Below are 72,089 nucleotides of genomic sequence, written 5' to 3'. Positions count from 1 at the left end.
ATTTTTCAACGCACCTTAGTAAAAGGACCCCCTACAGTACAGCTTAGTAAACAGGGTCCTTAATATTTTAATAAATCTTTGAAGATTTTGTCCTCAGAAAAGGAGTCATAGTCAGATCCTCCTTTATGAATGTCCTCAAATTTTCAAGCAAAATTCCAAATATGTTTCCTTCCCTTCCTTTCAGTTCCAAGCTGAAGAAGCTAATGACTGAATGAGGTAGGTGATAGTCTTAAATACAGCAATCAACCACAGAGCGTGTCACATCAGGTTGGTGAATTCCTATTGGTTAATGGTCCTGGAAAAAGTGAACTGATAGGCTTTAAATGTTTTGTCTTGGATCTAAAGTGCTGGCAAAATATAACTTATATTTACCAGTACTTTAGATCCACAACAAAAAATTTCTAAGTATAAAATAATATATTTACCATATATTACAATTTTATAAGTTTTTATTTTGAAGCTGGAGTCAGAGCCATCACATTTTGACTGACTCCTACACTGCTTTTTAACATATTTATAAATGATCTAGAGATGGGAGTAACTAGTGAGATAATTAAGCTTGCTGTTGACAAAATGTGATTCAGAATTTTATTTATTTATTTTATTACATTTGTATCCCACATTTTCCCACCTATTTGCAGGCTCAATGTGGCTTACAGAGTTTGGTTATGACATAATCATTCCATGATATCAGATACAATTGGTGATGTACAAAGATTGAGTAAGGGAAGAGAGAGGGAAGGTGTTAGGCAGGATAGAAAGTGGACTTTAATGATTGGGTGGATTGGTGAGGTAGTTATGTAAGGTTATGGGTTCTCTTTGTAGCCCTTGTTGAAGAGATGTGTCTTGTTGAGTCAGAGGGGGATTGTGGAGAATTGAGGGGGGGGGGGCATACAGGACTGCGGGACTGGGCATCCAGGTGGCAGATGACAATTGGTGTGGGCAGGCGCAGGGTGATGTATGTGGAAAAGAGGAACCCAAACTATATCTTTGTGATGCAGGGTTCCACATTAGGAGTCACCGACCGGGAAAGGGATCTAGGTGTCATCATTGATGATAAGTTGAAACCCTCTGCTCAGTGTGCGGCAGAAGCTAAGAAAGCAAATAGAATGTTAGGTATTATTAGGAAAGGAATGGAAAACAAAAATGAGGATGTTATAATGCCATTGTATTGCTCCATGGTGCGACCGCACCTCGAATACTGTGTGCAATTCTGGTCACTGCATCTCAAAAAAGATATAGAGGGGCATAATCGAGCGTCGCCGGTGTAATAGATCGCCAGCGATCTATTTTGGCGGTGGTGCTACAGCTAGCCGGAACCGTATTATCAAAAAAGATGGCCGGCCATCTTTTTTTTCGATAATACGGTTTAGCCCGGCCAAATGCCAGAGTTCGCCGGGTTTGAGATGGCCAGTTTTGTTTTTCAGCGATAATGGAAAAAAAATGCCGGCGATCTCTAACCCAACGACATCCAAGGCATTTGGTTGTGGAAGGAGCCAGCATTTGTAGTGCACTGGTCTCCCTCACATGCCAGGACACCAACCGGGTACCCTAGGGGGCACTTCTAAAAATAAAAAAATATATACAAATACCTCCCAGGTGCATAGCTCCCTTCCCTTGGGTGCTGAGCCCCCCAAATCCCCCCCCAAACCCACTCCCCACAACTCTAAAGCGGCTAGGGCTCTTCAGATTGGAGAAAAGATGGCTGAGGGGAGATATTATAGAAGTCTATAAAATAATGAGTGGAGTGGAACAGGTAGATGTGAATCACTTGTTTACTCTTTCCAAAAATACTAGGCACCATGCAATGAAGCTACAAAGTAGTAAATTTAAAACAAATAAGAGAAAATATTTCTTCACTCAATGAGTAATTAAACTCTGGACATCATTGCCAGAGAATGTGGTAAAAGCAGTCAGCTTAGCGGGTTTTAAAAAGGTTTGGATAATTTCCTTAAAGAAAAGTCCATAAGCCATTATTAAGATAGACTTGGGGAAAATCCACTGCTTATTTTTAGGATAAGCAGCATAAAGTGTATTGTACTGTTTTGGGATCTTGCCAGGTACTTGTAACCTTGATTTGCTACTGTTGGAAACAGGATGCTGGGCTTGATAGACCTTCGGTCTGTCCCGGTATGGCAATGCTTATGTTCTTATGTTTTTATGACTGTATCCAAAATTACTTCCAACTCTGAGTCTGATTCACAATTCTGACCCCAATTCCACAGTCCTGGTTGTTATTCTGTCTGTTGGGTATAAGAGTTGAACGCTCACAATCTGCTATATACTTCATTCTTTAATCAAAACAAAAACAAAGGTCTGAGATTTCTCCCCTTTTATGTGGAGTTCTGCAGTTCTTTTAAATTTATATTTGTTCCTGGAGCATTGTTGAGCACCATGTGAAAAAGCAGAACTGAAACAGAACTCCTGCTATTCCCTTTTTATATAAGAAGATATCTACTTCAATCCACTGTTTTCCCCCATAATTTTGGCTGTACTTTGTCTCCTATTATGATGGCTATGGGAAAAATTGGAAAAAGACACAGGATTGAGCCCTGTTCTCCACTGAAGGACTCTGCATCCAAGGCCAAGGTTAGTGGCTCAGCAGCCATACTTAGTGAAATCTGTGCTCTGAAAGAGCTCTTATCTCAAACTAAAGAAGACATTGGGAAGCTTAAGGAGGATCTTACCTCGATCAAAAATGGTCTGACTGACGTTCTTTAAAAACAGAATAGCATTTTTGGAAACCAAGCAATCTCTTCAGAAGCAGTGCAAGTGCATTGTGCAACTGAAACGTGAAGTCGGTGATGGCAACAATCGTGACCATAGAAATAATATTAGACTTCTTGGTTTACTTGAGAATGTTGCAGACTCCAATATGGTTACTTTTCTGGAGAAGCTTATTCCTTCTTCGCTTGAAATTCAATTCACTAAATACTTTGAAACAGACAGGGCCCACCACATCCAGTAGACTTAAACGTACTACACTTTCCAAGGTAGGGCTCTGATCAAAAATGAAAGCAACATAATTCAGGTTTTTCACTGAAAAATGATTCTGTGCACCGCACCTAAACTACCGCAAGCCATTTTTTAGCACACCTTAGTAAAAGGATCCCTTAGACATTACTTGAATATTGCCAATGAGCTCTTCTGTGCACAACTACTCAGATTTTCCTGCATTTACACCACAAGTTAATTTCCTTTGTTGGTGGAGTCATAGCAAACTATTTGATACTTTATACTAATTAGGGAGACAGTTTGGTTGCTGATATTTCACTGGGCCCCTCATCTCATGGTTGCTTCATTATGTACTATATATTTACTTAGGGACCTGTTTAGGGAAAGGGAAATGGGACTTGATATAGCACCTTTCTTAGGTTTTTGCAACTACATTCAAAGCAGTTTACATAATTCAGGTACTTATTTTGTACCAGGGGCAATGGAGGGTTAAGTAACTTGCCCAGAGTCACAAGGAGCTGCAGTGGGAATCAAATTCAGTTCCCCAGGATCAAAGTCCACTGCACTAACCACTAGGCTACTCCTCCACTAGAGGTGTGCTAGCATTTTTAGCATGTGCTAAGCATTAGCACGCACTAACCGTGTAGATGCCTTTAATATTCCTATTTGCATCTACACGGTTAGTGTGCGCTACTTTTTGCACATGCTAAAACTACTAGTGCACCGTAGTAAACAGGGCCCATAATGTTCTAATGGGTGCCTTCTGTTATCTTAGTATTTTTCTTTATATTGATGTTATGCTCACAAGCACTGCCTTACCATTATGTCTACACTACAATTAACTTCCTTTCATTCATTAAATGACCCTAACTTTTGTATCACTTAATGATAAGGGTTTTAACAACCCCATAAAACATAAGAAATTTTTAACAGAAACCTGACCTCCTACTTTTTCAAAAAAATCTCCTTACAGCTACTGATTCCCTTAAATTGCAGACAAATTGGTCAAACCTATCCATGTACTCCCTGCAGTGGCGTTCCTAGGGGGGCTGACACCCGGGGCGGATCGCCGATGCGCCCCGCCCCCTGGGTGCAGCGCCCCCCTGAAACAGCGTGACGCCCCCCCCCCCAGTGAAAGAAACCCCCCCCCCGATCCTCCGGTGAATGAACCCCCCCCCCGGGTGCACGCCGCTGGGAGGGGGGTGCCGCGCGCCTGCCGGCTCTTCATTTTCATGCTCCCTCTGCCCCGGAACAGGAAGTAACCTGTTCCAGGGCAAAGGGAGCATGAAAACGAAGAGCCGACAGGCGCGCGGCACTGCCCCCCAGCGGCGTGCACCTGAGACGGACCGCCCCCACCGCCCCCCCCCTTGGTACGCCACTGACTCCCTGCACATTGGGAAAAAAATGGTGCTGCTGTACTAATTAGGAAAAGGAGAGACATAACTATTGTATCATCAGATACTTACTTTATTTAACATATATGCTCCAAATGTGGACACCCCTGAGTTTTTCAAACACTGGCTGATTTAGTTAATAATGAGGGCTCTGTATCTTGTGTTATTGGTGGTGATTTTAATTTAGCTCTGGATCCTGATATGGCCAGATGATCACATTGCTCTAATATAATATCCAAAGCATGGTATGCACTACATAATGTGATCTCTCAATTTAATCTCCAGGATGTATGAAGGACTGCACATTTAGCTGATAAAGATTACACCTTCTGTTCTCCACCTCACAACACCTATTCCTGTATAGATTATTTTTTGGTTTCCCCCTCATTACTAAACAATGTTATTATTCTAGTATTGAGGGGTAACCTTATCAGATCATGCCCATATAACCGTGCAGCTAGATGGTATAGGCTACCCTCCAAATCGGCCTCAATGGCTTTTCAATGCCTCTTTAATTGCTCAACCTAATTTTCAAGAACTAGTTTCTAATGCCATTAAGGAATATTTTCAATTTAATACACTACAAGACTCAGCCTGAATAATATTTTGGGATGCATTTAAGGCTTAAATTCGAGGTAAAATAATATTCTTTGCTATATCTACATGTAAGAAGAATGAGGTTGAATTATATAACCTAGCCAACTATATTAAAAACATAGAAGGCTTGCATCAGGCTTTATCTTCCTGATATGATAATTTAAGAAAGATTTGCTTTCAATGCAATTTTCTTTTAGGAAAACGGGTAACAAAGAACTACTTATGCAATCAGACAAATACTACTCAGAAAGTGATAAATCTAGTCACTTATTAGGTTATCACTTGAAAGCTAGGAATAAGTGTAAGACTATCTGAGATCAAAGATGAAAATGATAATGCTATTACTACCAATATTGATATAGTTAACAGATTTAAGACTTTCTACTCTAAAATTATATACAACTGAAGTAGATTTTTTAAAAGCTGACCTCTTCTTTTTTAATGCTCTAAAACATCCCACCCTTACTTTAGAGGACAATACAGGAATCTCAGATCCTATTACTGAACCTGAAGTCCTTTTGGCTTTAAAAAATATGGTTCTTAACCCTAGAACGCATATTGGGGGCCTTTTAGGCCCCCATGCTTACATTTTTGCTATTATCTGCAAAATTACTTTAGTTAGAATTTTGAAACTCAAGGTATTACTCAAGTATGTCATTGTTGATAATATCCAGTTGTTCATATACTGTAATTTTTTTTCATAGGCATTATGGTGTAACAATGCTTGTTTGGTGAAAACTACATCTGTACGAATTGGGGGCCTTTTAGGCCCCCGCTGTTTTTATCATGTTCTCAGAAGTGTTTGTGTCTCAAGTTACTTTATTTGTACTCAGTAATGCTGGTGGAGGGGCCAGGGTGTGGATAATAACATGTGAGGATGTCATGTGATTTTTGGAGGGAGTGATAAGGCCATGACATCACCTCAGGTCCTCTGAACACTGAGGACAGTATACACTGTGAGCTAATTGCTGAAGGACCTGTGATAAGATAAGCTGTTGAGAGGAAATCTGTTTCATTTTCTAACATCTAGTCAGCAATGGCACAGTCTTCCTCCAAGTGTCTGACTGACCAAGAGATTGAAGCGATTATGTTTCAAAGCGATGATGAAAGTGAACTATCTTTGTCTGATGAAGAATATCTGCCACCAGCTAATCAAACATCCTCATCCAGTGATTCTTCTGATGATGAAGAAGTGAATCTAGTGGATCCTCAAGAAGTGATAAGTAGAACATCCAAAATGAATGTTTTTTGGGACAGTAATCCTACATTAGTCGGACGTACTCCAATACACAATATTGTGAGACAGGCTCAAGGAGCTGTGGGAAGTCCCAGTTACTTTACCCCTAAAGATGTATTCTGTACTTATTTTTCTGACAATATTGCAGAAGAGGTCCTATTATGTTCAAACCTAGAAGGAAGACGTATCGCTTCAGCAAAAAATAAGCCCTGGAAAAATATCTCAAAAGAGGAACTTTATGCATATATTGGACTTTTCCTGCTGGCAGGGAGTCAAAAATCGTATGATGTCCCAATACGAGAATTATTTCTGGACCCACTTTCTGATCCACACTATAAGGCGACAATGTCAGTGGGCAGATATGAGGAAATTAGAAGGATCATTCGCTTTGATGATAAGCGAACTCGTGCAGCGAGGTTTGAAACAGACAAATTAGCCCCTATCAGTTATATCTGGAACATATTTATCAAAAATTGCACAAAACTTTACAATCCTAGTACTAATGTTACTGTAAATGAGCAACTTGTACCGTTCAGAGGACGCTGCAAATTCATACAATACATGCCCAGCAAGCCAGCCAAGTACGGTATAAAAATCTTCTGGATGTGTGATTCTGCAAATTATTATGGCATAAATGGCGTAATCTACTGTGGCAAAGAGGTTGGTGCACCAGTACAGAAGGATCTGGGGTCTGAAATAGTCAAAACTCTTGCTGTTCCAATATTCAATTCAGGTAGAAACATCACCATGGACAATTATTTCACCAATGTTGAACTAGGCAATTTTCTGCTTGCAAAAGCTATTACACTTGTTGGTACTATAAAGCAAAACAGACGAGAAATTCCAGCAGCACTCAAACACAATCGTCAGCGAGCACTTTATGAGAGTGTCTTTGGATTCAATAACAAAGCGACTTTGGTATCTTACAAGGCAAAGAAGGAGAAATCTGTAATTTTACTCAGTACCATGCATCACGATTGCAGTGTTGACAGCAATAACCAAAAATTGAAACCAGAAATCATCCTGCATTACAATGCAACAAAAGGAGGTGTAGATAAAATGGATGAGATGGTGGGAGAATATTCGTGTAAGAGGCAAACAAAACGATGGCCTGTAGTACTATTTTCAAATATGCTTGATGTAGCAGCCCTAAATTCATTCATTATTTATACAGAAACTCATCCTGAATTTCATGCACAGAGGAAGGACAGGAGACGTTTATTCTTGAAGGACCTTTGTCATGAACTTGTTATACCTCACATGATAGAGCGAAGCGACTTGAAATGCTTGCCAAAGAAAACTAAAGAAGCAATGAAACGGTGTGGCGTACAGTTTCAGATTACTCCAGAGCCAGGAGAAAGAAAACGAAAGCGTTGTTTCATGTGTCCAAGAAACATAGAGAGGAAAACTGAGCGATATTGTTCCACTTGTAAGGAAACTGTTTGCAAAGAACACTCTTCTGAAAAAATAACATGTCAGAATTGTTTGGAAGACTAATATAATAGAAAAGAAAGTTAGAATAAAAATGTAGCTGCAGCTAGTTTGCTATAGATTTCTATGCATTTTTGTGTGTTTTCATGTCTTTGCGTGAAATTTGGGAAAAAAAAGATTTTTTGGTGTTTTCTGTGAAAAATTATAATTAAAATGTTGTCCACTATTCATATTTTATTGAGCAATTTTGAAATAAACTTGTGAAAGTTATTTAAGTGTGTTTTTCTACATTATGTGCATGGGGGCCTAAAAGGCCCCCATGACGTTAATATGTATATTTTTAACGTCATGCGTTCTAGGGTTAAAAAGACCCCCAGCCCAGATGGACTTACTGTAGAATTCTCACACTTTCATCCTTGTTGATACCTAAGCTGTGTTCATTTTATAACACCTCATTCAGTCTGGGGACATTCATGGTTCCTTTACTGAAGCCACTATTATAGTTCTATTCAAACCTGACAAAGACCCTTTCCTAGTACAAAATTATTGTCCCTTATTTCGTATAAATATTGAACCTAAATTTTTGCAAAAATAATATCTCAATGTTTACTTACTGTATTACCCACATTGATTAATACTTATCAAACTAGATTCCTCCTGGTAGATTTTCCTCAGATAATACTCATTTGTTTATCAATGTGTTATTACAAGGTTAATTATCGTCAGAACCATTTGTAGCTATTGGTCTTGATGCAGAAAAGGCATTTGACCATGTTGAGTGGGAATTTATATTTTACATTGTTTTGGTTTCTCTCCAGAATTTATTAATGTGTTCAAAACACTATACGCTAAACCTACTACTAGAATCCAATTAAATAATATTGTCTCAGACCATGTTTGTCCTACTAGAAGCACTTGCCAAGGTTGCACATTATTACTTTTATTATTTAATTTGGCACGGGAACCTTTTTTTACTTGCTATTCAGCAGTCCCCAGATGTCCAAGGTGTTCCCTTTGGTCAGCATATGGCTAAGGTATCTGCTTATATAGATGATGTGTTATTTTATACTATCCCCTCATCTATACCTGCAATATTGAATATAAATTCCCGATATTCTGCTTTATCTAGTTATAAATTAAATGCCACTAAGACTGAAATAATGCCCATTAATTGCCCAACTATAAAACATGAGATAACTCCCTATAAATTCATTTGGGACCCAGAGTCTATGAAGTATTTAGGTATACATTTTGGTCCATCTATTAAATACACCATACACCTGAACACTGCTCATATTTTGAAGATCACTAAAGATCTGACACAGAAATGGTCTCCACTACGTTTAACCTGGTGGGGTGGTTTGGACACAGTAAAATGAAGATAGTTTCAAAGGTGAACTACATACTCTGTATGTTGCCTTTTCTTTTACATCACAGCACACATAAAGCCATTAAGACTATTTTGACTAAATTCTCATGGGCAAACAAACCTCCTCGCAATGCCCTAAAAAAGACTGAAAGCCACTAAAAATAAAAGTGGCATAAATTTCCCCCGTTTTTTTTTATTATCACAACATACATCCTGGATAACTGCTATCGATTTATCTAGATTTCCTATGTGGATGCAAATTGAAGCAGATAGATTTTCGCATATTTTCTCATGATTCTTACTATGGATATATATATAGAAATCTAAAACCAATCCTATAATTTCGACCACTCAGGCAATATTTGCAGAAATTGATAAGTATGCTCAGTATCCACTATTAAATACTACTAACATCTCCTTGTGGAATAATTCCATCTTTAAAATGAATAATGTATGTGTTAATTGGTCTGCATGGCAAACTGCCGGGCTTTGGTCTTTGAATCAACTCTTGAATAATACTGACTGGCTTCCTTTTAAGATTTTGTATATACAGTTTAATCTGAATCCCAACTACTATTTTCCATGGGCACAGCTCAAATATTGTATCTCCTCTTGCATGAATGTTAGCAAACATACATTGGATACACCTAGTTACTGGCAACTATGCCTACTGCTCACCAGTGTTCCTGGTGCTGCATGTAAATGGTATAAATTTATATAGCAATGGAAATTCCTCAGCCCCAGTGGTTCTGAATCTGTATAGGAAAAAGATCTTGAAACACACCGAAACACCAGAGTGAGGCTTGGAAACAGGAACATCAGAGTGAGGCTTGGGTAGTCTCTGGAGTGAGACTTGAGAGCCAAGGAAACAGGCAACAGTGGCAACAATGCAGGGAGAAGGCAGTCCAGAGCCGCCACTGAGACTGACCACCAGAAGGCAAGGTGTCTAGATGCTGGGGGCATAGCCACAGCCGTGATAATATGATTAACACTAAATCCACCCTACTGGTCACCCTGGCCTCTGAACTACATAAATATGTTGTGTTAAAAAATATTTTCAGAAAAAAGATGAGGCATTTTGTGGAGAAAAAATCTGTATTTTTCCTGACGTGTCCAGGGCTACACAACTCAGGCATAGGTTTCCATGTAAATGTATTTTATTTTTCCAGGGTAAGGATTTCATATTTTGGGATTCCCTACAATTGAACAATTTCTTAAGGGTAAATAGGGGCTTTGAAATAAATGAAATATAGTGAGCACGTGGAGGGGCATAATCGAACAGAAACGCCTATCTCCATGGGCGTTTATCTCCGAGAACGGGTCCGTGAAGGGGCGGAGTGAACCTTATGTTCAAAAAAAAAAATAGACGCCCATGGTTTATTCGCCAAGGTGTGAGCTGGGCGTTTTTGCTTTTCACCGATAATGGAAAATGAAATCGCCCAGCTCAAAAACAAATACATCCAAGGCATTTGTTCGTGGGAGGGGCCAGGATTCATAGTGCACTGGTCCCCCTCACATGCCAGGACACCAACCGGGCACCCTAGGGGGCACTTTTACAAAAACAAAAAAAAAGGTAAAAGAGCTCCCAGGTGCATAGCACCCTTCCCTTGGGTGTTGAGCCCCCCAAATCCCCCTCAAAACCCACTGCCCACAAGTCTACACCAGTACTATAGCCCTAAGGGGTGAAGGGGGGCACCTACATGTTGGTACAGGGGGTTTGGGGGGGTTGGACAACTAGTAGCATTAAGCAGCACAATTGTAACAGGTAGGGGGGGGATGGGCCTGGGTCCACCTGCCTGACGTCCACTGCACCCTCTAACAACTGCTCCAGGGACCTGCATACTGCTGCTTGGGAGGAGGGTATGACATTTGAGGGTGAAAGTAAAAAGTTGTGAAACATCATTTGTTGTGGTGGGAGGGGGTTAGTGACCACTGGGGGAGTCAGGGGAGGTCATCCCCGACTCCCTCTGGGGGTCATCTGGTCATTTAGGGCACTTTTTGGGGCCTTATTCGTCAAAAAACAGGGTCCAGGAAAAGTGCCCTAAATTCTAGCTACAAACGCATCCATTATCGGCGAAGGGCGCCCATCTCTGTTCGGGTGATAACCACGCCCCAGTTCCGCCTTCACCACGCCTCCGACACTCCCCCGTCAACTTTGTCCGCATCCGCGACGGAGTGCAGTTGAAAGCGTCCAAAGGTCGGCTTTCGATTATGCCGCTTTATTTGTTTTTGTGAGAAGAACGCCCATCTCCCGATTTAGGTCGGAACTTGGGCGTTATTCTCGTTCGATTATAAGCTGGATAGTAATATTATGCACCATGGGGTCCTTTTACAAAGCGGCAGTAAGCCCAATGCGAGCTTACCATACTCTATCCTGGAACTACCACTGGCCCAACATTTTCCTGCCTCTCTTGATCTGGGCTAGTATGATTCTTATTTTTGTTACTTCATATATTTTTCTATTGTGATAGCAAGTCTGTACATTATACTTCTTGATTATGTACTTATAATAATGAAGAAAAAAACATTAAGGCAAACGATCTGCAAACTCCAAGATGGAAAGACAAAAAAGCAGATCAGTAAAAAAATATTTTATTAAATGACAACCAAATATTCAAATCAGTCCAACACTGGCTGTGTTTCGCCCGACTGGGCTGTGTCAGGGGCTATAAAACAAATGACATGACATTTAAAAACCACAATTAAAAATGTATAAGGACTGACAAAATATTTAAAAACTATTTTAAGACATATATAACTAAAAAACAATATATTGATACCCATGTATATAGAAATATGAAAATAGATGATATACGTGGAGGGGCATAATCAAACGAAAACGTCTATCTCCATGGGCGTTTATCTCCGAGAACGGGTCCGTGAAGGGGCGGACCGAACCGTATTTTGGGAAAAAATAGACGTCCATGTTTTATTCGACAATTTGTGAGCTGGGCGTTTTTGTTTTTCAGCGATAATGGAAAATGAAAGCGCCCAGCTCAAAAACGAATAAATCCAAGGCATTTGTTCGTGGGAGGGGCCAGGAGTCGTAGTGCACTGGTCCCCCTCACATGCCAGGACACCAACCGGGCACCCTAGGGGGCACTTTTACAAAAAAAAACAAAAAGGTAAAAGAGCTCCCAGGTGCATAGCACCCTTCCGTTGGGTGTTGAGCCCCCCAAATCCCCCTCAAAACCCACCACCCACAAGTCTACACCATTACTATAGCCCTAAGGGGTGAAGGGGGGCACCTACATGTGGGTACAGTGGGTTTGGGGGGCGGTTTGGAGGGCTCCCATTTACCAGCACAAATGTAACAGGTGGGGGGAGGATGGGCCTGGGTCTACCTGCCTGACGTCCACTGCACCCCCTAATAACTGCTCCAGTGACCTGCATACTGCTGCCAGGGAGGTGGGTATGACATTTGAGGGTGAACATAAAAAGTTGTGAAACGGCATATTTTTGTGGTGGGAGGGGGTTTGTGACCACTGGGGGAGTCAGGGGAGGTCATCCCCGACTCCCTCCAGGGGTCATCTGGTCATTTAGGGCACTTTTTGGGGCCCTATTCGTGGAAAAACAGGGTCCAGGAAAAGTGCCCTAAATTCTCGCTAAAAACGCATATTTTTTTTCCATTATCGGCGAAAGGCGCCTATCTCTGATCGGCCGATAACCATGCCCCAGTTCCGCCTTCACCACGCCTTTGACACGCCCCATCAACTTTGTCCGCATCCGTGACGGAGTGCAGTTGAAAACGTCCAAATTCGGCTTTCGATTATACCGCTTTATTCGTTTTTGTGAGATAAACGTCTATCTCCCGATTTGGGTCGCAATATAGGCGTTTTTCTTTTTCAATTATAAGCTGGATACTCAACAGAAATGGCAAAATTAAAAATATATATATAAACCATTATTGTACATAGAAACTACATAATATAAATGTAGATATCCCACATTGATAAATCAACTATGAAAAGAATATTAGTGAACATTAAAAATAGTATTTTCGTCAATTGTTAATCATCAAAATATTTAGATAAGCATAAATATAATTTATAGACATTAAAGATTATAAACAAAATAAAATGTAAATTATATTGGATTAAAAACAAACAAGACACCCACCTACACAATGTTATTTAAAAGTCGAGATGACAACTGAAAAATATGTATATAAATAACCATAAATATCTAATATAATAATTTGCACCTCCAACATTCTGAAGCTGACTCCGTGGCAGTGTGGCAGTGAAGCCGTGTAGTGTTCGTAGGGTTCGTAATCGCCCCACCCTCGAAGGAACTCTGTATATTTGCCAGGGAAAGAAAAACGATGTCAGAAGCAGAAGGGACCAACCACAGGCCTCACACTCACTCTCAGTGCCACGCTCTCGGAGGGAAGGGAAGGCTGCATATAATATTCACCCACCGGAAGTTCGTTCCTTCCCTCCGAGTTCCAGGGTCATCGTCCGTCCCCCCTCCCTCCCAGTTCCAGTGTCCCCCCTCCCTCCCTCCCAATTTCAGGGTCCCCCCTCCCTCCCAGTTCCAGGGTTGTCGTCCCTCCCTCCCTCTCTTCTAGTTCCAGGCCCCCTCCCTCCAAATTTTAAAAATCTTCCTGACTTACCTCGCGCAGTAAAAAGCGTGCAGGCTTGGCATTTACGTCAGTTTTCCTTTCTCTGTCTCTCAAATCTGGTCCCGCCCTTGCGGAAACAGAAAATGAGGACGGGACCAGAGCTGAGAGTCAGAGAAGGAAAAACTGAAGTAAGTGCAGAGCCTGCACGCTTTCCGGCCACCGTAACCCCGACAAGATAAGTCAGGATGACTTTTAAAATTTGGATGGAGGGGGCCTAGAACTGGAAGGGAGGGAGGGACAACGAACCTGGAACTCGGAGGGAGGGACGACGACCCTGGAACTGGGAAGAAGGGAGGGGGGACCCTGGAACTGGGAAGAAGGGAGGACCCTGGAACTGGGAGGGAGGGAGGGAGAGAGGGGGGGACCCTGGAATTGGGAGGGAGGGGGACGCTGGAACTTCCCTTAAAAACATTAATGGCAGAAGGTGATTACCTTGCTAGCGCCCGTTTCATTTCAATGAGAAGCGGGCTTTTTTTACTAGTATTGAATAAAAGGTAAAAAAGAAAAAAGTGAAAAGGACAAATTCAAAAAAGATTGAACTCACATGTAGGGAAGTCTGAAATGATGAATCTTCCAAAATACAGTAAAAAAACAGCATAAACCGAATGAATCATAAAAGATAGTGACATAAATAATAATGATTAAATAATTTTAATAATAAGATCTGCATTCTTTTTAATTTTAAATTAGTTATCATTATGTGCTTGATATATTTCTTCCAAATAATTTAACAAGCAATCAAATTAACATTCCTTTTTACTTCTCTATTATTGGTTATTTTTATGTATCTTAAATTCATTATATGATGGTAGTATATCCTTTAACAAAAATATTTTCAGAAGAAGACCAATTAACTCTGCATCCACTCTCTATCTTTCTGCCCCATGCAAGTTATATCTGCCCAATCTACTCCATTACTTGTTCTCTTTCCCTCCATTTTATCTTTATTTTTATTAAGTTTTTTCTTTGCAGTTCACCAACAATCCAATACACCATGTATATACAAAAACAAGAGTTACATTTATAGTTCTGTAAACACAAAATATGGTACCCTTATTCCCCAACCCCTTTCAAGTGTACCTTCTCCGTCTTATAACGAAGAGCTTTAATATATTGGTATTGAATCAGAATTAAACACAAAACCGAAAGCAAATTTCTAGCACTACAGCCCATTCCCACAATTCATAACCTCCCATCCACTTACATACTCAACTCCCTTGTCATGCATAAACATCATCCCTTTGCTCTTTCACTATTTGCCTTGTTACAGACAACCCCCTACCAGCTTACTCAGTCTTATGCCACTAGTAATCCCCATTCAACTCACCCAGCTCCCTTCCACCAGTCACCCACCACCCAATCAACCACTCATCCCTTGTATCCACTAATTAACTTCTCCAGCTCTTCATTAACTCATTAACCAACTTTGCCAAACTCAGTATCTCTATCCAATTACTCACAATCATACAAATTTGATCTACACACTGTCAACAAAACACATCTTTGTACAGTATTTACAGCATGTTCTTTTCAACTTGTTATTCATATTACACATCTGAAGCCTATAAATTCTTTTGGGATTTTATCTCATAGGTGCAGGAAACTTCTTAAATGCATCTGCCTGATCCAAGTCTTTACTATCAAGAAAAGATTCTTTGCCACAGAATTAACTAGAAAAAGTGAGTATCCCGTTCTGTTTTTATATTTTTATCAGAAATTCATCCAACCCAATATAAAGCTATAGAACAGGATGACCTTCCACTCTATACAGTTTTATTAGCTGAAAATATAGTTTTTGTCCTGTTGAGTCTAAACTGCATGATCATCTCAAACAGAAGATGGATATGATAAATAATATAATATGATGCTACTGGTAATCTTAAAAGGAATAATTTCACAAAGCATTTTCTGTGTGGAAATCATGTTCTATCTATAGAAGATGACTCATAAAGTTGCATTGCTGTACATGTGCATAAATGTTGGTGCACAGAATCGCAACACCTACTTTTACACAATATAGAGTGAATTCTACATATGGCACCAAATAAATTGGCACAGAAAAAAAATGCACCTAGCTCTATTCTATAAACTTCGCCTAAAGTTAGGAATGGTTTATAAAATACGCGTAGTGCCCGTTCTTGTGGCTAAAATTCAGGCATGACCATTTATGCTAACTAAAACCTGGTGTAAATGCCTGCGCATAACATAGGCGTGGATCTGGCATATTCTATAACAGTCCGTGTAATTTTTAGGAATGCTCATGACTCATCAATACCCCTCCTATGGCCGTGCACCCTTATGAGATCCACACATTAGAATTTACATGTATGACTTTACAGAATACACTTAGAAAGTTGTGTATGTACATTCTAATTAGTGGTGATAATTGTTTGTTAGTTGCTAATTGGTGCCAATTGACTTGTTAACCGATTAAGTTGCGTGTGCAGTTTGGTCACACTGCCAAATTTGCAAACACAGCTTTAGGCACAATGCAGAGAATCAAGGGGTATACGGATAAGCATTCACAGTGCAGCAGTTTGGGTGGAGCAGGGGCAGAGCTGTGATATACACAAATACTTAGTAAAGTACATACATACATACATACATAAAATATATGTACATATTTTCACCTGTCTTGGAGTGAGTGCAAACTTTTACATGAGCATTTATATACTTTTGGAGATCATTTTGGTTATAAAAGACATTTCCTTTACCTTTCTGAAATAGGAACATTTTTTGACAAGTTAACTCCAAAGTGAACTTAGAACACAATCTATGAAGTTGTTTCTTATGATCAGAAAAGGAAAGAAAAAATTAATTCAATATCTTCCTGAAAAGGTGAATCTAATTTGGAATTGGTCGGTGAAGGAAGCTCTTTAACACCCGGAGGGATATGAATATTTACCCAGGTGTTAAAAAAATTACAGCATGGTAATATCTCTGCCTATTTGCAGATAATATTGCATTTGTATGTGCTCTTTGATCCTCACCAAAAGAGGCTGCTTGATACACCATCATGTCTAAAGCTGGTACAAAGGCATTTTCTTTTTCTGTCACTGGACTAGCCTTAAGGAACACCTTACCTATAGGGCTGCTTTTACAGACAGATTATCTAAAGTTTTGTAGAAAAATATGAATTAATTTGATATTTCTGGGCAAGATATTTCCATATTGGACATTTCAAAGGTTGCTTTCCAGCTTATTTTCGAAAGTTATCGCCGGCCATTTCCCGACATAAATCGGGAGATGGCCGGCGATTTCGGAAAAGCGGCAAAATCGGTATAATGGAAAGCGGCATTTTTGACAGCATCGCCACTTTCCCGTTGCTTCGCCGGCGAAAGTTCAAGGGGGCGTGTTGGTAGATTAGCGAAGGCGGGACATGGGCGGGCATGGGCGTGGCTACCAGATGGCTGGCTTTCGCCGATAATGGAAAAAAAAAAGCGGTGTTAAGCAGTATTTCGCCAGCTTTACTTGGTCCTTTTATTTTCACGACCAAGCCTCAAAAAGGTGCCCCAACTGACCACTGGAGGGAATGGGGGATGACCTCCCCATACTCCCCCAGTGGTCACCAACCCCCTTCCAAACTAAAAAAATAAAACTAAAAACCTTTTGCCAGCCTGTATGCCAGCTTCAAATGCCATACCCACCTCCAATACAGCAGAATGTGTTGTATCCTCCGACAGCCGTTCCCTGGTTGCGATGTGGCTCTCAGGTGAGTGTGGCACCTTTTCTGTTAGGTGCACTGCAGAGTCACATTACCAATGCATTGTGTTGGGTGTAGGGTACTGGGCTCTACTCCCATGGTGCTTTTCCCCCCTGCCAACCAGGTCAGAGTGTGCCCTGTTTTGTTTCCTGTTGTAGTCCATGCGGTAGTGGCCACTTTTGTAAGCCAGTTTTAGTTCCCTTTCCTGTGTTACCCACGTTAGAGAACGTAGTTCTTACCTTGCATGGTGCTGAAAGAGGGCATTGTACACCATTGTGCCAGCTCTGCTAATCTTAGTACCGGGGGACTCTTGGCCAGTGGGGCACAACCTCTGATCTGCACTTAACTGTGAGTAAACGTGCTTATTTTAAGAAAGGACTTTTTCAGAGAGATTAGTCTTCAGATGTGAACTGGTGTGCCAAAGTTATAAAGCAGCAATAAGTCCTAGAGGCTGTATGCAGATCCCTGGAGCAATTTTAGTGGGTGCAGTACATTTGTGGGTAGTGGGTTTGGGGGGCTCAGCTCCCAAAGTAAGGGAGCTATGCACGAGGGAGCTTTTCTGAAGTCCACCACAGTGACCCCTAGGGTGGCTGGTTGGTGTCCTGGCATGTCAGGGGGGGCCAGTGCCCTAAAAATGATGGCTCCTCCCACGGCCAAACGAAGCCGGCCATCTCAAACCCCGGCCAAATTCAAGGCATTTGGCTGGCCGGAACCGTATTGTCGAAACAGAAGATGGCCGGCCATCTTTTTTGAAAATACGGGTCTGGCCAGCTGTTTGCGGCGCCGCCAAAATACATCACCGGCCATGTATTTCGCCGGCGCCGTTCGATTATGCCCCTCTTTGTGGACTGTGGCGATGTTGCAGAGGATGCTCACACAGCTGTGCAACTTTACCAGAGAGACTGTGGAAAAATAAGAAGATCTAGCTAACAAGGTGACCGGCATCAAAGCTAGGCTTAAGGTCCTTAAACCACAGGGTTACGCAGATTACTAGAGTCTTAGGCATTAAGAATATCCTTTTAATCCATTATGGGGCCCTTTTACCAAGCCACGCTAAAAAGTGGCTGGCACCATTGTCAGTACATGGGATTTCTATGCACTGTGGCCACCTTTAGTGTGGCAGTAAAATGACCACATTTACATATTTTTCTTTAAAGGCTATGCATTAATTTCCCAATTAACATGTGGCCATTATCATAGGATCCCTTACCGACACCTATTTTATTGTCTACTACTACTACTTAGCATTTCTATAGCACTGCCAGGGTTACGCAGCGCTGTACAAGTTTAACATGGGGAAGGATAGTCCCTGCTCAAGAGAGCTTACAATCTAAAGGTTACAAACTATGTAGTCAGTGTAGGTAACTTACAACTTATGTAGTTAGTGTAGGTAGCTTACAATCTAGAGGTTACAAACTCTGTAGTCAGTGTAGGTAACATGAATGGGGAAAGTGGTTAGGTGCCAAAAGCAAGGGAGAAGAGATGGGCTTTGAGTAAGGACTTGAAGATAGGCAGGGAGGGCGCATGGCGTATGGGCTCGGGAAGTCTGTTCCAGGCATAAGGTGATGCGAGGCAGAAGGGGCGGAGTCTGGAGTTAGCGGTGGTAGAGAAGGGTACGGATAGGAGTGATTTGTCCTGAGAGCGGAGGTTACGGGTGGGAACATACGGGGAGAGGAGGGTAGAGAGGTAATGGGGGGCTGCAGATTGAGTACACTTGAAGGTCAATAGGAGAAGCTTGAACTGTATACGGTAACGGATCGGGAGCCAGTGAAGTGACTTGAGGAGAGGGGTGATATGAGAGTATCGGTTCACGCGGTAGATATGACGTGCGGCGGAATTTTGGACAGATTGAAGGGGGGATAGATGGCTAAGCGGGAGGCCAGCGAGAAGAAGGTTGCAATAGTCAAGACGAGAGGTAACGAGCTAAGGGCTCTCACACTATCACCATGGTAATTTGGGCAATGTGCGGCAATGTACATGTGCTACCCAATCAGCACAGGGCACACCTATTCTCCACCCATAGTCACACCCCGCCCCCACGCTGAAAAATAAGAAATGTTTTTCACCATGATATTAGAATGTGCTGATGGGTCCAGTACCACAGTACACCTCAGTGTGTCCTGTGGTAGTGCTGTTTGCTTCTTGGTAGGCACGTGCTAGTGCCTACCGCAGCTTAGGAAAAGGGCCCCTTTATGATGGAGACCTTGGAAAATATATTGAGAGTACTGATTCTCTGTTTTATTAACTTCCCATAGCTGGGATTTTGTGCTTGTATTTTATAAAGATTTTTATACAGAATTTTCAATTATACTACATTCAAAAAATAACCCCTAGCATTTTCCTTATATTGAAACATCTTATTGATATAAACACAGCAACAAATAAAAACGGGGAAAAAATTACTGATAATTCAAAGCAATGCACTTTAGCCTACTTCAAGGGGAAGAGAGAAATTTTAAAAATCACAACAAAAATTGAATTAAAGGGGCTCATTTACTAAAGTGCATTAGGAGGCGCAGTTAACGCATTAGCTGCAACTCTAATGCATCAATTAGTGGAGACATTTATACTAATTTTTTTATTCAGGACATGCATTAATGTTCCTATTAGCACAGGGCACCTGCTCAGAGTTAGCTAGTTAGTGCACGGTAAGTACAACATGCTATCTAGCTAATGCTTCCATGCCCATTCTTTGCCCATGCTTTGCCAAGAAATCAACATGGTTGGTAGGAGGTTGGGACTATGATAAAAGTGTAAATAGGTATTAGCTGACGATTGAAATGGAGTAGTTATTTGGGAATGAAAAAAAAACATTTAATGCAACATCTTCAGAAATGGACCCTGTCACTTTCAATTATGTACTATGGAATGGACATTGGTCACTTTTGATGACATCAGCAGAAAAGGAGTTCTCGATTCCTAAAATTCAAGTTAGTTGATGAAGCAAGGACATTTTGAGGGTCATTTTCAATTGGGGACACCCATCTCTAAGAACGCCCATCTCCGAGGATGGCGCCGTGAAGGGGCGGGCCCAACTGTATTTTCGAAATGAGATGGCCGGCCATCTGTCATTTCGATAATATGGTTGGGGCCGCCCAAATGGCAGAGATGGCCGAGTTTCAGATGGCTGGCCTCGGTTTTCGCCCATATTGGAAACCAAGGTTGGCGATCTCAAACCCGGCCAAATCCAAGGAATTTGGTTGTGGGAGGAGCCAGTATTTGTAGTGCACTGGTCCCCCTGACATGCCAGGACACCAACCGGGCACTCTAGGGGGCACTTCCAAAAAATTAGTAAATAAAATAAAAATAGCTCCCAGGTGCATAGCTCCCTTATCTTGGGTGCTGAGCCCCCCCAAATCCCACTCCCAACAACTCTACACCATTACCATAGCCCTTATGGGTGAAGGGGGCACCTACATGTGGGTACAGTTGGTTTGGGGGGGCTTGAGGGCTCCCATTTACCACCACAAGTGTAACAGATAGGGGGGTGGGTGGGCCTGGGCCTGCCTGCCTGAAGTCCACTGCACCCACTGAAACTGCTCCAGGCACCTGTATACTGCTGTTATGGACCTGAGTATGACATTTGAGGCTGGCATAGAGGCTGGCAAAAAAAGTTTTTAAAGTTGTTCTTTTGAGGGTGGGAGGGGGTTAGTGACCACTGGAGGAGTCAGGGGAGGTGATCCCCGATACCCTCCAGTGGTCATCTGGTCAGTTCAGGCACTTTTTTGGGACTTGGACCTGAAAAAAAAGGGACCAAATAAAGTGAACCAAATTCTCGCCAGGGACGCCCTTCTTTTTTCCATTATCAGCCGAGGGTGCCCATCTCTTAAGCACGTCCCGGCACATCCCGGCACGACTTCGTTACCCTTCCGACACGCCCCCGGGAACGTTGGTCGGCTCTGCGACGGAAAGCAGTTGGAGCCAGCCAAAATCGGCTTTCCATTATACCGATTTGGCCGGCTTCATGAGATGGCTGGCCATCTCCCGATTTGTGTTGGAAGATGGCCGGCGATCTCCTTTGAAAATAAGCTGGTTAGTGTTCCACGCTGAAATCCAAGCATAGGGCTCTTCAGCTTGGAAAAGAGACAGATGAGGGGAGATATGATTGAGGTCTACAAAATCCTGAGTGGTGTAGAACGAGTAGAAGTAAATAGATTTTTTACTCGTTCCAAAAGTACAAAGACTAGGGTACACTCAAGGAAGTTACATGCAGTGGTGTGCTGGAGCCAGCTCGCACCGGCTCGCAAGAGCCTGTTGTTAAATTTATTGGCATCTTGCGAGCTGGTTGTTAGCGAGTGCGAGCCGGCTCGCCTCTGCTCCCCCGGTCGTCCATCATCCGTCTGCCCTCTGCAGCTCTGCATCCCCGATAGCCCTGGTTTCCTTCTTGCGCCACCGCCAAGCCTTTAAAAATGTTATTTTCCCTCGAGACGCACCGGCGTTGAAGCGAAGGCAGCAGGCTCCGCTCGGTTCCAGCCTTCCCTTCCTTCGCATCATGGCTCCACCCTCGCGCAAACAGGAAATATGTCAGGCGAGGGCGGAGCCATGATGCGAAGGAAGGGAAGGCTGGAACTGAGCTGAGCCTGCTGCCTTCGCTTCAATGCCGGCACGCCTTGATGGAAAATAAAATTTTAAAGGTAGGGCGGCGGCGCAAGAAGGAAACCAGGGCTATTGGGGACGCAGAGCTGCAGAGGGCAGACGGATGATGGACGACCGGGGGAGTGGGGGGGGGGGGGCTGGAAGAAGGCAGATGGAGGGGAGGAGGGCAGGGGGAGACGAGGGTTGCTGGACATGGGTGGATGGAGGAGATGGCAGGGGGAGACGAGGGTTGCTGGACATGGGTGGATGGAGGAGATGGCAGGGGGAGACGAGGGTTGCTGGACATGGGTGGATGGAGGAGATGGCAGGGGGAGAGGAGGGTTGCTGGACATGGGTGGGTGGATGGAAGGCAGGGGGGAGAGGAGGGTCACTGGACATGGGTGGATGGAGTGCAGGGGGAGGAGGGTTGCTGGACATGGGTGGATGGCAGAGGGAGAGCAGGGTTGCTGGACATGGGTGGGTGGATGGAGGGCAGGGGAGAGGAGGGTCGCTGGACATGGGTGGATGGAGGGCAGGGGAGGAGGGTTGCTGGACATGGGTGGATGGCAGGGGGAAAGGAGGGTTGCTGGACATGGGTGGATGGAGGGCAGAGCAGGAGAGGAGGGTCGCTGGACATGGGTGCATGGAGGGCAGGGGAGAGGAGGGTTGCTGCTGGACATGGGTGCATGGAGGGCAGGGGAGAAGAGGGTTGCTGCTGGACATGGGTGCATGGAGGGCAGGGGAGAGGAGGGTTGCTGCTGGACATGGGTGGATGGAGGGCAGTGGGGAGAGGAGGGTTTTTGGACATGGATGGAGGAGAGGGAAGGGAGAGAGAAGAAATGCTGGACATGGATGGAGGGGAGGGAAGAATGAGGAAGGAGATGAGAAGAGGGAAAAGGAAGAGAGGAGAATAACTGCACATGGATGGAGAAAATAGGCAGAAGCTGGATCCACTGGGCAGTCAAGTCTGCGGAGGACCCAGCTTTTACTTACAGATGTAGGGCAAGAAATGAGGAAGAAAGGCGGAAAGTAAAGAAATAAATGGAAAGGAAGCCCTGGAAATGGAGTTAAGAGGACAGATAGCAGCAGCATCGGATACTGGACTGGCATGATCAGAAAAACAAAGTCACCAGACAACAAAGGTAGAAAAAAAAATCATTTTATTTTTATTATAGTGTTTGGAATATGCCCACTTTGAGAATCAGGTGCTCAACATTAAAAGTTTATTTTTATTTACTTATTTATGGCATTTTATCCCACATTAAACATGAATTAGATTGCCCCCCCAGGCTCTCTCCCCGGCTATAGCCAGCTCTGCAATTTGGGGGGGGGGGGGCGCAGAGGTGGACCGTGGAGAGAGCCTGTTGTTAAACATTTACCAGCACACCGCCGGTTACATGGAAATACTTTTAAAACAAATATGAGGAAATATTTTTTCACTCAATGAATATGTAAGCTCTGGAACTCATTGACAGAGGATGTGGTAACAGCGGTTAGCATATCTGGGTTTAAAAAAGATTTGGACAGATTCCTGGAGGAAACGTTCATAATCTGCTATAGAGACAGACATAGGGAAGCAACTGCTTGCTCCAGGATTGGTAGCATGGAATGTTGCTGCTAATTGGGTTTCTGCCAGGTACCTTGTGACCTGGCCTGGCCACTGTGTGGAAAACAGGATACTGGGCTAGATGGACCATTGGTCTGATCCAATATTGCTACTCTTATGTTCTTATGCTCTATAACAATCCATGTTACTTAATTGGCTTAGCAATCCAATCTGCATTGTTAATAACACTTGACTAGCAATATTGAGCACTAATTGGCAATAATTAGAATCAGCATGCACACTGTGTCTAAATGTTAATGCGTGCAGGCAAAAAGGGCATGATTATGAATGGGGAAATGGACGTTTCATGGGCTTTCCAAAATGTATATGCATAGTTATAGAATATGGCCTTCTGCGCTTAAATCTACACACCGGGATTTACACCACATTTTCTTTGGTGTAAATGGATGTGCATAGTTGTAGGCACTAGGATATCTACTAAGTGCATTCTATATACTACACCTAAATCTAGGCGCCACTTATAGAATATGCTTAGGAGGAAATGTTTTCCACATGGATTTTTTAAGTGCCATGTATAGAATCTGGCCCTAGGTGCTAAGCACTATATTCAGCGGCGATAACTGGCTATCTCGCACTGAATATTTGTGTTTAGACTGCAAAGCGCTATTTAACTGGCCAAGGGCCATTCCTGGCCGGTTAAATAGTGCTGAATATTGGGCATATTGTACCCAAGTGAAACATAGCAGAATTCCTCCTTTCTAGGGAAGTGTATTTGTTTGAAATACCATAGCATTTCCCGTGTTGATTCATGTCATTTTAATCTGCAATGTCAGGAAATCTCCCAAATTTTGTGTTTCTTCCTCTATCATCAATACCACTAAGCCTAAATTTGGAAGTACAAATCTTTAGAATTAGGGTGCAAATGTTACAAGCCATGTTGATTGCAGGGAAAAAAAAGGTAAGGCATTTCTCTTTCTGAAAGCATATGTTGAACCTTTTAGTGGATTGGTTTATTTGAAATCTGAGGGTAAGCTTTTATGTCTCTATAATTTTATTATGTGTGTTGTATTATTATCTGCCATGAATATTGGATTGGATTGGCAGGTTGTAAAAGCTTATCAATCAATCAATAAATAAATAAACAATGAAGGCATATAGATGCATATGTTACCATTATAAAATCAATGCACATACGCACTTATGTAACTTTCCTTTATGGGAACGTACCCGTAAAATTACCCTCCACAATACTCAAGTGACATTATAGTTGTCACAAAGAAAGGAATTTACTGCATCACCTACTCAGTTTCATTTTAGGACAAAAGCTTAGCTTTTTAGCAAGTGCATGCCAAAATTTTTTTAGCTTGCAAATGAGTGCATAGGATTCATCTATCAAATGTTCTTTAATTCTTTGAAAAATGATTTGTTTTTCTTTATTCTGTTTTCTTTTCATGTTACCACAGGAGAGATAAAACAGTTTGAAGAATAAGAGATGGCAAACTACACTGAAGTGACTGAATTCATCATTCTAGGGTTCTCTGATCTTCCTGAGATGCAGCTCCTCCTTTTTCTTGTGTTTTTGGTTATTTATCTGATAGCCATGATGGGAAACTTTCTTATTATATTTGCAGTATGCTTTGACCCTCATCTACATAGTCCCATGTTCTTCTTCCTTATGAACCTGTCCTTTCTAGAAATCTGTTATGTCACTATCACAGTCCCAAAATTATTAGCAATGCTAATTACACAGTATAAGATCATTCCTTTTACAGAATGCATAATCCAGATGTACCTTTTCCTGTCCTGCACAGATACAGAATTCTACCTTCTCACCGCTATGGCCTATGATCGTTATGTTGCTATTTGCAATCCCTTGCGTTACATCATCATCATGAATTGGAAAGTCTGTATAGCTCTAGTTTCGGTTGCATGGATCACTGGATTTCTAGATCCAGTTCCTCATCTTATTTTCACAACAAAATCCTCTTTCTGTTACTCTAATAAAATTAATCATTTCTTTTGTGACATCACAGCACTTATGACCTTATCATGCTCAGATACTTATCTCATTGAAATTGCAAACTATATTGAAGGTTTACTCCTTGCTTTTACCCCCTTCCTGCTAATGATCACATCATATGTGTTCATTATCTCTTCGATCTTGAGAATTCACTCTGCAGAAGGAAGACGCAAGACCTTTTCCACCTGCTCCTCTCATCTCACTGTCGTACTGTTATTTTATGGAATCTCTATAGGTGTATATATGAGACCCAAGTCTTCTTATTCCATGGATGTTAACAAATTGCTTAATGTGGTATATATAACTGCTATTCCATTGTTAAACCCCTTGATCTATAGCCTGAGAAACAAGGAACTAAAAGGAGCCCTGTTGAAAGCAACCAGAAGAGTAGAACCATATTTCTCTTTCAAAATTAACAACACACAACTGTTAGCTTTTGTGACAGCTTCTCAACAATGAAGAAAAGACCCTAGCTGCAATTTAGCTCACTAAGACAAAAATGTATTTCTAAGTTTATTTATAGTCAGAGATGATATATGCATATATTTCATAGACAGAACGACCATGAACCATGAAGGAATGCTCAATCCCTACAATTGTAGCAAGCACAAACCAAAGAGTAGGGTAGATTGGCTCATCCAAAAGACACAAGGGATATGAGATGATTCTTATGCCTAATATTTATTGAAAATACATCAAAGGACTTGACACAGTGGCTTTGTTTCGGCGCATAAGTGCCTGCCTCAGGAGTCCAAAAGTGCATATCTCAAATACACAATATAATATATAGCATGCAGACTATAATAAAGACCTGTGATGAATCTTTTGGTGTATTTTCAATAAATATCAGGCATAAGAATCATTCCATCTCCCTTGTGTTTTTTGGAAGAGCCAATCTACCCTGCATATATTTTATAAAATACACATATACCTATGTAGAGTACACACATAAATTCACACATTTTCAGAACATTGGTATTTGTGCACTGCTGGGCCTGAATCTGGGAGCCTCTTTTAGTGAAGCACATAAGTGTCATTTTCTTTATAAAATAGGCTTAAAATAAATGCATTTTTGGGCTTCTCACATAATAGTCCTGTTATAAAGTCAAGCTCATGGAAGTCAAATATCAGCGTTAAGGACCTGATTTTATAAAATAAGAACACTAATTCCCCAAAAGATGTAGGTCCTAGAGAGGACTTCTCATTGACTGCTTCTTTACTCTCCACTTTGCAAGAAGGTATTGCTGTTGGATGTATGTAGGTTTAAGATAGACGACGGATTGGGCTGTTCTGATGGACTGGGGAGGTTTTTGCCAGTGGTGGTGGGGTCCCGCTCCTGTGGGACTGTTGGGTGGGTCTGGGAGCTTCTCGAGGCTTTTCCTCCTGTGATGTCTTTGATTGTCTGCACATGTTGTCCATTAGATTGTAAGCTTCTTTGAGCAGAGACTGTCCTTCTTTGTTAAACTGTACAGCGCTGTGTAACCCTAGTAGTGCTTTAGAAGTGTTAAGTAGTAGTACTTTGGAGTCATTGCAAAGAAGTGTTTATTATCTGGAGAAGGGGAAAGGGGAGGTTTTGTACAGATGTTTTAATGAATACATTTATAGATATATTTATAATGATGTCTCAACAGTGTACTGTTCCCAGTATTTTGCCTGAGCTTCTCACTTCTCAAGGGGTGGTGAATAAGACTGAAAATACTATAGTGCCTTAGTATTGCTCCATAGTGCGACCGCACCTTGAGTATTGCCTTCAGTTCTGGTCGCCGTATGTAAAAAATGATGCATTGGAATTGGAAAAGGTTCAAAGAAGAGCGATCAAAATGATAAAGTGGATGGAACTCCTCTCACATGAGGAAAGGCTAAAGAGGTTAGGGCTCTTCAGCTTAGAAAAGAGACGGATGAGGGGAGATATGATTGAGGTCTACAAAATCCTGATTAGTGTAGGACGAGTAGAAGTAAATCAATTTATTACTCTTAGAATGAGTAATAAATCGATTTACTAGGGGACATTCAAAGAAGTTACATGGAAATATTTTTAAAACAAATAGGAGAAAATATTTTTTCACTCAACAAATAGTTAAGCTCTGGAACTCTTTGCCAGAGGATGTAGTAACAGCGGTTAGCATATCTGGGTTTAAAAAAAGTTTGCATAAATTCCTGGAGGAAAAGTCCATAGTCTGCTATAGAGACAGACATGGGGAAGCGACTGCTTGCCCAGGGATTGGTAGCATGGAATGCTGCTACTAATTGGGTTTCTGCCAGGAACTTGTGACCTGGCTTGGCCAGTGTTTGGAAAACAGGATACTGGGCTAGATGGATCATTGGTATGACCCAGTATGGCTATTCTTATGTTCTTATGTTGTTTTCCACTTCTCAAATCATATGACACTTCTTCATGGATGCTAACATTTACAATGATTTGAACACAGGTTAGCATAGTAGCCTGTGTGGTAGCATCTGGCCTGCTGAGATTTTGGACAGGAAGCAGAGGTAATGGGGAAACCAGCCCTCAGTATTGCAGGATAAGGGACAAGGCCTCAGTTCTTCAGGATAAGGCTTGTGCAGATGGGATCCAACAGAACTCACGGGGACAGGGACAGAGCTTCCGGGGACGGGGCGGGGATGTGGAGAGGTTTCACGGGGATGAGGCAGGGATGGGGACAGAGCTTGCGGGGACAGAGCATGGACGAGGACAAATTTTGTCCCCACATCATTCTCTAATGCATAGTTCAACCCTTAGGCTGCTTACATCCTACATACATACATCCTTAGATTTGTAAATTTTTATACAAAAAATATAAAGTACTTTTAGCTTTTATTCACGTCTTCATTAATTTTTCATTTTTCCTTTTTGTTGTATATATATAAAATATGAATAGATAGATATAGATATATACAGCAAAATAGAAAAATGAAAATTAATGAAGACATGAATAAAAGGTAAATGCTTTATATTTTTTGTATAAAAATGTACAGTCTAAGGATTGATGAGGATTACATATTCACCCTATAAGTGATCGGTTTATATGTAGCCTTAGCATTGAACTATGCGTATCTGACAGAGCCAACAACAGGAAAGGTATTGTTTGAAGGATATTTTTAGAAATATAAGAACTGGGCTTCAAAATGTTATTTTTATTTTTATTAGGACGATCCATGCAGAGGAACATATCTAGGGTAGCCACCTTACTCCATACATAAGAAACAGGCTAATCCAATCTTGATTTGAATCTGTTGCCTTTATGTATTTGCAGTTGTGACTATCCCATTGGATTCCACCAGGAAATCCAAATTATGAAAATTGCCATCCAATTGCGTCAAACCAGGACTGAATTAGCCTGTTGTTTATGACATACAGGGGCTCATTTTCTAAATAGAAAAACATCCAAAAAGTGTCATAAAGCTGCATTTGAACAGATTTCTTCTCAAAACGTCCAAACTGGTATTTTCAAATCTATTTTGCAGGTGTTTATCTATGCAATTAATCTGTAGTGCATCCAAATCACAAGGAGGCATATCAGGGCATTTCAGGGGTGGGCTTAGGGCATTCCTAAGACTTGGACAATTTACAGCCATAATGAAACAAAAAGAAATTGTCTAGGGCTAAAACTTCAACATTTTGCTCTAGACCTGTTTCTAAAATGAATAAGGCACAAAAAGGTGCCCTAAATAACCAGATGACCACTGGATAGAATCTGGGATGATCTCTCTTACTTTCCCAGTGGTCATTGACTCCTCCCATCCCCCAATGATGTGATTAAAAGTTTAACTTACTAGCCTCTATGACAGCTTCAGATGTTATAGCTAGGTCTATTAGAGCAGCAAGCAGGTCTCTGAAGTAGTGTATGTTCACTGGAATGCACTATAGAGAGGAGGACTCTGGCCCATATCCCATGCTACCTGTTACACTTGCGGCAAAAAATGTGAGCCCTCCCATAGTCCCCCAAAACCTACTGTACCCACAGATACAGTGGTGGAAATAAGTATTTGATCCCTTGCTGATTTTGTAAGTGTGCCCACTGACAAAGACATGAGCAGCCCATAATTGAAGGGTAGGTTATTGGTAACAGTGAGAGATAGCACATCACAAATTAAATCCGGAAAATCACATTGTGGAAAGTATATGAATTTATTTGCATTCTGCAGAGGGAAATAAGTATTTGATCCCCCACCAACCAGTAAGAGATCTGGCCCCTACAGACCAGGTAGATGCTCCAAATCAACTCGTTACCTGCATGACAGACAGCTGTCGGCAATGGTCACCTGTATGAAAGACACCTGTCCACAGACTCAGTGAATCAGTCAGACTCTAACCTCTACAAAATGGCCAAGTGCAAGGAGCTGTCTAAGGATGTCAGGGACAAGATCATACACCTGCACAAGGCTGGAATGGGCTACAAAACCATCAGTAAGACGCTGGGCGAGAAGGAGACAACTGTTGGTGCCATAGTAAGAAAATGGAAGAAGTACAAAATGACTGTCAATCGACAAAGATCTGGGGCTCCACGCAAAATCTCACCTCGTGGGGTATCCTTGATCATGAGGAAGGTTAGAAATCAGCCTACAACTACAAGGGGGGAACTTGTCAATGATCTCAAGGCAGCTGGGACCACTGTCACCACGAAAACCATTGGTAACACATTACGACATAACGGATTGCAATCCTGCAGTGCCCGCAAGGTCCCCCTGCTCCGGAAGGCACATGTGACGGCCCGTCTGAAGTTTGCCAGTGAACACCTGGATGATGCTGAGAGTGATTGGGAGAAGGTGCTGTGGTCAGATGAGACAAAAATTGAGCTCTTTGGCATGAACTCAACTCGCCGTGTTTGGAGGAAGAGAAATGCTGCCTATGACCCAAAGAACACCGTCCCCACTGTCAAGCATGGAGGTGGAAATGTTATGTTTGGGGGTGTTTCTCTGCTAAGGGCACAGGACTACTTCACCGCATCAATGGGAGAATGGATGGGGCCATGTACCGTACAATTCTGAGTGACAACCTCCTTCCCTCCGCCAGGGCCTTAAAAATGGGTCATGGCTGGGTCTTCCAGCACGACAATGACCCAAAACATACAGCCAAGGCAACAAAGGAGTGGCTCAGGAAGAAGCACATTAGGGTCATGGAGTGGCCTAGCCAGTCACCAGACCTTAATCCCATTGAAAACTTATGGAGGGAGCTGAAGCTGCGAGTTGCCAAGCGACAGCCCAGAACTCTTAATGATTTAGAGATGATCTGCAAAGAGGAGTGGACCAAAATTCCTCCTGACATGTGTGCAAACCTCATCATCAACTACAGAAGACGTCTGACCGCTGTGCTTGCCAACAAGGGTTTTGCCACCAAGTATTAGGTCTTGTTTGCCAGAGGGATTAAATACTTATTTCCCTCTGCAGAATGCAAATAAATTCATATACTTTCCACAATGTGATTTTCCGGATTTAATTTGTGATGTGCTATCTCTCACTGTTACCAATAACCTACCCTTCAATTATGGGCTGCTCATGTCTTTGTCAGTGGGCAAACTTACAAAATCAGCAAGGGATCAAATACTTATTTCCACCACTGTAGGTGACCCCTTCATTCATAAGGGTGTACAATTGGGTACAGTAGGTTTTTGATCAGTTCTGGGGGCTCATACAGTATAAGGGGGTAATGGTGAGATGAGCCCCTGGGAGTTTTTCTATGAAGTCCACTGCAGTGCCCCCTACATTCCAATGTCTTGATTTTCTACATTTTTCACATGGACTTTTTTTTTTCAACAATGGCCCAAGAAGATAAATACACAGAGCATGAAAACATCTTGCATTTAAAAAAAAAAAAAAAAAAGATAGATGTTTTGTTGTTTCAGAAATGGCCATATTTCCTATTCAGATTTGGGATGTTTAGCACAAAACGTACAAAGTCCGACTTAGACATCATATTGAAAATGCCCTTCAGAGTTAGCAGGCTACCCTAAACCTTTTCACTCCTTTTCTCATCCACTCTACAACCTTTCCTTACATTTGTGGATTCAGCAGAATAGAAATGTGTGAAACAAAGAAGTATATAAATAGTCAAGGCAAGTCTCAGGATGATAAATCCAAGATTGACCCAAGCATTGACCATAAGCCACTTTTTCAGGATTAGATGGGTTTGTTCATCCAAAGAGGAATATAACATCCAATAGATTTCTCATGTGAAGGTTCAGAGAAAGAAAGTTTAGCTTAATTCTGGCATTTATAATTCGCTTAACCATCAAGTTCAAAGCGGGAAACAGTCTCACTTTATAAGCAGGTACTATCTCTGGCCCTAGAGGCCTCACAATCTTAGGGCCGTGTTTACTAAGATGCGTTAGTGTTTTTAGCGTGCCTACACTTAGCGCATGCACTAACCATGTAGGTGTCTATAGGGATATTGTAACATACATGGTTAACACACGTTAAAATGTTAACACGCCTATAACACTGTTTAGGAAATAGGGCCCTAAGTTTTTGTTCCCTCACATCACTATCAAGCCACTTATTTAAGAGTTTTATTTGCCAACTGTGATCTTCTGCTGATAGACAAACACGTGAGAAAATAGAGAACTATATTTGTGTCTTAGGCCAGTGGTTTCCAAACCTGATTAGATTGTAATCTCTGTCAAGCAGGGACTGTTACATGTTTAGTGTACAGCACTGCATACATCTAGTAGCACTATAGAACTGATAAGTAATATAGATGAGTATGACGCACCCCACCCGACCCTTTTCACATATACACAATATGCATATAGCTGCATGTTCAGTAGGTGTACAGTGCATACAGGTCCGGACATGCAGATGGGCACATATGAGGAAAATATGGGTGCAGCAGCAGCATGAATTTTCTATTGTTGACGCATATATGCGTTCCTCATATTTTCCCATACCTGGATGGCCAGAACAACATGTACTGTACTTGCGGTACACCTATGTACATCATTTTACACACTTTGTGATTTGGTCATTTGCACCTGCAATAATCGACCGTGTTAGGGCGCCCAATTTAGTCACGCTTATGCGCTCCTCATTTGACTGTTTTCCTACAGGGATAATCGATTATCGAAAAACGCCCATACTATTTTCCGATTATACATGCCTATTTTTGGACGTTTTCGTAAGAACGTCCTAATTCATACTTGGACGATCTTTCAATTATGCCCTTCCACGTGTGTCCAGGCTGAGAGTAGAAAACTGCCAAGGTTAAAAATGTTTTTCCTGGACAGTTTGAATCTGTGTGGCCAGGCTAGGGGTAGACTTAGGTTAGAGTAAAGCTGTCTTTGAGCTACTGTATTCTCTTTTTGGGGTTGGGTAAGAAGCCAATCCTGGAAGTACTTTTCACTGGCTTTGCAAGTGACTCTGTTGCAGGCAGCCTGCTTGTACAGTAAACAGGCTTTAGTATATTTTGGTTTAAAAAGTAAAGAATTTTTGTTCTGCATTCATACCTGGTCCAGCTATTCTGTGAAGGCTCAGCGCTCAACCCTCACTCATGCTATTACAGTGCTTAGAAGCCATTTGAATACCCAGTCTGTAAACTCTCCTATGGTACTCAATTGTATTTAAACCCTCTATACTTCTCAACAGCTATGGTGGATTGTATTAGAATACATTGCCATTTCTTCTATCGGTGGAAACAAATTAGGGAGATTGACAATAAGGGAACAATATTGGATCTTTGAATGAATTAAAATCAGAAAAAATGCTTCGGTTGAATGACTCCATTGAGTAGAATTGAATTATTTAATAAAAGTTCAATATTTTGAGTGCCTGCGTCAGCAGAGAGATTTACCTTTCAACAATGTGCACTATTAGCAGCAGATGAAATGTGACAAACTTTCAGGTTTTGTTTTGGTGTTTCCATTAGAAACCAACCTGACATTTCAAATGATGGCACATCCCTAGAGCATGATGGACTAAGCAGGGGCGTAGCCAGACAACAGATTTTAGGTGGGCCTAGACAAGAAGTGGGTGGGCACCAAGTGTTCTCCCTCCCCCCAACCACCACCAAAAAAATATCTCAGCTGGTGGGAAAATGCTTCTTTCTACCTTGGCAGTCTGCAGCAGGCATGCGCTGAAAACTGAGAATGTGCAGATGCTGGTATCGTAGAGAGTAGTGTTTTCATTACCCATCGGGGAAGTCTTCAGCTGGCTTAGCTTGGGATTCCCACCAGCTATCGCTAAACGTGTGCCACTGTTGGATGGGCCTGAGCTACTGGGACTAAGAGAACATTTTTTTTAAAGGTTTATTATATCAAGGATATGTTTCACCTGTACTTGTTTATTGCATGAAGGACATATATTTTATCTGCATTTGTTGAAAACTGAAAAGTAGAAATTCTTGGGATCAATGATTGACGTCATGGAGCCTGTTTCAATTTAGCCAGTTTATTATCTGGCTATAGCTACTGCACTGAGAGTCCAGATGGAAAGCACTGTTTACAGTGTACTTTATAAATGCAACTTATGCACCTAAATACATTCATAAAATAGGCTCTTGGAACTCTTTCTAATAGCTCTCTAATCCTTTCGTACAAATTTAAATCTGTTTTCAACAAAGTATAAAGGGACCCTTGGACAAAGGTGCGGTGAAAAATGGCCTGCGGTAGTGTAGACGCGTGTTTTGAGTGCACGCAGAATCATTTTTCAACGCACCTTTAAAAAATGCCTTTTTAAAACTTTTGCCGAAAATGGACGTGCGGTAAAATGAAAATTGCCGTGTGTCCATTTTGGTTCTGAGACCTTACCGCCAGACATTGACCTAGTGGTAAAGTCTCATGCGATAACCGGGTGGTAATGACCTACAAGCGTCACATGCCACTTGGCACATGTCCAATACACATGTCTGAAAATAAAAATTATTTTTCGGATGCGCGTGTTGGACACGCGCCAAAAATTAAATTAACACAAGAGTCGTGCAGTAGCCGGGTGGTAACTCCATTTTGGCGCACATTGGGCACTTGTAGATGCTTACGCGGCTTAGTAAAATGGTCTCATAAATAGGTGCATGCACTCATGCATGTAGTGATATTATTTTATAAATTATGTGCATGCACCACAGGTCTGCCCTACCTCCACTACATATGCAAATTGTCAGTGAACTTTTATAAAAGCCAATATTTGAGTGTTAAACATACTGTGCATGTGGAAATCGCTATATAAAATAACCCCCCCCCCCCCCCTTCCATTGTGTACATAAGACTGCTCAGTGCTCCTTTCCTGGCAGTACAGAAAGGGACTATGCTGGGTATTCATTTTTACCCGTCTTATTTAGATTGTGAGCTCTTTGAGCAGGGACTGTCTTTTTGTGTATGGTGTAAAGCGCTGCGTATGCCTTGTAGCGCTATAGAAGTGATAAGTAGTAGTAGTAGTAGTATCTTGTTCAGATAAGTGCCGTCTTTACCCAGGATTTTTGAATGTTTATCAGTTGCAATGCCAATATTTTGAGCGCATTATTATACACTTTATTGTGTGGAAGTTTTTCTGAGCAGTGATTGTTTACAACCCATTTAAAGTAGTCCAGTTATGGCCTGGCATTTGTATACAGACATAGAAGGTGTCTGAGTTATTTTCCTTCACTTTGTTTTTATTAATTATAAGTGATAGTTCATTTCCACAGTTATGGTGGTTCTGCTTTACACATTATGGGCCCTGTTTACTAAGGTGCACTACCGTTTTTAGCGCGTGCACAAAATTAGCACATACTAGGAATATCGTGGGCACCTACACAGTTAGCATGCACTAATGGTTAGTGTGCACTAAAAATGCTAATGCACCTCTAGCGTGGTTTAGTAAATAGGGCCCTATATTTTTCATGTGGTCCACATTTTCCTGTTTTGAAGTGTTAAGGGTATTCGTTTTCCTATATTCTTTTAAGTCTGTCTCAGCCACAAGACGTACAACAAAGCATTTGTCAAGGAATTTTAAACTTAGCCCAGATATCTTTAGTCATTCCCAGTCATGCTGGGTCACACCAGACTTCTGGCCTTGACCCTTTTACTCTAATGTAGAACCATGCTGCTTCTTTTTCCCCTTTGGTCTTTGGATCTAGAATGGAAGTTGGAGGTCTTTGCTAACCCAATACTTTTTTTTTTTTAAATAAAATTATCACAGATTTTCAGGATCAAAATGCAGTGCCTGCTTTGCTATTTACATGACTGCCACCTGTGAGTGCCAAGCTGGGAAGTGAACATAAGAACATAAGCGTTGCCTTACTGGGACAGACTGAAGGTTCGTTAAGCCCAGTATCCTGTTTCCAAGTGGCCAATTCAGGTCACAAGTACCTGGCAAGATCTCTACAATGTACAATACATTTTATGCTGCTTATCCTGGAAATAAGCAGTGGATTTTTCCCAAGTCCATCTTAATAATGGTTTATGGACTTTTCTTTAGGAAGATAGCCAAACCCTTTTTAAACCCTGCTAAGCTAACTGCTTTTACAACATTCTCTGGCAACAAATTCCAGAGTTTAAGTACACGTTGAGTGAAGAAATATTTTCTCCAAATTGTATTTTAATTTACTACTTTGTAGCTTCATTGTGTGCTCCCTATTCTTAGTATTTTTGGAAAGAGTAAACAAGCAATTCACGTCTACCCATACCACTCTAGTCATTATTTTCTATGCCTCTATCATATCTCCCCTCAGCCATCGTTTCTCCAAGTTGAAGAGCCCTAGCTGCTTCAGTCTTTCCTTATAGCGAAGTACCTTCCCCTTTATCATTTTTGTCGCCCTTCTCTATACCCTTTCTAATTCCACTATATCTTTTTTGAGATGTGGTGACCAGAATTGCACACAGTATTCAAGGTGCTTTGTAACATCCTCATTTTTGTTTTCCACTCCTTTCCTAATAATACCTAACATTCTATTTGCTTTCTTCACTGCCATTGCACACTAAGCAGAAGGTTTCAACATATCATCAATGATGACACCTAGATCCTTTTCCTGGTCGGTGACTCCACTTAGGAGTCACCGACCAGGAAAAGGATCTAGGTGTCATCATTGATGATATGTTGAAACCTTCTGCTTAGTGTGCAATGGCAGTGAAGAAAGCAAATAGAATGTTAGGTATTATTAGGAAAGGAGTGGAAAACAAAAATGAGGATGTGCCGTACGCCCATTTTGGGGAGAGCACTTACCTCCACTCATTGAGGTGGCGTTAAGGGCTCCCACGCTAACCCAGCGATAACCAGGTAGCACGCGGCACTGCCTGATTACCATCGGGTACACACACAGGAACTCCAAAAATAAAAATATTTTTGTAGTGCCAGAAATGGGGCGCGCTGGGCTTGGGAACTACCGTTGGGTTGCTGCGGTAGCCCGGCAGTACCTCCATTTTTGTAAAAGGACCCCTTAATTATTGATACATAACTATTGATTTGGATATCTTTCTTTCTTCGACAAACAGTATAAATACCGTTGAATTCTTTGCTTTCCTTTGCTTTAGTGGCAGCAGGTACAAAAGTGGAAACAATAGCAAAAAAAGAATAAGGTAAAATTCAACAGCAGCTTCTTCAGAGTGGATGGACTTTATTCAAGTACATTAAAATTAATTGATTTGTTGCAGGTTCTATCACACAAGCCACATATGCTATCATCATTATCACTATTGAAATGAATTACAGTTCTAGAGGAACTCAATATGTCATTTTCAATTTTTTTCCGCTCTCCTGGTGTCTGGAACAGAGAGACATCAGTCTCAGGCTCTGGTAATTTAGACATATGTGGGAGTGATTTATGTGACAATCTTATTTTCCATCTTGTCCTGTCCTGATCATTTGGTTCTTGACATAACTGTTCAGCCTATTTCAGATTTACATGGGGCAACTTTCAAGAAGCCTGTTCAGCAACAAGGTCCACTGCTACTTTATATTCATGAACTTTCTAGTTCCTCTTTGAAATTTACCTATGAATACAAAGTAGTGGCTTGAAAATTAAATTTGTTCATGTTGGTTCAGCTGTGTTTAAAGGTCAAGTGGGAATTTAACTTGGGCCTATTTAAGAACATATTGCAGGCAACCATGGGGCCCTTTTACAAAGGCATGCTGAAAAATGGCCTGCGGAAGTGTAGATACGTGTTTTGGGCACATGCAGAATCATTTTTCAGCGCACCTGTAAAAAATGCCTTTTTAAATTTTTTGCTGAAAATGGACGTGCGGCAAAATGAAAATTGTCATGCGTCCATTTTGGGTCTGAGACCTTACCGCCAGCCATTGACCTAGCGGTAAAGTCTCATGTGGTAACTGGGTGGTAATGGTCTATGCATATAAAGTGACGATTTTCGCCCGTGCACCAGAAAAGAAAAATATTTTCCGGTGTGCTTATGTGGAAGCACGTCAAAAATGAAATTACCACAAGGGCCGCGCAATAGCCGGGTGGTAACTCAAAATTGTTGCGCATTGGGCACGCGTGATAGGCATCTACGCGACTTTATAAACCAGTAGGAAAACTCCTGCAAAAATCATTGTTATAATGACCTTCCATACGTTTACACCAACTCGAGAGCTGGTATAAATATATATGCAAACAACAAAACGTGACTGTGTTTATACTATAAAGTACAATAAAAAGACTAATATCTCCTAACTCTCCAATAGAGTTTTAAATGGACCTCAATGGTGTCATTTAATGGCTGTGTTTTTCTACGCCATTCATTTTTACACACCTCCTTCATCACTGGTCTATTATTTCCCTTTTTCTTACAAATCTTTTTCAACGTGCATTCATGTATTTATTAATAATTTTAAAGACTTTTCCCCTAAGCAGATGCATGCTAAAGACTGTTTTCCCCAAAGCCAATGCATGGTGAAGCTTGTACAGATTAGTACAATTTGAAAGTTTGATATAAATGTTTGAGCTTATAGAAAAGTCTTTAAAAGTATTAATAAATATATGAATGAGAGTTGAAAAGATTTATTTAAAAAAAAGGGAAAGGAGAGGATCACGTGACGCAATGAGCTGAGCAGATGTGCTTTGTCTCAGCTCAAGAGCCCTCACTCCTTAATCGCATAAAATACTGCAAAAAAGTGTTTCTGAGCGGGAATCTGAGCTTAGCCTACCTTTATGGACAAATACCTTAAACAGTCTCCAGCTGGAATGGCGCTGCGTGCCGGGAAAAAAGAAAAAGAGAAGAGTAAAGTGATCGCCCCGGAATCCAAGATGGCGGAGGAGCCGCTCGCAGCGGGCCAAACCTTTTCAGCGTCGCAACTTGAACAACTAACTATTGCAGTCGCAAAGGCTTGGCAGCCCAAGTGGGACGCATTAGATAAAAAACTGGATGCCTTCCACACGAAACTGGAAGGCTTAGGGACCCAAACGGAGGATCTTGAGACCAGGGTATCTGCCCTAGAAGATGACTCTCAGAGCTTTAATGCAGATCTGCGGGATGTTAAACGGCAGCTCCAGGAGCATATAGACAGGTTGGAAGAACTTGAAAACCGTTCCCTTAGGAACAACGTGCGGATTGTGGGCCTTTCAGAAAACATACCTGACAGAAATTTGGTGGACTGGTTCACGGGATGGTTATCTAAGGAGCTTGCACTGTCGGATTCCTTCGGGCCCCTGGTAATTGAAAGAGCGCACCGCGTGGGCCGAAACAGAGAAAATCAGGAAAGACCGCGTGCGATAGTAGCGAGGCTGCTCAATTATCGGCACAAAATGGAAGTATTGCAAGGATTCAAGATCCGCAGAGGAGAGTTAAAGCACAAAGGACGATAAGTCTTGATTTTTCAGGACTATTCAATAGGAGTCCAAGAGCGGCGACGTAAATTTAATTCTTTGTGTTCCACATTGGTTCAAAAACAAATCCGTTTTGTTCTTCAATACCCAGCATCATTGAAAGTCCAAGTCCAAGGACATTGGCGGACATTCAAATCATTGGAAGAAGCAAAAATTGGACTCCTTGAGCGAGGCATCCTGGAAGGAGACTAAAGACACTGGTAAACTTTACTGGAGACTAGATTCTAACAATGTATACTTGCAGCAGTAAGCAAGTAAAACAAATGTTTAATGTTTATTGGAGTAGAGGGCTCTTAGCAACTCAGGTGATCTTTTGCCAACTCCCGGTTTCGGCCTGGGAATATGGCTAAAGGGTTGGATATGAGGGTGGGATTAAGGGGGGTTGGGGTAAAAGGGTCTACCTTTAGTGATGGAGTAATGGGATGCCAGTGGATTAGGGACACGATTAGGCGGGGTTGGAAGGGGTGTTCATCTGATTTAATGGGGTCACTGGAGACTTGCATTGAGAGAGAGATTCTGGAGCTGGGGGGAACCCGTAGCATTCTGGGAACAGAGGGAACTCAGCCACTGGGAGCGGAGATTTTGGGAGATGCCTACTAGGATAATATCTTGGAACATAGGTGGCGTGGAGGGGCATAATCGAACGGAAACGCCTATCTCCATGGGCGTTTATCTCCTAGAACGGGTCCGTGAAGGGGCGGGCCGAACCATATTTTCGAAAAAATGGACGTTTTTGAGCTGGGCGTTTGTTTTTTTTAGCGATAATGGAAACTAAAAACACCCAGCTCAAAAACGTCCTAATCCGAGCCATTTGGTCGTGGGAGGGGCCACGATTCGTAGTACACTCGCCCCCCTTATATGCCAGGACACCAACTGGGCACCCTAGGTCAGTGCGGTGGACTTCAGAAAAAGCTCCCACATGCATAGCTCCCTTACCACGGGTGCTGAGCTCCTAACCTCCCTCCCCCAAAACCCACTACCCACAAATGTACAACACTACCATAGCTCTTAGGGGTGAAGGGGGCACCTACATGTGGGTACAGTGGGTTTTGGAGGCCTCCCATTTACCAGCACAAGTGGGGAGGATGGGCCTGGGTCCACCTGGCTGAAGTGCACTGCGGTACCCACTAAAAGTGCACCAGGGACCTGCATACACGCAGGCCTCTAGGACTGGTTGCTGCTATATAACATTGGCACACCAGTTGACACCTGAAGACTAATCTCTCCAAAAATGTCCTTTCTTGAAATAAGCACGTTTACTCACAGTTAACTGCAGAGCAGAGGTTGTGCCCCACTGGCAAAGAGTCCCCTGGTACTAAGATTAGCAGTAGGTCAGAGCTGGCACAATGGTATACAATGCCCTCTTTCAGCCACATTCAAGGTAAGAACTACGTTCTCTAACGTGGGATAAGACAGGAAAGGGAACTAAAACTGGCTTACAAAAATGGTCACTACCGCATGGACTACAACAGGAAACACAACAGGGCACACTCTGACCCAGTAGGCAGGGGGAAAAGCACCATGGGAGAAGAGCCTACCAACTACCAACATCGTGAGACTGTAACACAAGCTAATGAAATCACGGAGACCAATACCCTACACCCACCACAATGCAATGCTGATGTGACCGTGAACTGCACCTGAGAGCCACATCTGACCCAGGGAAAGGCTGTGAGAGGATCAAACACATTCTGTTGTCATGGAGGTGGGTACGGCATTTGAGGCTGGCATACAGGCTGGAAAAAAAAGTTTTTTAAGTGGGTTTTTTTTGGTGGGAGGGGGTTAGTGACCACTGGGGGAGTGCGGGGAGGTCATCCCCGATTCCCTCCAGTGGTCATCTGGGCAGTTGGAGCACTTTTTTGGGACTTGTTCGTGAAAAAAAAGGGTCCAAAAAAAGTGAACCAAAATCGCGGTAAAAACGCCTTTTTTTCCCGATTATCAGCTAAAGACGCCCATCTCTCCTCGGCTGATAACCACGCCCCAGTTCTGCCTCCACCACACCTCCGACACCCCCCCGTCAACTTTATTCGTTTCCGCGACGGAGTGCAGTTGGAAACGCCCAAAATCGGCTTTCGATTATACCGATTTGGGCGCCTTTGCGAGACAAACGTCTATCTCCCGATTTAGGTCGCACTATAGGCATTTTTCTCTTTCGAAAATAAGCTGGATAAGCTCCCCAATCAAACGATCTAAGATTCTCTCAGCACTAAAGAGGCATAGAGCTGACATCGCATGTTTACAAGAAACACGCCTCACAGACCTAGAACATTCCAAGCTACGAAAACATTGGGTTAGTGAGGTGTTCGCGGCATCATCCCAGAGTCATAAAGGAGGGGTGGCGGTGCTGTTTCGGAAGGGACTCCCGTATAAAGCAACTGTAATTGATAAGAAAAATACAAGCGAATTAACCAACTATAGACCAGTTGCGTCCATTCCCTTAATAACCAAAATAACAGAAGGAATGGTAACCAAAGAACTCACAGAATATCTAAACAAATTCTCAATACTACACGACTCTCAGTCAGGATTTTGCTCTAATCACAGCACTGAAACAGTTGTAGCCACGCTCATGACAAAATTCAAACAAACAATTGCAACCGGCAAGAACATACTACTTCTACAATTCGACATGTCAAGCGCCTTCGACATGGTTGATCTGGAATCCTACTACACATCCTTGAATACTTTGGCATCGGAGGCAATGTTCTTAATTGGTTTAAAGGATTCCTAACCACACGCTCATATCAGGTGACATCAAAGTCGATTACATCAGCTGCATGGACACCTGAATGTGGAGTTCCACAGGGATCTCCCCTTTCACCAACCATATCAACCTAATGATGACACCTCTGGCCAAACTACTATCCAACCAAAACCTCAATCCTTACATTTATGCAGATGATGTAACGATCTACATCCCATTCAATCAAGACCTAAAATAAATTTCCAATGACATCAACCAAAGCCTCCACATCATGCACTCCTGAGCAGATGCCTTTCAGTTAAAATTCAACGCAGAAAAAACCCAATGCCTAGTACTTACCTCTCAACACAATACGAGCAAATTCACCACCATCAACACACCAAAATTAAATTTACCCGTCTCGGAAACCTTGAAAATTCTTGGTGTTACCATTGACCGGCACCTAACACTTGAGAATCACGCAAATAACACAACCAAAAAGATGTTCCAATCAATGTGGAAATTAAAAAGAGTACAACCATTCTTCCCGAGGACAGTCTTCCATAATCTGGTACAATCATTAGTACTCAGTCATCTAGATTACTGCAACTCACTTTACGCTGGCTGCAAAGAGCAAATACTTAAAAAACTCCAAACAGCCCAGAACACGGCAGCCAGACTCATATTTGGAAAACCAAAATACGAGAGTGCAAAACCCCTACGAGAGAAGCTACACTGGCTCCCACTCAAAGAACGCATCACGTTCAAAGTATGCACCCTAGTACATAAGATCATCCATGGCGATGCCCCAGCCTATATGTCAGACCTGATAGACCTACCACCCAGAAATGCTAAAAAATCTTCTCGCACATTCCTCAAGCTTCATTTCCCCAACTGTAAAGGACTAAAGTACAAACTAATGCACACATCAATCTTTTCTTATAGGAGTGCACAACTCTGGAATGAACTGCCACGTAACCTGAAAGCGGTCTACGAACTGACCAACATCCGGAAACTGCTAAAGACCCATCTCTTCGACAAGACCTATCACAAAGACCAAGTCATCTGAATTTTCCACATATACCCTGTATGCAAATTAATGCCTTCTGTTTTTTTTTCTTTCTCTTATTATTATGTACTACTCTACCATCCAGCTTATAATCGAACGAGAATAACGCCCAAGTTCCGACCTAAATCGGGAGATGGGCGTTCTTCTCACAAAAACAAATAAAGCGGCATAATCGAAAGCCGAACTTTGGACGCTTTCAACTGCACTCCGTCGCGGATGCGGACAAAGTTGACGGGGGAGTGTCGGAGGCGTGGTGAAGGCGGAACTGGGGCGTGGTTATCACCCGAACAGAGATGGGCGCCCTTCGCCGATAATGGATGCGTTTGTAGCTAGAATTTAGGGCACTTTTCCTGGACCCTGTTTTTTGACGAATAAGGCCCCAAAAAGTGCCCTAAATGACCAGATGACCCCCAGAGGGAGTCGGGGATGACCTCCCCTGACTCCCCAGTGGTCACTAACCCCCTCCCACCACAACAAATGATGTTTCACAACTTTTTATTTTCACCCTCAAATGTCATACCCTCCTCCCAAGCAGCAGTATGCAGGTCCCTGGAGCAGTTGTTAGGGGGTGCAGTGGACGTCAGGCAGGTGGACCCAGGCCCATCCCCCCCCTACCTGTTACAATTGTGCTGCTTAATGCTACTAGTCGTCCAACCCCCCCAAACCCACTGTACCCACATGTAGGTGCCCCCCTTCACCCCTTAGGGCTATAGTAATGGTGTAGACTTGTGGGCAGTGGGTTTTGAGGGGGATTTGGGGGGCTCAACACCCAAGGGAAGGGTGCTATGCACCTGGGAGCTCTTTTACCTTTTTTTTTGTTTTTGTAAAAGTGCCCCCTAGGGTGCCCGGTTGGTGTCCTGGCATGTGAGGGGGACCAGTGCACTATGAATCCTGGCCCCTCCCACGAACAAATGCCTTGCATTTATTCGTTTTTGAGCTGGGCGATTTCATTTTCCATTATCGGTGAAAAGCAAAAACGCCCAGCTCACACCTTGGCGAATAAAACATGGGCGTCTATTTTTTTTTAAAAAATACGGTTCACTCCGCCCCTTCACGGACCCGTTCTCGGAGATTAACGCCCATGGAGATAGGCGTTTCTGGTCGATTATTCCCCTCCATGTAACCTAATCCTCTGTAACACCAAATGTCTACTCTCCTCACACTTCCACTATCCATGATGTATTGTAAGCCACATTGAGCCTGCAAAGAGGTGGGAAAATGTGGGATACAAATGCGATAAATAAATAAATAAATAAATAAATAAATAAATAAATAAAGGGGCCTTAGGGGATCACATAGTGTTAAAAATAAGGCTGTCAGGAAGAGACGTCTTACTATTGGTTCTCTATGGGCCCAATAATCATGACGCATCCTTCCTTACCAATTTAGCAGGGAAGTGCTTGCAGAGTAGTGGTGGAGATTTGATTGTAGTGGGAGATTTCAATGCAGTAATTGACCCCCGGCAGGACTGCTCCAGCGCAACAGAATCTCAATATAGGGGAACGTGGGCTAGAGAATTTCAGGTATTCAATCGGACCCTCAACCTGGTAGATCAGTGGAGGATACATCATCCAGGAGAGAAAGATTATATGCACAGGTCGAGGGCCCATGGCACATTTGCTCAGATTGATTACTTTCTGCTGGCCCACTCCCTATTCTATCTTGTAGAAACAACATTTATAAGTCCAGAAGAAGTAGTGGATCATACAATGATATGGATGGATCTTAATATCACCATAGATGCCAGGGGAGGCAGAGGGTGGAGATACCCGGCGGGCCTATACCAGGATCCGCATTTGCAGATGCAGGTGCAAAGAAGCTGGGAACAATATATAGCACATAACAGCTGGCACGCTGAACAACAGCCTGGGCTGTTTTGGACAGCCTCTAAAGCAGTTCTGCGGGGTGCCATTATAGCTTATTGTAGCATTAAAAATAAAAGGAGAGCAGCAGGCATCCTGAGATTAGAGCGTCAGTTACAAAAGGCAAAAAGAATTCACCTTCATCACCCCACAATAATCACTTTAGAGAATGAAAAAAGGGAAATAGTAGATTAGTGACAAAGGATGTATGTAAGATTAATGGCTGTGTTTTTCTACGCCATCCAAGCGACACCACTGAGGCCCATTCAAAAACTCTACTGGAAAGTCAGGAGATATTAATCTTGTTATTATGTTATGAAAAAATATTCCTGACATAAATCTTTAAGTGTACATTAGTGGAATTTTTATAAAATAAGCACATAAAACATGACTCTGCCCAAACTCTACCTCAAACACACCTACACCAGAGTCCCATACCATTACAGTTATTTGCACTTGTCCTTGGTATCCAAACATTGGTGCTTTCCTTATAGAACTACCCCCACAGTGACTTGTGCGGTCAAGATTGATGCATTCCCTGGCTGGCATTTTAAGCACAAACCACTTATGCACTCAGCATCCCCAACCAACTGCATAAGTGGTTTCCAATATTGGCCTCAATAGTTTAATAATTTTTATCTGGTAGAAAGATTTCTTGCAGAAATACTTTGTGATAAGCCCTTAATGAAAAATTACAATGATTTTTGAGGTTTAGGATTGGTTGCTGATGGTGTATTGGAGCTTGCTTGTTTGGAAGTTGTTGGTTGGTTGGTTGATGGAACATTAGAGCTTGCCGGCTTAGGTGTTGATGGCTTGGGAGTTGATGGTTCGGATGGTGATGGAATATTAATGCTTGCTGGCTCATGTGGAAATTCAGAATCATCCGGTTGGCTTTTTATAATTAGCTGGATCAACTCGGAGCCTGGGTAATTCATAGCTATAATTCCATACCTCAACATTCTATGAGTTTTGTCTGACAGATAATAGTACAGTTTACCATTTATGTTAGCAGCCACTGAATAGGGATAGGCTCCTGAACTTCCACCTGCACAAACGGTCAGGTACAGTTGATCAAAGTTACCAGTATGAGCTTCAGTTATATTATCTTCAACAGAAGACCACTTCCGACCTATATCAAACAATGTTGGTACATGAAAATGATCAGATACTTTTAAGGTGTTATATTTGATTCCAATATCAAGACCAGGAAAATTTTGCAATATGATGATCTTTCCTCGCACTTCACCAAGGTTGGGGATAGCTGCAGAGTTCCAGAACCATGATTTTCCAGCTTCTGTAATATAATGATCCACTGTATCACAGAAGTATCGTGTGTTACCTTCAGGTAATAATTCTTCTGTGATATGCATAAGTATAGTTTCCTTTGAATGTTTTTTCAAAAATTCAATAGTGGTTCTCAAAACATGATTGAGCTCTTGATGTTGGTACATTATGCCAACATGGACAGGCAGGGTGTTGTAATGGTGCCTGCAATGGATATCAACATATCGTATCCCAGCCTCATATTGTTTATAGAGACTCCAGCTCTGGGCCTGATGCATATTACCACCATGCAAAACCACAGAGCCTTGGGTGCCAGGAATGGAAAGATGAAGGAGGGATTTTTTATCTGGGAGACGAGACATCCAGTCTGGGTCTTTAATTGAAGGGTTTTCTGTACTATCATATTCTTTTGTTTGATTGCTCCCCATAATGACCTGAAGATGAGTATCACTACCTGTAAAACATTAAATCATAATTTAGTCAAAGTCTGTCTTCTTTCTTCCCATCATCTACATTTATACTGTACTGTTGTCCCATACCTCTGGATCTTACTCTCCTGTACAATGTAGCAAATACTGTAGTTTATGAGTAACTATTATATTCAGAGTAAGAACATAGTAGTGTAAGAAAAGCCATGCTGGCTCACACTAAGGTCATTGAGCCCAACATCCTGTTTCCAATAGTGCTCAGTCTGGGGCACTATTACCTAACACATCCTAAAAAGGTATATTTATTTATAATAGTTTATTTCCAGGAAAGAGCAATGGCTCTCCCAAATCTACCAAGCAAATAATTTTTTATAGACGTTTCCTCCAGGAACTTGTCTAAATCTCTTTTGAGTCCTGCTATGCTAGTTGCTTCGATCACATTCTACATCTACAGAATCCTCAGCTTAATTTTGTGCTAAGTGAAAGAAATCAGTCTCATTTTTCTGTTATATCTGCACACTGTATATATTCCTCCCATTCTACTGATATATCCCTATAATGTTAATAATGATCCTGTCCCCCAGATTATATATTCACACTGCAATGTGTTTGGCCCAGATTGGGTCTTCTTTTGGCAAATAGCTGCTTTTCCAGCCATATCACCTTTCTTCAGAAGTGATATTTAATCACTATTTAACACTTTTGAAACTTTCAAAAATATATTTAGAAGGGTCTAGAACAGAGGTTCGCAACTCAGTCTTTGGGACACACCTGTCCAGTCATGTTTTCAGGCTACCCAGAAAAAATACGCATGAGATAAATTTGCAAAGAATGGAGGTAGTGCATGCAAATCTATCTCATGCATATTCATTGTGGGTATCCCAAGAACTTGATTGGCTAGGTGTGGCCTGAGGACTGGGCTGAGAACCCGTGGTCTAGAAAGATATCTGTGAGAAGGGAACATGTGGAGGGGCATAATCGAATGGGGCGCCCAAGTTTTCCTGACGGCGTCCTCTCAGGATGTCCCTGTGAAGGGGCGGGTAAACCCATATTATCGAAACAAGATGGGCGGCCATCTTTTATTTCGATAATACGGTCAGCGATGCCCAAATCTCAACATTTAGGTCGACCTTAGATATGGTCGACATAAATGTTGAGATGGTCAACCTTAGAGATGGTCGTCCTCGGTTTTCGGCGAGAATGGAAACCGAGGACACTCATCTCAAAAACGACCAAACCCAACTCATTTGGTCATGGGAGGAGCCAGCATTTGTAGTGCACTGGTCCCCCTCACATGCCAGGACACCAACCGGGCACCCTAGGGGGCACTTCTAAAAATTAAAAAAATATATACAAATACCTCCCAGGTGCATTGATCCCTTACCTTGGGTGCTGAGCCCCCCAAATCCCCCCCCCCCCCCAAAACCCATGTGGATACAGTGGGTTTTGGGGGGGGGTTGGAGGGCTCAACACTTACCACCACAAGTGGAACAGGTAGGAGGGATGGGCCTGGGTCCGCTTGCCTGAAGTCCACTGCAACCAACAAAAACTGTTCCAGGGACCTGCATATTGCTGTCAGGGAGCTGGGTATGACATTTGAGGCTGGCATACAGGCTGGCAAAAAAGGTTTTTATTTTTTTAGTGTGGGAGGGGGTTGGTGACCACTGGGGGAGTACGGAGAGGTCACCCCCATTCCCTCCGGTGGTCATCTGGTCAGTTGGGGCACCTTTTTGAGGCTTGGTCGTGAAAATAAAAGGACCAAGTAAACCCGGCGAAATACTCATTAACACCGCTTTTTTTCCATTATCCGCGTAAGCTAGCCATCTGGTAGCCAAGGCCATGCCCGCCCATGTCCTGCCTTCGCTACGCTGCCAACCCACCCGATTGAACTTTCGCTGGCTCAGCGATGGGAAAGTGGCAATGGTGTCAAAAAAGCAGCTTCGATTATACCGATTTCGCCGCTTTTGAGAGATCGCCGGCCATCTCCCGATTTATGTTGGAAGATCACCAGAGATCACTTTCGAAAATAAGCCCGTCACTGACTTCACATACCATCCACTTTCTATTCTTTTGTATCTGGATTTTTCTCAACATTTACTCTTTCTAGCGCACTCGGCAGGACACACATTAGACCTAGTGATCACATGGTCTTCAACTTCAATTAAGTACAAAAGTGCATAAGCACCGCCATACCGGGAAAAGACCAAGGGTCCATCAAGCCCAGCATCCTGTCTCCGACAGCGACCAATCCAGGCTTCAAGAACCCGGCAACCCCCCTCCCCCCCCCCAAAAAATAATAATGTTCAATGGACTTTTCCCTCAGGAATCTGTCTAAACCCCCTTTAAATTCCGTAAGGCCAGCTGCTGTCACTATATTCTCCGGCAACAAGTTCCAGAGTCTAACTACACGCTGAGTAAAAAAAAAAAAACTTTCTCCTATTTGTTTTAAATCTACCATATTCTACCTTCATCTTGTGTCCCCTGGTTTTGCTGTTGCTTGAAAGTGTAAACAAACGCTTCACATCTGTCTGCTCTACTCCGCTCATTATCTTGTAGACTTCTATCATATCACCCCTCAGCCGCCTTTTCTCCAAGCTGAAGAGCCCTAACTGCTTCAGCCTTTCCTCATAGGGAAGTTGTTCCATTCCCTTTATCATTTTCATCGCCTTTCTCTACACCTTTTCCAATTCCTTTATATCTCTTTTGAGATGCGGCGATCAGAACTGGACACAATACACGAGGTGCGGTCGCACCATGGAGCGATACAACAACATTATAACATCCTCATGTTTGTTTTCCATCCCTTTCCTAATAATACTCAACATTCTGTGTGCTTTCTTAGCCACCGCAGCACACTGGGCAGACGTTTTTAACGTCTTATCAACGATGACTCCTAGATCTCTTTCTAGGTCCGTAACTGCTAACGCGGAACCTTACATGACATAGCTGTAATTCGGGTTCCTCTTCCCCACATGCATCACTTTGCACTTGTCAACATTGAACTTCATCTGCCACTTGGACGCCCAATCCCTCAGTCTTGTGAGGTCCTCCTGTAATCTTTCACACTCCTCCTGTGACTTGACAACCCTGAATAATTTTGTGTCATCTGCGAATTTAATTACCTCACTAGTTACTCCCATCTCTAGGTCATTTATTAATATGTTAAAAAGCAGCGGTCCCAACACAGACCCCTGCAGGACCCCACTAACTACCCTTCTCCACTGAGAATACTGACCATTCAACCCTAACAAACTTTTCTAGCATTCCTTTTTCTTGGTTAGACCATTATGTTATTTGTTTCTTTTCCCTACTTCCCATTCCTACATTCTCACAAAAATTCTCCGACTGTTGGATAGGACAGCATCTCTGGATCTGTCTACTTTGCTCCCACTATTTACCCAGTTTCCTGATAAAATCTCAACTCTTCCTCTTGATGACCAAGGCCAATGCTGGGACTCTGCTCTGTGAACTGTTTTAGAAACATATATGCCTCTGAAATTCTCTCATTGCTCTACTGCCTGGAAGCAGCCCTGGTATCATCAGGGTCTGCATTTACAGAAACAAGTTAGAAGAGTGGAAAGATTCTGGAGGAAAACTACATCTAATGAGGCACTTAATCACTGTAAGAATAGTCAAAATACTCTGATTCTCAGTTAACCTTAGCAAAAAAAGACATTTAATTTTAATCTTATCAGAGTCTGATATGGTAAGAGTCTGATATGCACAGACAGGGAGAGGGATCTTGGGGTGATAGTATCTGAGGATTTGAAGGTGACAAAACAGTGTGACAAAGCGGTGGCCATAGCCAGAAGGTTGTATATAGAGAGGTGCAACCTGCAGAAGAAAGAAGGAGTTGATGCCCCTGTACAAGTCATTGTTGAGGCCCCACCTGGAGTATTGTGTTCAATTTTGGAGGCCGTATCTTGCTAAGGATATAAAAAGACTTGAAGTGGTGCAAAGAAAAGCTACAAAAATGGTATGGGATTTGCATTACAAGACGTACAAGGAGAGACTTGATGACCTGAACATGTATACCCTGGAGGAAAGGAAAAACAGAGGTGATATGATACACAAATATTTGAAAAGTATTAATCTGCAAACAAACATTTTCTGGAGACAGGAAGGCGGTAGAACTAGAGGACATGAATTGAGGTGGAAGAGGGGCAGACTCAGGAAAAATGTCAGTAAGTATTTTTTTCACAGAGAGGGTGGTGGATACTTGGAGGGGCATTTTCGAAAGAGACGTCCAGGTTTCAATTTAGACCTCCTCGCAAAACGTCCAAATCTAGGGGTGGGGAAACCCATATTTTCGAAAAAGATGGATGTCCATCTTTTGTTTTGAAAATACCATCAGGGACGTCCAAATCCTGAAATTTCGCCGTCCCAAGATTTGGACGTCCCTAGACATGGACGTTTCTGTTTTTTGGTGATTTTTGAAACCAAAGATGTCCATGTCAGAAATGACCAAATGCAAGCCATATGATCATGGGAGGAGCCAGCATTTCTAGTGCAATGGTCCCCCTGACATGCCAGGACACCAACTGGGCAATCTAGGGGGCACTGCAGTGGACTTCATGAAATGCTCCCTCACCTTGTGTGCTGAGCCCCCCTAAACCCACTACCCCCAACTGTACACCACTACCATAGCCCTTATGGGTGAAGGGGAGCACATAGATGTGAGTACAGTGGGTTTCTGGTGGGTTTTGGAGGGCTCGCTGTTTCCTCCACAAACATAACAGGTAGGGGGGATGGGGCTGGGTCCGCCTGTCTGAAGTGCACTCACCCACTAAAACTGCTCCATGGACCTGTATGATGCTGTGATGGACATGACTATGACATCTGAGGCTGGCATAGAGGCTGGCACGACATATTTTGAAAGATGTTTTTTGAGGGCGGGAGGGGGTTAGTGACCACTGGGGGAGTAACGGGAGGTCATCCCTGATTCTCTCCGGTGGTCATCTGGTCATTTTGGGCACCTTTTTGTGCCTTAGTCGTAAGAAAAACAGGTCCAGGTGAAAACGTCCAAGTGCTCTTCAGGGATGTCCTTCTTTTTTTCGATTATGGGTCAAGAACATCCAAGTGTTAGGCACGCACAAGTCCCACCTTCGCTACGCCTCTGACATGCCCCCTTGAACTTTGGCCGTCCCTGCGACGGAATGAAGTTGGGGATGTCCAAAATCGGCTTTCGATTATACTGATTTGGACGTTTCTGTGAGAAGGACGTTCATCTTCCAATTTGTGTCGAAAGATGGGCGTCCTTCTCTTTCGAAAATGAGCCCATTGGAATGCCCTCCTTCGGGAGGTGGTGGATATGAAAACAGTAATGGAATTCAAAAATGTGTGGGATAAACACAAAGGAATCCTGTTTAGAAGGAATAGATGCACAGAAGTTTAACAGAGAATGGGTGACAACACCAGCAACTGGGAAGCAAAGCTAGTGCTGGGCAGACTTCTATGGTCTGTGCCCTGAAAATGGCAAGGACAAATCAAGGTCAGGTATACATATAAAGTAGCACATACGAGTTTATCTTGTTGGGCAGACTGGAAGGACCATACAGATCTTTATCTGCCATCACCTACTATGTTACTATATGTTACTATCAGGCTTATTTTTGAAAGAGAAGGGCGCCCATCTTTCAACACAAATCGGGAGATGGGCGTCCTTCTCTCAGGGTCGGCCAAATCGGCATAATCAAAAGCCGATTTTGGGCGTCCCCAACTGCTTCCCATCGCGGGGATGACCAAAGTTCCCGGGGGCATTTCGGAGGTGTAGCGAAGGCGGGACTGGGGTGTGCCTAACAGATGGGCGTCCTCATGCAATAATGGACAAAAGAAGGGCGTCCCTTACGAACACTTGGCCGACTTTACTTGGTCATTTTATTTTACAACCAAGCCACAAAAATGTGCCCTAAATGACCAGATGACCACCGGAGGGAATCGGGGATGACCTCCTGTGACTCCCCCAGTGGTCACTAACCACCTCCCACCCCGAAAAAAAACAACTTTAAAAACTTTCGTCTTTTTTTTTTAGAGTATGGGTGAAGGAGGTCCTTGGCTATGCCTCCGGTGACGGCAGTTGAGGATGTCCAAAATATGGGTGTTTCTGTGAGAAGGATGTCCATGCCTTTGCTATGTCTCTGACACCCCCTTTATTTATTTATTTGGATTTTGAATCACAAGTAGCAGCAGTGGGATTTGAACCAGCCCCCTCTGGATTATAAGACCAGTGCTCTAACCCCTAGGCCACTCCTCCACTCTGTTGAAATTTGGCCATCCCTGTGGGGAGGGGGGCAGTATGCAGGTCCCTGGGGGGAGGTATGTGTGTGTCAGCGGAGGCATAACGAAGGTGTGGACGTCCTTCTTTCAAACATTTTGGACATCCTCAACTGCCCCCCCCCCCCCCACAGGGACAGCCAAATTTCAAGGGAGTGGAGTGGAGTGGCCTAGTGGTTACAGCATTGGTCTTGAAATCCCGAGGTGGCCAGCTCAAATCCCACTCCTACCACTTGTGATCCAAAATCCAAATAAATAAAGGGGGTGTCAGAGGCATAGTACCATGGACATCCTTCTCACAGAAACATCCACATTTTGGATGTCCTAAAAAAAGAAGACGTCCCTGACAAACACTTGGACATTTTCACTTGGACTTGTGTTTTTCTAAGGATATGAAGTCGTCTTTGGCATGCGCAGAGCAGCCATACATAATGCTTGGCTGCTCTGCACTGGCTTCCCCTCCCTAGGAAGGAAATCGTGTGCAAATGAGCTAACAGCGAGCAGCTCATTTGCATGCGATTTCCTTCATGCATCTGGCTGAAGGTAAGGGAGCTATGTACCTGGGAGCAATTTATGAAGTCCACTGCAGTGCCCCCTAGGGTGCCCGCTTGGTGTCCTGGCATGTCAGGTGGACCAATGCACTACGAATGCTGGCTCCTTCCACAACCAAATGGCTTGGATTTGGTCGTTTCTAAGATGGGCGTCCTCGCTTTCCATTAACGCTGAAAATCAGAAACGACCAAGTCCTGGGGACGACCATCTCTGCTGGGGACGACCATCTCTAAGGTCAACCTAAATTTGCTGATTTGGGCTTCCCCGACCGTATTATCAAAATGAAAGATGGCTGCCCATCTTGTTTCGATAACACGGGTTTTCCCACCCCTTGCTGGAGCCGTCCTGTGAGGACGTCCCCAGGAAAACGTAGGCGTCCCTTTCGATTATGCTTCTTCACGTAATCTCATACAGAAGTCATCAAATCTCCACATATGCTATTTTCAGAAATTTGACACAGCATACTTTCTCTATCCCCTCTGAGGCTCCTTTTTCTAATGCTTTAGCATATTTTTTGTCTTTAAAATCCCTAATCTGTGTTCTTCCTTTCCTCCACTGAAAGATGAACTCACCACACCACCAGAAGTTACCCGCTGATGGTCTAATTTTTCATTACCGTCCTTAACTACATTAGGCAAGACGCCATCGAGCACACATCTAACCACATCGTTTAGATCCTATTCCTTCTAGTTGGCTTAAAATCTCTATTCATGCTTTGCTACCCATAGCATTAATGATCATAAACTGGAGTCTAACTGTGGGATCCATTCCAAGTCACTGGAAGCAGACAGTTGTACGTTCAGTATTAAAAAGAGAAAATTTAAATGTAAAGATCCCAGATCTTTACTGTCCCATTTCAAACTCATGTTTTCTTTCCAAGCTTCTAGAAAAAAATAATATTCTCACAGTTTTCAGACCATCTAGAATCAGTTTCAGCTTTACGTCCCTGCCAGTCCAGCTTTCACTCCAAACATAGAACTGAGACAATTATGACCCCTCTCTGCTGAGCAAAATCTATGGAAACCGTGACAAGGGTCATAATGCATTATTAATGTCTGTAGACTTAACAGCAGTGTCTGATACAGTAAATCACCTCATATTTTATAGATTGAAATAACTAGGAAATGTGGGACAAGTGCTGAAGTGGTTTACTTCATACATCCAGAATCGTTCCTTCATTGTTAAAACATCATGCCAGTTCTTCAGATGTTTATTCAATTTCCTGTGGAGTTCCACAGGGCTCAATCCTATTTCCAATATTGTTTAATCTCTTTCTGAGCCCATTGTCAACCATAACCAAAGAATGTGGGGTAAATGCATATTATTATGCTGAAGGTATCCTCCTGGTACATTACACCATCTCTGATTCTCCAGATTTATCCACACTTCAGTGTTGTTTGGACACTGTCTCTTCCTGGTTACATGAAAAACATCTTTCTTTAAACACTGACAAGATGATAGCCTGCTGGATAATTGAACGATAATTTCAACCCATGCGGACTGGGAAGTTTTTAGGGCAACCAAGTTGATTCTTTCCGATACTTAGGTGTTGTCTCAAGAATCCAAATTAATAAACAAGATTTTGTTACACTTCGGAAATTGAAATCAGTTAGGAAATACTTTGATTCATCTGCATTACATACTCTCATACATGCATTTCTTATTTCACAAATAGATTACTGTAATACTATTTACTCTGGTTTGCCTAAAATTACTTTGAAACATCTTCAACCCTTACAGAACACTGCTGCATGCTCCCTGTGTCATGCCAGAAAGTATGATCACATGTCACCATTCCTTTGACAACTTCATTGGCTCCCAGTAGAATGTTACATTCTGTTCAAAATTCTAGTTCTAACTTTTAAAGCTTTGCATAATGAAACCTCATCTTATTTATTGAATTTAATTATTTTTTAAACACCTCTTCATAGTCTGCACTCTCTAAATGACCACCGATTAGTATTGCCAGGTTTTAAATCTGTGTACTACAAGTCTACCCACCAATGACCATTTTATGTAGTTGGCCCTTCTTTATGGAATTGTCTTCCACATTCTCTGAGATCTGAATTGTCACTTAAAAAATTCAGAATATTACTTGAAACTCATCTTTTTTTGCATGGGATATGAAGGTGTATCCTGAAGTCACCTCGTTGGTTCTCTTCTTGTGACTAGCCACTAGCTTTTATTGTATTTTAATCTTCTTTCCTATTGGTATTTCTTCTTGTATGATTTAAAATGAATTTTAGTTTAGTTTGTTTTGTAAACTACCCAGACCTGAATGACTTCCAAAATTCTCAGGTTGAGAACAAAAACAAAACCTGTATTCAATATGGGAGAAAAAAAAATGAATGTCTCTCACCTTTCCAGACTTCAAAGTGCTATAACAACTATTTATAAATACAAAGAGTGAGCATACTCCATGGGCTCTTCCTCCTCCTAGTCTAGGTATCCCTGCCTCATTTTGGGCCTATGTATTTGATCTGATTCCTTTTTTACCAGCTTTCTGTGGTACAACCAAAGTGGTTTACATGTTATATACAGGTACTTTTTCTATCCTCAGTGGTCTCCCAATCTAAGTTTCATACCTAGGGCAAAGGAGGATTAAGGGGTCTTTTTACCAAGCAGCGGTAAAAAGAGCCCTCTGGTAGCAGAGGAGGACATTTTTGCTGCACGCCAGGGCCTTTTTACTGCAATGGGTAAAAAGCAAGAAAAAACACATGGGCATGCGGTAAGCTAGCACTTACTACATGGCCATGGGGGGAAACACTTACCACCACCCATTGAGGTGGCAATAAGGGCTCCCATGGAGCGCCAGAAATGGTGCATGCTGGAGGTTGAACTACTGAGAGCAGCCACGTTGGGCTGGTGATAGATACGGGTTGCCACACGACTACCCTTTAGTAGAAGGTTCCCTAAGTGACTTATCCAGGGTCACCAGAAGCTGCAGTTGGAATTGAACCCAGTTCCCTTAGGTTCTCAGCCCTCTCTTAGGTCCCATCCTTGACTCTAAGCTCCCTAGCTATACCTCTGTTAAGGTGGGTTGGACTTTTATCCCTTAAGAAGGACCTGAGATCTCATCGATATACCCCCTCACATCATAAAACATAAGGACATGAGAATGTAAGAAAAACCATGCTGAGTCAGACCAAAGTCAATCTAGCCCAGCATTCTGTCTCTGAGTGTGGCTAGTTCATGTCACAAATACCTGGCAGAACCCCAAAAGTATATTTCATAGGTTATTTCCAGGGATACATAACGGGTCTCACAAGTCTACCTAATCATTTCATATGGGCTTTTCCTCCACGAACATGTCCACAACTCTTTAGACCACACTGTTAGTTGCCTTGACCACATCCATCAGCATCAGATTCCACAGTTTAATTAAGGGGCCCTTTTACAAAGGCGCGTGGAGGGGCATAATCGAACACGAATGCCTAGCTCCATGGGCATCTATGTCTGAAAACGGGTACGTGAAGAGCCAGGACAGACAATATTTTCTAAAAAATGGACGTTTTTCAGATGGGCGTTTGTTTTTTTTTAGCGATAATGGAAACTAAAAACGCCCAGCTCAAAAACATCCTAATCCGAGCCATTTGGTCGTGGGAGGGGGCACGATTCATAGTACACTCGCCCCCCTGACATGCCAGGACACCAACTGGGCACCCTAGAGGTCAGTGCGGTGGACTTCAGATAACGCTTCCACATGCATAGCTCCCTTACCACGGGTGCTGAGCACCCAACCCTCCCCCCCAAAAACCCACTACCCACAACTGTACAACACTACCATAGCTCTTAGGGGTGAAGGGGGTACCTACATGTGGGTACAGTGGATTTTGGAGACCTCCCATTTACCAGCACAAGTGTTACAGGTAGGGGGGATGGGCCTGGGTCCACCTGGCTGAAGTGCACTGCGATACCCACTAAAAGTGTTCCAGGCACCTGCAAACATGCAGGCCTCTAGGACTTGTTGCTGCTATATAACATTGGCACACCAGTTGACACCTGAAGACTAATCTCTCCGAAAACGTCCTTTATTGGAATAAGCACACTTACTCACAGTTAACTGCAGATCAGAGGTTGTGCCCCACTGGCAACGAGTCTCCCTGGTACTGAGATTAGCAGTAGGTCAGAGCTGGCAGAATGGTGTACAATGCCCTCTTTCAGCCACATTCAAGGTAAGAACTAAGTTCTGTAAAGTGGCTAACACGTGAAAGGGATCTAAAACTGGCTTACAAAAATGGCCACTACCTCATGGACTACCGGAAACAAAACAGGGCACACTCTGACCCAGTATGCAGGGGGAAAAGCACCATAGGAGTACAGCCTACCAACTACCAACATCGTGAGCATTTGCCACAAGCTAGTGGAATCACGGAGCCCAATACCCTACACCCACCACAATGCATTGCTGATGTGACTTTGCAGTGCGCATAACAGAAAAGGTGTCACACTCACCCGAGACCCACATCAGAACCAGGGAAAGGCTGTCACAGGATAGAACACATTCTGCTGTCATGGAGGTGGGTACGGCATTTGAGGCTGGAATAGAGGCTGGAAAAAAAGTTTTTAAAGTGGGGTTTTTTTGGTGGGAGGGGGTTAGTGACCACTGGGGGAGTCCGGGGAGGTCATCCCCGATTCCCTCCAGTGGTCATCTGGTCAGTTGGGGTACTTTTTTGGGACTTGTTCATGAAAAAAAGGGTCCAAAAAGTGACCCAAAATCGCGGTAAAAACGCCTTTTTTTTTGATTATCAGCTAAAGACGCCCATCTCTCCTCGGACGATAACCACGCCTCCGACACGCCCCCGTCAACTTTACCCATTTCCACGACGGATTGCAGTTGGAAATGCCCAAAATCGGCTTTCGATTATACCGATTTGGGCGCCCATGGGAGAAAGACGCCCATCTCCCGATTTGGGTCACAATATAGGCGTTTTTCTCTTTCGATTATAAGCAGGATAGGCACCTACACACATCCAACACATGTCAAATTGGCACTGCTGCCCAGCTACCATGTGCCCTGGACGGTAATTCCATTTTTGACGCGCGCCCAAAACACAGTGGTAATTGGCAGTTTTACATACACTTGCCGCTTATCGCCCGGTTAGCGCGTGAGACCTTATCGCTAAGTCAATGGGTGGTGATAAGGTCTCAGCCCAAAAATGAAAGTGCGTTGGTTTTAATTTTGCTGCACATCCATTTTCTGGCAGAAAAAAATGCCTTTTTTTCCAGGTGCGCTGAGCAAATGGACCTGCACGCGTCCAAAACATGTGCCTACACCACGAAGACCACTTTTAGCCGCACCTTAGTAAAAGGGTCCAGAAGTGCTGCATGAAAAACCATTTTCTACAATTTGTTTTCAAACTACTAGTCTTTAGTTTCATTAAGTGTTCTCTTGTTTTAGTGTTGTTTGAAAGGTTAAACTACTGCTCCCTCTTTAACCATTCCACCCCACTCAAGATGATGATGGTGATTATTTTCTTGATGTACCACCTTCCTGTCATAGTGGTTAGAACCAAAAGCATAACCAGGTTGTGATGCCAGGGGGAGCGGAGAGGCACGTGCATGCACTGCATATGCACACATGCACTGCGTAGATACTACTACTACTACTACTCAACATTTCTAAAGCGCTACCAGACTTACGCAATGCTGTACAGTCAAACATGAAGAGAGACAGTCCCTGCTCAAAAGAGCTTACAATCTAAAAGGCATAACAACAGAGACAATCAAATTAGGAGAGGAGTGGCTTAGTGGTTAGGGTGGTGGACTTTGGTCCTGAGGAACTGAGTTCAATTCCCACTTCAGGCACAGGCAGCTCCTTGTGACTCTGGGCAAGTCACTTAACCCTCCATTGCCCATGTAAGCTGCATTGAGCCTGCCAAGAGTGGGAAAGCGCGGGCTACAAATGTAACAAAAATAAACAAAATAGTACATCTGATTACACAATAGTTCATAGGGACAGACTAATAGATCTAAACAGCAGGGCTAAAGACAGGTATGCAAATGCATAATACAGACAGATTGGTAGTGGTATTGAATAGACGAGTAATGGTTAGGTTAAGTGCCAAAAGCAGAGTCGAAAAGATGGGCTTTGAGCAAGGATTTGAAGATGGGTAGGCTGGGGCCTGACGTATCATTTCAGGAAATCTATTCCAGGCAAAGGGTGAAGCGTTGCAGAAAGGGCGGAGTCTGGATTTAGCTGAGGTGGAGAAGGGAGCAAAAAGGAGGGATTTGTCCAGTGAGCGGAGGTTCCGGGTAGGACTGTAGGGGGAGATGAGGGTGGAGAGGTAAGGAGGGGCAGCAGAGTGAGAGCATTTGTAGGTTAGTAGAAGAAGCTTGAATTGTATGCGGTAATGGATCGGAACCCAGTGAAGTGACTTCAGGAGAGGGCTGATGTGAGCATATCGGCTCTGGCGGAAAATAAGACATGCCGCGGAATTCTGAACAGATTGAAGGAGGGATAGATGATTAAGTGGGAGGCCAGTGAGGATCAGGTTGCAGTAATCTAGGCGAGAGGTACTAAGAGTGTTGATGAGGGTGCGTGTGGTGTGCTCAGAGAGGAAAGGGCGAATTCTGTTGATGTTAAAGAGAAAGAAGCGACAGGTTTTGGCCGTCAGCTGGATATGAGCGGAGAAGGAGAGGGAGGAATCAAAGATGACTCCTAGGTTGCGAGCAGATGAGACAGGGAGGATGAGGGTGCCATCTACTGAAATAGAGAATGGGGGGAGAGGCGAGGTGGGTTTGGGGGGAAAGGCAATAAGCTCAGTTTTGGCCATGTTCAGTTTCAGGTGGCGGTGTGACATCCAGGCAGCTATGTCAGTCAAGCAGGCTGAAACTTTGGCTTGGGTATCAGCAGTAATGTCAGGTGTGGAGAGGTAGAGCTGGGTGTCGTCAGCATAAAGATGGTATTGGAAACTGTGAGATGAGATCAGAGGACCCAGGGAAAAAGTGTAAATGGAAAAAAGAAGGGGTCCAAGGACAGATCCCTGAGGTACTCCAATTGAGAGTGGGATGGGGTGGAGGATGATCCACCAGAATATACTCTGAAGGTACGGTGGGAGAGATAAGAGGAGAACCAGGAAAGAACAGCGCCATGAAATCCAAATGAGGACAGTGTGGCAAGAAGAAGACTATGATTGACTGTGTCAAAAGCAGTGGATAGATCTAGGAGGCTAAGGATGGAGTAATGGCCTTTGGATTTGGCAAGGAATAGATCATTACAGACTTTAGTGAGAACTGTTTCAGTCGAATGTAGAGGGCGAAAGCCGGATTGAAGCGGATCAAGGATGGCAAGAGAGGAGAGAAAATCAAGACAGAGGCTGTGAATGGCACGCTCAAGTAACTTGGAGAGGAAGGGTAAGAGGGAGATGGGACGGTAGTTGGAAGGAGAGGAAGGGTCTAATGACGGTTTTTTGAGGAGCGGTGTGACTACAGCATGTTTGAAGGTGTCAGGGACAGTTGCGGTGGAAAGAGAGAGATTAAGGTTGTGACAGATAGAGGGGGTGATAGTGGGAGAAATTGAGTTAAGTAAGTTGGTGGGAATGGGATCAGAGAGACAGGTAGTGCATTTCGAGGAGGAAAGAAGGTGGGCGGTTTCCTCTTCAGTGATATCAGGAAAGGAAAAGAAGGAGGCATGGGTTGGGTGATTGAGGGAGTGGGTTAAGGGAAGAAGAGGAGAAGGTGGCTTGGCAGAGAATCCAAGGTTGATCTTCTGGACCTTGTCATGATGCAACGGACCACCTGAAAAATAGGCACCGGTGCCATCCAACGTCTGTTTGGGTGGTGGTAACTGCTCCCCCCCAAAATAGCCGTGCGGCAAGTGGTTCACTTACCACACTGCCATTTCTTTTCCAGCAAAAAGGACAGCCTTTTACCTGCTGTGGTAAAGGGGGCCTCAGCAGGCATCAAAAACACACGCTGATGCTAGCACAGGCCCCCTTTTACCACAACTTAGTAAAAGGATCCCTAAGGCAGCTAGCTTTCTGTATAATGAACATTGATTCGATCATGCCTGCTCACTTTGGATTCATTTACATTGGCTTCCAATTCTTTTCTGTTTTCAGTTCAAGATATTTTTAACTTTCAGGGCTTTACAGGAGGGCATACCCAGCTATTTGGTATCAGTTATTAATCCTTTTATCCCTTTGTGATTATTGAAATTCTTCAGTGATCAGTGGCTGGTTTTCCCTTCTCCAGCTACCGTCTTTCTTGAATCTACAAGGCAGAGTGCATTTTTCGTTTTTATGACTTTTTCTCTGTGGAACAATTTGCCCTGAGTATTGACATCAGAACTATCTTTTGAGACTTCCAAAGCATGACTAATAAATCATCTTTATTGTTTGTCCTTTGAGGACTCAGGCTTGGAGACTTTGCAGTTACCTGAGTGCCTAATGTTTATTGTCGTTCTTATTTTTTCTCTGCAGCTTGTACCTACTTCTTTTCTTTTTGGTATGAATATGCAGCTATCTTAGATGGTATTGTAGCTCTTTCTTTCTATTTTAGTACTATTGTAAACCACTTTGATCTGCATGCCAGCTATAGAAATAAAAGCACACATAAACTAAACATAAACTAAACTAAATCAGAGATGCATGATAAGGAGATGGCAGAGGCAATGAAGCAATGTTCAAATCTCATTTTGGGAGGTATGTTTATCAGGTTTGGGGCTAAAGAATGTCTGTGAGTCGGATTTAAATGAGTGATGGAGTGAAAATCATTTTGACTGGTATGTTAAGTTTATAATATATTGCACAGACTCTTTGCTCACTTACATCCAATTATTACTGCTCTCTTCTAGCTGCCAGTCAGAGGAATAGCAATAGTGTCAAAAGTTGTTGGTGGGAAAGAGAAGGAGCACTGAGGTCTTGGGAATAAGACCCAGAGTAACTGAGGTGTACACAATATGGGGAAAATGGACAGTTTAGTACTACGCTCTGTTTCCTATCTTTTAAGTAGTTATTAATCCACAGTAAGGTCCCATGTCTTTTTAATTTCCCAAGGTTTCTCTTGTGAGAGACCTTATCAAATGACTTCTGAAAATCCAAATATACTCTATCAACTGTCCCATCTTTATGCACATTTATTTTTTAACTTTCAAAAAAAAATCTAATAAATTGATGACAAAACTTGTCTTTGCTGAACCCATGCTGACTCACTCCTATTAAGCCATATTTGCCTATATTGATGATATTGACTTGGCCACCAATACACTACCTCCATTATATATAAATATCTCTCATGCTTATTTACTAATCCTAACACGGCTTCCTGGAGGAAAAGACCATAAAATGTTACTGAATGGATGAGAGAATAATACACTATTTTCTAGGATGGGCAGGACAAATTGCTTGTTCTTTTGGCCACTGTCAGTGACAGGGTGCTGGGCTCGATGGATCCTTGGTCTGTCCCAGCATGGCGATGCTTATGTACTTATGTAACCTAATTGCAATCTAGTTACACACAAATAATATTGCACTTTTAGTAACCACTATCCACTCTTAAAATCTATTCAAAATGCTTTATTAAACACTGTTATAATACAAAATATATGTCCCTTTATAAAACTCAATGGTTCCCAAATACCGTTCATATCACATTCACACACTGTCACATAGAGCACACAGATCAGGATATTTACTGCTCAGACAAATGGACATTGTCAAAAGATCTTCTTCCAGTAAACCGATGAAGACATAGAATCTTCACTCAAAAAATTACAAAGAAAACCCTTCTTCAAATCATGCGTCTAGTCTTCAGCACTTGAACTGATGTTATTCAAGTATCAATCCATAGCCCCAAAACTTTCAAGGAAAAGTTCATTCAATGTCCAGAGCTGTGCTCAGCATTTCAATCTGCCAGTAACTAGCAAAATGTTCCTTCTTGCAGCACGTAATTCAACGGGCTGCCAAAACTTACGAACCAGCCCTCTAACACAAATTACTGTGAAGGGAGAATTTACTATTGTAAGAGTATACTCTTTACTCAAAACTTAAATCCTTAACATAAACATTATACACAAACATACCTATCAAAACTTTAATATCTTTTTGGCTTTGCTCAGATGGAGTTCCAACTGACTGCTGGGAAAATGGCACCTCACTGCTCAGAGAACACTGCGCATGCGCAAAGCATCCAGAACCTTTGATGTGAAGGCAGAGCGAGCCCGTTTATAAACCAGTCCATTCTACTTCCTTGATAACTCCTGTAGAGGTCACTGTTTTCCAAACAAACATAATACGTTGTTCTACTACTACTACTTATCATTTCTATAGTGCTACAAGACGTACTTGAGTCATCTTTTGCAATACATTGCCCCCCTTACTCAAATCAAACAACCAACACCAAAAATTTAACATCAGTCAAATCATGTTTGGCACTAATCCAGTGTTCAACTAGGGGGGGTATCAACTTTTAATAGTTTGATATTGCTCAGATGCTGCGCAAGACGTTGTTTAATTTTTTTCACAGCTTGACCTACGTACATTACCCCACAAGGGCAAACTATAGTATATACTACAAAAGAGGAATCACAATCTGTCCTAGAAGTAAGGTAAAATCTACGAGTATCATTTTGATTAGAGGGCTGGTTCGTAAATTTTGGCAGCCCATTGAATTACATGCTGCAAGAAGGAGCACTTTGCTACTTACTGGCAGACTGAAATGCTGAGCACAGTTCTGGACATTGAATGAACTTTTCCTTGAAAGTTTTGGGGCTCTGGATTGATATTTGAATAACATCAGTTCAAGTGTTGAAGACTAGATGCCTGATTTGAAGCAGGGTTTTCTTTGTAATTTTTTGAGTTAAGATTCTAAGTCTTCATCGGTTTACTGGAAGAAGATCTTTTGACAATGTCCATTTGCCTGAGCAGTAAACATCCTGATCTGTGTGCTCTATGTGACAGTGTGTGAATGTGATATGAATGGTATTTGGGAACATTGGGGAGAACATTGAATTTTATAAAGGGACACATATTTTGTATTATAACAGTGTTTAATAAAGCATTTTGAATAGATTTTAAGAGTGGATAGTGGCTACTAAAAGTGCAATGCTTATTTACTAAGGATATCCTTAAAATCTGCTCTGTTAGTGGCCCTTGAGAACTGAGAGTGATTACCACTGATCTATGCGATCAGTAATTTTGCTTTTTAGCATAGCTTTTACCATTTTCACTGGACAAGCATAAGACTAACTTGGTCTATAGTTTTCTATATCACCCCTGGAGCTTTTTAAAAAATTAGCATTACATTAGCCATTTGCCAGTCTTCATGAACTTTGACTGCTTTTAATGATAGTTTACAGATTACAAGTAACAAATTAACGAATTCAGTTTGAGGTCTTTCAAACTTTGGGCCCAACTGCACCCATCAGGTCCTAGTGATTTGTTACTCTTTAGTTTGTCAATTTTCTGTGCTATATTCTCTTTAAGATTTCTTGTTTTTTACTTTAGTTACTTTACATCCTCATCAGTAAAAACAGAACAAAAAATTAGTGTAGGTTTTCTGAAATTATCTTTCTTTCCTGAATGGTTTTTTTTTTTTACCTCTTGGACACTGAGTGGCCTAAGTGACTCCCTCACAGTCTTTTTGTTTCAAATTTTATTTTGGTCTGCCTTATTATTGTTTCACATTGTAGTGCTCTCCTCTTTCTACCCTTTCATGGGGGATTTGTGAAAGGGGATGGACAGATGCTAATCCCTATTTTTATCATTACTGATCACACAGATCAGTGGTATTCACTCTCAGTCCTCAAGGCTCACTAACAGAGTGATGGGGGTTGTTTTGGGGGCAAGGAGTAGGTGTGCCCTGTGCTAATTGGCAAGTCGCCGTGCGCTACCAATTAGTGCGCAAGCCCTTACTGCCTAGTAAATAGGTGGCGGTAAAGGCTCCTATGCTAATACCCATGTGCTAATTGGGAATTAGCACATGGTCATTAAAGGGATAATTGAAATTGTGGCTCATTTAATGCCACTCTAAAAGTGTCCTCATCATATGGAAAACCCACACTCTAAAAATAGCACAGGCCACCTTTTAGCACAACTTAGTAAAAGAGTCCTTTTTTGAAACATGGCCTTTTGGCTATAACTGTCTATTTTACCTAACCATTAAATTATGCTAGCATTTGTGTGTCTTCCTTTGACTTTTATTTAATACATGGAATTTTACCTAGGTTTCCAAAACAGTATTTTTAAATAATGTCTGTTCTTCCTTTAAACTCTTTACCCTGGCACCTGTTCCTTTTTATTTTTTTCTAATTTCTTAATTTTATCATAGTCTCCTTGTTTAAAGTTAAATGCTACTGCAGTAATTTTATTTGGTTTCTACCCTTCAGCAATTATATTGGATATAATCCAATATGTTACTTTGTTACTACTACATTCCCTCAAAAAGGCAGTATATAGACCCTAATAAATAATGCCAAATTTAATTTCATTATGATTACCTAGCAGATCCACCACGTTTACTATTTGCATGTCTATTGCCATGTTAATTCTTACTTTTGGCCTTCTTGTCTTTGAAACTTTTTCAGAAGCAACCTCCCAGTGGAAGTGGTGGATACAAAAACAGTATCTGAATTCCAGAGAGTTTGGGACAAGTACATAGGATCTTTAAGGGAATGATATGGAAAGTAGTTGGCAGACTGGATAGGCCGTATGGTCTTTAGCAGCCTACATTTATCTATGTTTCTATTACTTTTTTCTTTTAAGAGTTTATGAAAAGGTACATTAGTGCTAATAAATTAACACAAATCATATATCTTACTTGATCTTGATCTTAAGTTTGTATTCTGGGACCTGCTTCTTTTTCTATGAACTGTGATTCTTTGATCACTTCAAATTCCTGTACATGTAAAAAGAAATAACAAAATAATTACACATCACTTCACTTCAAATCTCATTATAGTAGGAGCAAGTGTATAATGACCCAACCATTAAAAACTGTACTTAAATAATTGTGGGTCATTTTAATTAAATAATACTGTACCTGTTCCTGAAGTATGCTTTGTAAAGTTTCTAAATCTACTATGCTCAGGAAGAAGTAGGAAGAAGTGTCAGGACTAAGGTGTCAAAGAAAATGCAATAGCCTAATGTGGCTCTCCAGGGTTTAACTCAGCTTTTTTTTATTTATTAGAAGAGAATCCTGCCTCCTAGCTCTGCTCTGATTGGCTGGCATCCATCTAGGAAAATAATAATTCTGCCACCTTCTGACTGCTTGAGGATTTCAGGGCTTGCCAATTAGACCAATCAGATTTGAATAATAAATGTTTTCAAGAACAAATCTGGAAAGGCTTGTGATTTTTCCTTCTTTGTGGATAGAAAGTGGAATTGAAACTGTTCTTAATTGTTACTTCTTTTTGGGTACTATTATTGAACACATGAAAGACCTAGTATAAATTGTATTATTTTAAAAATTAAACATATGCACAGGCAAAAACATTTTCATTCAGTTTCACATTTTTCAGACATTTTTCAGATTTTAGTCTTTGTTTTTTGGTTTATTTCAGACTTCTTTTTAACAACACACATTAGAATGATGAACATGCACAAAACAGTTGCATGTATATTAATTCAAAGGTTAATGTGCTTTAACTTTGTTTGACATTTTGAAAATAGAAAAGTGTCAAAAAAGTGGTACAAAGTGGCAGATGGACATTTTTTTTTGCCAAAACATCCAAATCACTATTTTTGAAACCCATTATTAAGATGGTTTTTCTATGCAATTCATATGCAGTGCATCCAAATCGCAAAGGGGCAAGTTAGGGATGGGATTTGGACATTTTCTGCTATAATGGAACAAAATTAAAACGTCCGGGGCTAAAAGTTAGATGTTTTGGTCTAGACCTGTTTCAGTCATGGACATGGGGGAAGCCACTGCGTGCCTCAGGATTGGTAGCATGGAATGTTGCTATTATTTGGGTTTGAGTACTACTCCCTCCTCATCATCACAAGGTACGAGGAGGAGAGGGGGCCACTAGACCACCAGGGCAGGTGGGGGTGAGGGTAGGTTGCCCACTGGGCCACCAGGGAGGTTTTTTTGTATTGGAGTGTTAGGGGGGGCTAGATGTCCACCAGACTTCAGCCCCCCTGTGCCCTTCTGTTGGAGGGGCACTAGGCCACCAGAGCCTCAGCCATTGAGGGCCCAGGGGTTTACTGGACCCCTAGGACTGATGGTGGCAGCTGGCATAGGGTTAAGGCCAGTGGTGTGCTGGAGCCGGCTCGCACCGGCTCGCAAGAGCTGCTTGTTAAATTTTGACAGCTCTTGCGAGCCGGTTGTTCTTCGGGGCGAGCCGGCTCCATTACATGAGATAAGCATGGCAGGAGGGCCCCGTCACAAGCCATGCTTACCTCCCCTCCCACTCCCAAACATGTCCAGCGATGTCCTTCGCCCCCACCTTCCCCTCCCGCTCCCATCCATCTTTTTCTATTACCTCCGTCAAAGCGCCGCGTTATTTAAAGCCCTGCTGCCTGTCCAGCCTTCCCTGCTTGCTTCGTGATGAGTTAATTCCCTTAGTCCCGCCTTCTGACGTCATTTCCTTTTTTCGCGAAGGCGGGACTGAGGGAACGAACTCATCACGAAGCAAGCAGGGAAGGCTGGATACGGGCAGCAGGGCTTTAAATAATGCGGTGCTTCGACGGAGGTAATAGAAAAAGACGGATGGGAGCGCGAGAGGAGGATGGGGCGAAGGACATCGCTGGACATGTTTGGGAGCGGGAGGGGAGGGCAGGGGAGGGAGGAGAATCACTGGGTATGGATGGGTAGAGGGGGGCAGGGAAGAGAATTGCATGGATGGGTAGAGGGGGGCAGGGGAGAGAATTGCTGGGCATGGATGGGTAGAGGGGGCAGGGAAGAGAATTGCTGGGCATGGATGGGTAGAGGGGGACAGGGGAGAGAATTGCTGGGCATGGATGGGTAGAGGGGCAGGGAAGAGAAGAGAATTGCTGGGTATGGATGGCTAGAGAGGGGCAGGGGAGAGAGGAGAGTTTCAGGACATGGATGGAGGGGAGGGCAAGAGAAATTCTGGACATGGATGGAGGGGAGGGAAGGGAGAGAGAAGAAATGCTGGACATGGAGGGAAGATAGAGGAAGGAGATTAGATGAGGGAAAAGGAAGTGAGGAGAGAAACTGCACATTGTGAGAGGGTAGGTGAAAGGGGATCCGGGAAGGCACGCAGGAGGGGGGTGCAGGCAGCCGGGGAACCCCAACAGGGCAGACTTCATGTGCACAACACCCACATTCAGAAAGCTGCGCTACCGGAGGCAGAGAGGTTGGCCGGGTTAAGGAAGAAGAGGAGGAACTACCAGTCCCAGAATCCCTCTCTTCCCCACCCGGCTGTGCAAGAGTTAGGGGAGGAGATAGAAGATTGGGAAATGGTCTCTGAGGAAGGTGATGAGGGCCAGCTGGGGAGGTTGGGAGCGGGGGAAGTTGAAGAGGAGGATAAAATGGAGGTTACTGAAGGACTAGAGAAGGAACAGATGGAGATTGGAGCTCTAGCTCAAACCCGAAAAGCTGCTGTAAGAGGGTAGCTAGCGGTGCCTTGGAGAGACTGGTGGAAGACCAGAGACTGAGGCACTGGGGGGGATCTCTACTAAAGAGGAAACAGGTGCAGCCCCTGGGAGAGAAAGAGGGCTGGGCACAATTGAAACCCCAGTCTGAACCAGGTGGGACCAAAGCGGTGTAGCTGTGCTGTAAGAAAGACTGTGTAAACTGTTTCATACTGAAAAGGTCTGGGCCTGCAACCTACCAAGCTACTGTGTTTTCTTTCTGACAATGTACTGTTCCCTAAAAGAAGTAATTTTGGCTAAAGTGAAGTGAAGTTATATGGACTGTTTTTGAACCTGAATTGTGCTTTGGGGCAGCAAGCCTGAACAACCTGGAGTTAAGGTGTTCCTGGGCATTTATATTAACGGGAAGCAAGAAAATAAGCTCTCTCACTTGTAAACGTTGGGCTGTGGATGTGCCTCTGTGCAAGGAACAGAGGGGGGGAAGAAGTCCTGAAAATTCTCAGGGCCTGGAGCTGAGGCTCAGAGCAGCCAGATTACTGTGGAGTGAGGCAACAGCCATGTGAAGGAGGAGGCAGCTAAGCAGCATTGAGCCCGGCTGGGCCCTAGAAGGGGGACCCAGCTACAACATGGATGGAGAAAATAAGCAGAAGCTTGATCCACTGTACAGTCAAGTCTGCGGAGGACCAGAAATGAAGGAGAAAAGAAATAAATGGAAAGGAAGCCCTGGAAAGGGAGTCAAGGGAACAGATAGAGAGCAGCAGAATTAGATACTGGGCCAGCATGATCAGAGAAACAAAGGTAGAAAAAAATAATTTTATTTTCATTATAGTGTTTGGAATATGTCCACTTTGAGAATCAGGGCGGCTAAATGGCAGATGATGTTTAATGTGAGCAAGTGCAAGGTGATGCATATGGGAAAAAAGAACCCGAATTATAGCTACATCATGCAAGGTTCCACGTTAGGAGTTACGGACCAAGAAAGGGATCTGGGTGTCGTCGTCGATAACACACTGAAACCTTCTGCTCAGAGTGCTGCTGCAGCTAAGAAAGCGAATAGAATGTTGGGTATTATTAGGAAAGGTATGGAAAACAGGTGTGAGGATGTTATAATGCCGTTGTATCGCTCCATGGTGCGACCGCACCTTGAGTATTGTGTTCAATTCTGGTCACCGCATCTCAAGAAAGATATAGTAGAATTGGAAAAGGTGCAGCGAAGGGCGACTAAAATGATAACGGGGATGGGACGACTTCCCTATGAAGAAAGACTAAGGAGGCTAGGGCTATACAGCTTGGAGAAGAGACGGCTGAGGGGAGACATGATAGAGGTATATAAAATAATGAGTGGAGTGGAACAGGTGGATGTGAAGCTTCTGTTCACGCTTTCCAAAAATACTAGGACTAGGGGGCATGCGATGAAACTACAGTGTAGTAAATTTAAAACAAATCGGAGAAAATTTTTCTTCACCCAACTTGTAATTAAACTCTGGAATTCGTTGCCGGAGAAAGTGGTGAAGGTGGTTAGCTTAGCAGAGTTTAAAAAGGGGTTGGACGGTTTCCTAAAGGACAAGTCCATAAACCGCTACTAAACGGACTTGGAAAAATCCAAAATTCCAGGAATAACATGTATAGAATGTTTGTACGTTTGGGTGCCCTTGGCCTGGATTGGCCGCTGTCGTGGACAGGATGCTGGGCTCGATGGACCCTTGGTCTTTTCCCAGTATGGCATTACTTATGTACTTATGTACTTACTTATTTACTTATTTATTTATGGCATTTTATCCCATATTAAACATGAATTAGATTGGAACCTGGGATCATTTAATTTTTTTTCCTGGAGAGAGTAATGCATTGCCCCCCCCCCCCCCCCCCCGGCTATAGCCAGCTCTGCAATTTTTTTGGGGGGGGCGCAGAGGTGGATGGCGGGGTGCAGTGGTGGACGGGGGGACACAGAGGTGGACCGGGGAGAGAGCCTGTTGTTAAAAATTTACCAGCACACCACTGGTTAAGGCACTATTCTGCCCACACAATCAGAATGCTGTTCTCTGATCATAGGGGTGGAATACTGCAGAGTTCATTTAAATCTAATTTAAATGAGCTCTGCGGTATTCCCTGGCGTGGGCACTGTAGACTCCTATGATCATATGTGCAAAGGTACATATGGTCACTAAACTGGCGCTAGTGGCCTCTAGCATCCACATTGACCTTTGATCATCATGGCCTAAGGAAGTAATTCTATAAACTGACACCTAGATGTATGAGACATGCATCATACATACCAATAATTGGTAGTTTTGTGTGAATGTGCACCAGGATATTCTATAAGGTATCACCTAAATGCTATAGCGTATAATTGAGGGTGGGTGGAGCAATGGCAGCCTACGGACATGTCTTCGAATGATGCATGTATCTTACACTCTTATACCATAGATAGATAGATAGATAGATAGATAGATAGATAGATAGATAGATAGATAGATAGATACTTACACCCTACACTATCAATTAAAATGTTATGCTACGTGTTGGCATTGTAAGTAGTATACTATGCCATACTTTGTATTGTTATTTGAGGGGCCCATTTACTAAGCTGCATAGGTGCCTACATGCGCCCAATGCGCATCAATTCAGAACTACCACCCGGCTACCGCATGGCCCAGGTAGTCATTTCATTTTTTTACGCACACTCACTACGCGCACTGGAAAATTTCCAGCACGCGGTGCTAACTGGGTGGTAATCGGCATTGTATGCACATTGATGATTATCACCTGGTTAACGCGTAAGACCTTACTGCTAAGCAAATGGGTGGCAGTAAGGTCTCAGACCCAAAATGGATACGCGCCAATTTTCTTTTTGCCGCACATCCATTTTCAGCCAAAAAAAGAGGCCTTTTTTGCAGGTGTGCTGAAAAATGGACCTGAGCATGCCCAATACTTGTGTCCACACCGGCACAGGCCACTTTTTGGCGCAGCTCAGTAAAAGGAATCCTGAATGTTTTTACAGCTGTAATTGTCTATTGCTCATGTTTGATTTATTCTTATTGTACACTGCCTTCAGTGAATTTCTTGAAAAAGGCAGTAAATAAATCCAAATAAATAAATTAGAGAATACTATCACTTGCGTGCGTTGCTTGGCACATGTATTCGCCAACTGACATTGATATAGAATAAATGATCATGCCTAAATTGAGGCATACCCATGCTGATTTACACTAGTATTCCATCATGGCATCTTGGCGCACA

General features: G+C 42.7%; 2 protein-coding genes across 2 annotated transcripts; one reads left to right on the top strand and one right to left on the bottom strand.

Moving 5' to 3' along the window:
* The first annotated feature begins 24,944 nt into the window (after nucleotides 1-24,944).
* LOC115475013 (olfactory receptor 5V1-like) lies at nucleotides 24,945-25,931 on the top strand. Its single transcript, XM_030210752.1, has one exon. It carries the CDS (start codon nucleotides 24,945-24,947, stop codon nucleotides 25,929-25,931), a length of 987 nt encoding a protein of 328 aa, XP_030066612.1.
* A 19,573-nt stretch (nucleotides 25,932-45,504) lies between these two features.
* On the bottom strand, nucleotides 45,505-46,524 carry LOC115475012 (1-phosphatidylinositol phosphodiesterase-like). Its single transcript, XM_030210751.1, has one exon. The coding sequence runs from the start codon at nucleotides 46,522-46,524 to the stop codon at nucleotides 45,505-45,507; it is 1,020 nt and encodes a 339-aa protein (XP_030066611.1).
* Nucleotides 46,525-72,089: the final 25,565 nt, after the last annotated feature.

The sequence above is a fragment of the Microcaecilia unicolor genome, chromosome 7, assembly GCF_901765095.1.
Source record: "Microcaecilia unicolor chromosome 7, aMicUni1.1, whole genome shotgun sequence".
Taxonomy (NCBI): Eukaryota; Metazoa; Chordata; class Amphibia; order Gymnophiona; family Siphonopidae; genus Microcaecilia; species Microcaecilia unicolor.
Note: the sequence above shows the minus strand (reverse complement) of the source record. Positions and strands in the feature narration are given on the sequence as shown.

Excerpts from the sequence above, each read along its gene's own strand:
- LOC115475012 (XM_030210751.1), bottom strand. The coding sequence starts at position 46,524 with ATGGGGAGCAATCAAACAAAAGAATATGATAGTACAGAAAACCCTTCA.
- LOC115475013 (XM_030210752.1), top strand. The coding sequence starts at position 24,945 with ATGGCAAACTACACTGAAGTGACTGAATTCATCATTCTAGGGTTCTCT.